The following is a 72,089-nucleotide window of genomic DNA, read 5'->3' as shown; positions in this document are numbered from 1 at the left end:
TTCCACGTGAAAAATATGTGTGTCATGTGAAATGCTTTTGTCTTGTGATGCTTTGTTTTATCTGTTATGCACATGAAGTTTCTATGTTTTATGCCTGTCTATAAAACATATTGAATTCACTGTTGTGAAGATTTGATGGTTAGGTCTACTAGTTCATGCATGAGAATATTATGATAATGTGGTATTGAGCTAAGAGAAAAGCTTAGTAAGTGACCGGTTCATGATTGATTGAGTTATTCTGGATGCTACCGGTTGCACTTTGTTTTACTGGTATCTCTGTTTATCAGTCATTGAGAGTGGTTGTTGTCAAACCAGTTTTGAACTATATTTGTGTCTGTACTGATTCACCCCCCCCCTCTCAGTACCGGTTTGGTACTAGTGGTTCATCATTGAGTTATCACAATGGACATTAATGGATTACAAAGAACAAACTCGTAGAACATATGCATAGATCAACCAATCTATAAGGTGCTTCTTGTATTAATTTCAAAGAATATAACAAAAATAACTCAAGTTCATAACAATTTGCAAAATAATCTAAAATTTCTAAGTGGGCCTCAAATCATCAATTTGTGGACCCTTACAAATGAATCAAACTTCTCAATTTATAGAGTTTTCTACCCTACTTTCTAGGAAATAAACCTAATCTAAATTAAGAACTTAAAAGCTACGAGTCGCAGTTAACTTCCAAGTTTCTGCCTCTAGACTCCAGTTAACTACTATGAAATGGAGGTTAGGTGAGCACTACAAAGAGCATGCTGTATGAACTGGGCTTTTGTAGTCATGCAAAATTTTGTTCAAAACTAGAACATGAGTTGGAGCTGCAGTCAGAGTACCAGTGGAGAAGTCATGCAAATTGTCTCCTCAAAAGTCCTGCTATTTTTAGTAACTATGTGTTTATCTTCTACTTATTTTTATAGGACATATAATTATTAATGATGCATGCAACTACCCCAATAGGAGGATCAACAACATGCTTGATTCTGAATTTATACTTTTTCAAAATTTCCTCTGCATTCTCTTTTCTTCTCCAACTCCCCTATTGTTTCTGCTGCCTCTTGACATTGTGTAACTAAGTAAGTATATCTATCCATCAGAGTGACATTGAACTGAGCTGAAGGTCCCAAATGTTGGGCCTCATATGCATCCCACTGGCTGAGTACTTGCTCTTCCTCCATAACCCCTGTGTCAGTTATCCCTAATCCAAAAAATCTGAGTAAATGCTTTACAAAATCCTCATATTTTAAAACTACCTTGAGGAGAGGAACTCATATGTCTGCCACATCCTTCACATACTACGGAAGCATCTCGATTTTTAGTTCCAAAATGTATGCGTAAGACTGCAGGTTCTTACAACTATCACCACCCAAGAGGTCTTCCTCTATTATTACCTCCTCTCCTAGGTGCAAAACTTTACTTAATATCTAAAATTGTTTACTAAACACATTGAGCTTCCGCTCCCATTGCTGAGAGCAATAGGCTAATGATCTTCCTACCTATACTGTCTCCTTGTACTCCTTCATAGTATTTTGCGAAAATAATCTATTTTTTGAGGCATTTATTTGGGTCCATGACTTTATTGTAGCAGCCACTTGTCTTACCTCCATTAATGCTTTTACCTCTCTCTCTAGGAGTGATGATGTTGAAGGTAGATTATCATTTCTACAAGTATCTGAAGGCTTACCCATTTCTGCCAGCAGCTACTTGTACTGTTCCAGCTGTGCTTTGAGCTCTACATGAGAGGTATGTTCTTTCTTTCTCTATTCATCCCCTGACGACACTGGTAGCTAGTTCCAAAGTATCCAACTCCCCCCACTTTGTTTGCTTTCCCAGTTTTACCTAAGATACTTGGTACTTCAGAAAGGTTTGACCTTTTGTCTATAGTGGACCTTCCACCTCCACAACCACTTCACCGAAACTTGTTCGCGATAGATGATGCACTGTTTTAGGTTTCTTAACCTTCCTTGGTTCCTCTGTGATTAACTGTTGTAGTGTAGCCTTAGGTAACACTGCTTTTCTCTTCTTCCTCTTGAAGGTGAACTCCAACCATTGTGGCACATCTTTATCCTTATCACCTTTGTGAGGTACTATGTCGGCAGTCACAATGTGCACATCCGACTGAACTCCTTTGCTTCATCCTTCTCTTCTGCTTTTGTATGTTTAGGATCTCGAGGCGAAGCAACTTGGCGGGCCAGATTAGTTTGGAGAGCAATGTTAACATTCAGTTGTTGTTGCTTGTGCAACTCTCCCAACTTATCACTGGCCTCTTATCCAAATGTCCTTCCCTCCTTATATGTTTCTTCCATACCTTGCCTGATAGCTATATCTTTAAAGAGGTCTTCTTGGTCCTAAGGGGTTAAAACTAATCTTTCATTCAACAAATCTTCTGCCTCACTCTGTTCTTTCTCCCCTCCAAGTGATTCTTGCTCCCTAGGTTGTTCCTCTTCCTGATCAGAGTCTGATTCAATATTTTAGAAAATTACATTTTCAGTGGTAGGCCTAAATGCCTGTGTCCTGGGAGTCATTGTAGTTGTATCAACTGGTGGTGGCATGGGAGGAGTAGTAATCGACACCTATGCTACAGCTATTGAGGAAGGCTGAGTGGGTGCATCTTCATCTGTTTCTCTTTGTTCTTCTTCTTCCTAAGCTCCTTCCCCTGGATTTTTTCCAATTATTGTTCTCGCAGGAAGAACCTTTGCTAGCGGTACAACACCTAGCCCATCTATCACTCCAAGATCCGCACCTTTCTTCAACAATTCAGATTTTCTCATTTGCACATGAAGCTTTTCCATTAATTTATTAGTGATTTCTTTAGGCCTAGCTGCTTCATCCAGGTCAATTGACATAGTTTTCCTTGAGCTCGATCTTGTCTTGCAAGCATATTCCTTATAACCCCTTGATTGGGGCACACCTGAGGTGGACTCCTTCTGCTTCCCCTTTAAAGTTCTTGGCCTAACTCTCAGGCTGAGCCATTGTCTAGTTCTATTTATTACTGCCTGGGTTACTTGGTTTATCTTCACATCTTCGTGCGATGACCACCTTATAGGAGAAAGGGCCCTTTTATCAATTCCTTGTTCTTTATACATAGCGTCTAGTAATTCTCCATCATCCCTCAGGTATTTGGGGAGATTTGTTTCTATTTCAAAATCTCTAATTTGAGGCACCGACAGTTTATAATAATTCTTTTCCCTTACCTCAAAACTGTCCTGAAGGTTTGCCCAAAAATCCTCCAGTCTGGGCTTTTGCCCCTCATATGCCTTAGGCATATCTTGTTTGATTTTTCCATAAGGATCATAGTATTCCCTAGCATAATCAAATTCTTTCAAGTTTAAATCTTGGAGCTCCTGCTCCACCGTCTTTACCACTTGGATTTTCGAACAAGAAAAGTATCCAATTGAAACTGAAAAGTCTATCCCTGTCTTATGTTTTGATAATAAAAGGGATTGAAGGTCGAGCAATTGTCTGACATACTCTAGCAAAAAGATGTAGTCATTGCAATATCTTGGTAGCAGCATCGGGTTCCTTGTAAACCCACTGACCCTTATGTATGTGGAACATTGGTTTTGAATAAACCAACACACCCATTCTTGAATGATTGCCATAGCTTAAGGGCTTATTATGTACCCTATATCACCTATTAGTTTAATGATCACAAGGAAGAGGAAGGCATCATTGATCCTCTTGAAGTGTGCCTTTGCGTTATTTAGAGGGAGTTGGGAATAATATTCCCAAACTTTCTTCTAGCCTTCCTCATCTCCTAGTTGGCCCGCTACCTGTAAGCCTTGGAACTTACCTACTCGGGTAGCCACCTAGATGACAGAAGAAGTGAAAAAGAACTTTTGTTGTTTGGTGCACCTCCTTCATCTGTTTACATATATCATCTGAGAGGATTTGGGCCCAGTCAAAATACTACTTCCCTATGAGGATGGTAGTCATAAACTGGAAGATCCAAGGATGGAAATGCTTACAATGAGGATTTCCAGAGGCCTTGCTTAACATGATGATTAAATCCCTATGTGGCTCCCTGAAATCTGCCCTTAATACACATGTGGCCTTTAGCCTTGTTTTTCTTTCCTCTTCTAGCCAATTTTCATTCATGTGCCTCTTTTTTGAGGTCACATTATTATTCCACATTCCCAAGCATTCTTCGGTGGTAAGGAGTACTTCATCCCTTGTAGGGATGCCAAACACAAATCCTAACATGTTTGGGGATAAATCAATCACCCTCCTACCCTATGTATTTGTACATTTCCTGGTATCCGCATCATAGAATTGTGCGATTGTCATGATGAATTCGGGGGCCTGGACTGACTGCAGGAAGATAGTAGCCTCCACTAGGTCTGGTCTTTTGATTCTTTGTAATGGGGCCTATGGCCTTGGTCTCTCCACTTGTGTTTTGATATCCTCAATCTCGATATGCCCTATCTCAGTGTCTATCACCCATTTTATCTGATCATCTAGCTTTGACAAATAAACTTGTCCTTGGTATTGGTACTTCATTGTTACAAGAAGTTTATTTATTTCTTTGCCTCTCTTCTTGGAAGTTGGGTCCATCTAGTCACTTTAACCTCCAAGAAAGAACCAAACATTAATCCATCGTATAAAACATCAAAAACATCATCCACCTCGGGAATCTGGGGTTCTGAGGTAGGTAATTCCCTTAGTAGACAAATAACCTCAGAACTCTAGGGTTCCGAGGTTTGAAACATAAACTCCAGAACTTTGGGGTTCCGGGATCCCAGGGTAGATCGACAAGACACCCAAAAAAAAAGATATTCTGGAACTCCGGGGTTCCAAGGTTTAAACACAGTGACCACAAAAGGATGAACTTCGAGACTACGGGGTCTTGAGGTTCCAGGGTTGATATGCACAAGAAAACAAAATCAACCTCGGGACTCCGAGGTTCCGAGATTGAGGGGAACAACTACCCAGCCTAGAACTCTAGGGATCTGGGGTGGAAAAATAGGGCACATGAAAACATGAGACGAAAAACAATAAAATCAACAAAACAACAAGATCTAAGCTAGAAATCAACATGAAAAAGCAAGAAATTCACCAACTCGGTGAGGAAAAACACGAAAGATCACGGAAGAAAACCCGACAAGACGAAAGCGCGAAGTTGGGAGGTTGCAATTAAGAGCTCTGGAAAGTCAAATGCACAAATGAGCCTAGAAAAACTCATTCTCCATATTTATACCCCCCGAACTTCATCCATACGATCGCCTCAAACAAGACCTAGGGACTCCGAGGTTCTGGGGTTTTGGGGTCGCAAGCAAAACAAACACCAAAATCCACCTTGGGACTCTGGGGTTCCAGGGTGAATCACAAAAACACACAAATAAGCAAAAGACCTCAGGACTTTGAGGTTCCATAGTTTTGAGGTAAAAGACAAAAAGGACCTCGGGACTTTGGGGTTCCGGAGTTCCGAGGTAAATAGGAACAAAATGACCTCAGAACTACGGGGTTCCAGGGTCTTTAAATAAGACAACCTTGGGACTCTGAAGTTCTGAGGAAAATGAGACAAAAGAACATGCAAATAACTTGGGACTCCGAAGTTCTGAGGCTTCAACAAAAAGGAAAAGACAAGGCACAACTTTGGAACTTCGGGGATTCGGGGTTTTGGGGTTGTGCACCAACAAACAAACAAAGGAGACCAACATTAGGACTCCGGGGTTCCAAGGTTCCGGGGTAGGTCAAAGCAAAAACAAACAAAGGAGACCTCGGGACTACGAGGTTTCGGGGTTCCGAGGTTGCCAGACAAAACTAAAAACAAAGCAATAGAAAGAAAAAGAGGGACCCATATTTTCAACACAAGGAAACTAATGGGGGTTAAGTATGTAGGGCATAACACCAGGGTTATGATAAATGGAAAGGGGTAAGAGGTATGTAAGGGACCCATGAAGAGATCTGACCAATAAGAAAAGTGATCAGATAACCACCATGGGAAATAATAAAGGAGTAATGAAATTTCAAAACAAAAACATCAATGACAAAAGGAGACAAAAATTAAGGATCAAAATGACCTAGAAAAGAAAGTGACAATGACAATCCCAAGTGGAGAAGAAATAAAATAGAGGTAGATGATGGAAAGAGAAGAAAAACACCATAGGAGAATAAAAATTATGGTGAAAATAAGGTTGGAGCACACTAATGTGGGTGTTGTTGAGAATGCCAATGTGGGTGTTGCCAAGAAGAGAAAGAAATAAAGTAATGACAATAAGGAAGAGACCCCAGAAAAGATAGTTCAAGCTTGAAAATAATCAAAAAATCATTAAACAGTTTTGAGAAGATTGTTAATGACCATGAAAGATCCAAAATATCGTTGATAGGAGAATGTAGTAGAATGAAATCTCTTACCCTACTGCAACCTTCCTTAAACATAGACATAAACTAGACATACTTAATATAACGATCAGGTTGGATGACACATTTAGGGAATTTCTATAAACTCTAGAGAAGGTCTTACCCCCGACTAAAGAATATTTGGAGAAAATAATTGATAAGTGTTGGCATATGTGTAGAGTTTGATGACATGATGATAATGTATGTTGTCATTGATGTCAATATGTTGAAGTGTGAACTGGTATATTGAAGTAAGTAAACTAGCAAGTGAATCGGTATATGCAAAGTTTGTATCGAGGTTTCACTTGATATGACTACCGGTTGGTAGTCTCAGCTTCACGGTTTCTGGCTAATACATTCCAAGTCTGTGCAATTCAACCGATGACATCCTATGATGAGTTAGCATTGAAATGAAGATTAGATCGCGTTGCCACATCAACCTTGTGCGCGTGAAGGATTTCCTTGAGGATTTTGCATGAGAAGATTGATTCTATCTACCTTGGGAATGTGCAAAATCTTAGTAAATGGTGGAGAGCGTGTGATGGGTTATTAGCTTCCAGAAGCGGTGAAGAACGGACGATGCATAATGTCTTGAGAGTTGTTCAAGATTGTTTTATCCTATGTAATGTGATTAAACGGACAGGATTGGACCGACTATATTGTTAACCTAGATGCTTAGGGTTTTAGGTTTTGGCCACCAACCTAATTGTTGTCTATAAGGTCGATGATGATTTTCATTTGAAGTTGTTGGCAAATGAATGTATGTGAGGTGATTCTTGCCAAACCGGAGAAGTGAGTAGAGATCTGCAGAGTGTGATTGTAGATGTAAAGGAACTAAAGTGGATCTGCCTTGGCATTGAGTGCTGTTATCGGATCAGTGTATTACCTGTTGACTTCTAACCATTTCAGAAGTTGGAAAATCCCTTTACTGGGTAGCTTTAACAAGCTTTTTGTAAATCCTTTAATAGGGTGACTTAAAATCATTGAGTTCTTTAAATCCTCTTGCGAGGTAACCTTTAATAGGGTTTTAACCTCTAACTGAGTATTTAGCCATCCCTTAATTGGGTGATCCCTAGTAGGATCGGTTCCTAGCAGAACCTGTTGTAAAGTCTTTAACCGGACTAGGCTCCTAACAGAGCGAACTTCAGAAGAGTTCAAAAACAACTTGTGGGTATTCATCCCCACCGTGGTTTTTCCTAGTTGGGTTTCCACGTGAAAAATCAGTGTGTTATGTGTGATGCTTTTTCATGTGATGATTTAGTGTTTTTTGTTAAGTGGTAATGCATGCTGATCTAATGGTCATTGCATTTCTGATGTATTACTTGCTTAAGCATATGGGTGAAGTTAAGATGAGATATTAGGTTTTGTGAAGTTCTAAGTGTTATCGGTTTATGTCTTTTATAGTCTTACTGTGTTTTACCGGTATTGTCTTGGTTTAGGTTGGTGATGCTATTTGCCAGTTAGTGCAGTCTTTGCAGTTTAAGTTGTTAGAGAATTTTTTGTCTGTACTAATTCACCCCCCTCTCTCAGTACATGTTGGGTATTTACTGTTCATCATTATTCATCAATTGGTATCCAAGCATCCTCCAGGTCCTCGGTGCTATAAGCTTAACCACTTGAGGAAAAGATCATATGCTAATGATGAAGAGGGAAGGTCCTAAGTTCAACAAAGATAACTTTAAGATATGGAAGGACAGAATGAAGATCTACATTAAAAGCATGGGTGCTCAACACTGGAACTATGTTGAGAATACTTATGTTGTCCCTACCAGTACTCTCACCGATGATCAAAGAAGAGAGATTCAGGAGAATGGGCAAGTCATGGAAGCTCTTATCAACAGTCTATCTGATATTGAGTTTATAGATGTTCAGGATAAAGACAATCCCAAAGATGTATGGGATACTCTGGAGACTATCTATGGGGGTAATGAGCATGTGAAGCAAGCTAAGGAAGAGCCTTAGGGGAAAATTTGAAGACATGCAGATGGTTGAAGGAGAGACCATTCAACAATATGGGATAAGAATTAAAACTATTGTTGGAGACATCAAGAATGCAGGAGGTACAATGGATGATCCCACCGTTGTTAGCAAAGTTTTGAGATCCTTGTTACCGGTCTATGCAATAAGGGTTGCCGCTATTCAGGAGTTGAGATCTATTGACAAGACAAAGGTATCCCTAGGCTCCATCATTGCTAAGTTGATCGTATATGAGCTAAATAGTTATGATGGCAGTGTTCAGAAGACTGAATCAGCCTTCAGAGCACAAGTTGAAAAGGAAAGCAGTAAGAGGATTAAATGCCTTAGAACCGACCAAGGAGGTGAGTTCACTTCTGGTGAATTCAATATGTATTGTGAAGAGAACGACATCAAGAGGCAACAATTTTCCCCCTGGACTCCACAGTAGAATGGCCTAGCAGAAAGGAACAACCAGACTGTAGTTGAAGCAGCTAGAACGATGCTGATTCAAGGGAAGGTTGCTCACACTTTTTGGAGAGAAGCGGTGAGCACTGTAGTCTACACTATGAAACGGGTACTCATCAAGAAAGGTAAGGATAAAACTCCTTATGAGTATTGGATCGGTAAGACTCCAGTAGTAAGTTACTTTAGAGTATTTGGTAGCAAGTGTATATAAAGATAAGTGAACACCAGAGCAAGTTTGATGCAAAATGTGATGAGGGAATATTCCTAGGGTATTCCACCAAGAGCAAAGCTCTCAAGTGTTTTAACAATAGGACTCAGAGAATTGTTGAAAGTATCAATGTTAGAGTTGATGAAACCTCTGAGAAACCCAAGGAAACCGACAGCGAGTGAGCGGTAGATGAACTGAGTGTAAGCTTCTGGGAATCAGTTGCAAAACAACCAAGTACAAGTAACAGTGCTCCTACACCAGTAGATGTTGTGGTAGATGTAGATGAAGATGAAGATGAGGATAAAGAGGAAAAGCAAGAGGAATCAACTAAGATCATTCCTAGGTATGTAAAGTTGCATCATGATCCAAAGCAAATCATAGGGGATAAGGATGCAGGAATACTTACAAGAAGAAAGGTCAGAGAGAATTCTTGCATGATTTTTGAATTTGAGCCCAAAACATTTAAAGAGGTACACAAAGATGAAGACTGTATTAAGGCTATGGAAGAGGAACTTGACCAGATAGAAAATAATGGTACATGGTCTTTGGTACCTAGACTTGAGCACAAAAATGTTATTGGCACCAAATGGGTTTTTAGAAACAAGCTGAATGAAGATGGCATAGCAGCAAGAAACAAAGCAAGATTGGTATGTAAGGGATATGCTCAAGAAGAAGGAAAAGACTATGGAGAAACCTTTGCTCCAGTAGCTAGATTGGAAGGAGTTTGAATGCTACTTGCATATGCAGCCTTCAAGGGATTCAAAGTGTATCAGATGGATGTAAAATTTGCATTCCTGAATGGAATACTTGAAGAAGAAGTGTATATAGAGCAACCAGATGGGTTTGCCCTATCAAAAGACAATGATATGGTGTGTAGGCTACATAAATCCTTGTATGGATTGAAGCAAGCACCTAGAGCATGGTATGAATGTTTACACTCCCATCTTGTGAAGATTGGATTTGAAAGAACAAGTGAAGATAATAATATCTATCTGAAGTCAGAAGGAGATCAGATTTTGATTTGTGAAGTGTTTGTTGATAACATAATTTTTGGTGGAGATGATAAGATGAGCCATGCATTTGCAGATGAAATAAAGAAGGAGTTCGAGATGTCACTAATTGGAGAGATTAAGTTTTTCATTGGACTACAAATTCAACAAATGAAAGATGGTATCTTTATCACTCAGTCCAAGTATGTCAAAGAGGTGTTGAAGACCTTTGGCATGGAAGCCAACAAACCGGTTGGTACACCGATGATGATTGGTTGTAAATTGTCAAAAGAAGATGATTCAGCATTGGTGAATGAGAAGGAATACCGATCAATGATTGGTAAATTGCACTATGTAGTACACAACAGACCAGACATTACACATGCAGTGGGCATTGCTGCACATTTTTAGAAAAGTCCAAGAGAATCCCACTTGGTAGTAGTCAAGTGGATTCTTAGATATCTGAAGGGAACTATAGATTATGCATTGTGGTATCCATACAATAATGATTTCAATCTCAAAGTGTTTACCGATGTCGATTGGGTTGGTAATGTGGACGATCGGAAGAGCACAACTGGTGGTGCATTCTTTCTCGGTGGTAGACTAGTCTCATGGATGAGCAAGAAGCAGAGTTGTATCTCTCAGTCCACAACAGAAGCAGAATATGTAGCAGCATTTATGAACTGTACTTAGACAATTTGGATGAAGTATGTATAGAGTGGTTTCAAAGTCCCTGTATCTGAACCAGTGAGTATATTTTGTGATATCACAAGTGAAATTAATATTTCCAAGAATCCGATATTGCATGTTAGAACCAAGCACTTCGAGCTCAAGTATCATTTCTTGAGGAAGAAAGTTCAGAACAAAGAAGTTGTATTGGAACATGTTTCCAGTAAGGAGCAGTTAGCAAATATATTCACCAAGCCTCTACCGAAGGCTACATTTACCTATTTAAGAGGTGAATTAGGGGTGTTGCCCCTTCAAGAGGTGAACTAAAGGTATGTGTTCCACATCAATAAGGTATTGTATTGTCAAATCTTTTCAGGATTGATGTGTTGAAGGATGCTACTACTCAAGGGGAGCAACATAGTGGAACATGGAAGCTTGTGCCTCCACTTTGGCATTGTTGTCAAAGGGGGAGAAGATGTGAAGCAGAGAAGATATCTGCAGTATTGAAGACATATAATATGGAAGAAGATGTAGAGATATCTTTGTGTATTGCCATCAATGCCAAAGGGGGAGATTGTTGGCATATGTGCAGAGTTTGATGACATGATGATAATGTATGTTGTCATTGATGCCAATATGCTGAAGTGTGAACTAGTATGTTGAAGTAAGTAAATTGGCAAGTGAACCAGTATATGCAAAGTTTGTATCGAGGTTTCACTTGATATGACTACTAGTTGGTAGTCTCAGCTTCAGGGTTTCCGGTTGATGCATTCCAAGTCTGTGCGATTCGACCGACGACATCTTGTGATGAGTTAGCATTGAAATGAAGATTAGATCGCGTTACCACATCAACCTTGTGCACGTGAAGGATTTCCTTGAGGATCTTGGATGAGAAGATTGATTCTATCTACCTCGGGAATATGCAAAATCTTAGTAAACGGTGGAGAGCGCGTGATGGGTTATCAGCTTCCAGAAGCGGTGAAGAACGAACGATGCAAAATGTCTTGATAGTTGTTCAAGATTGTTTTACCCTATGTAATGTGATTAAACGGTCATAATTGGACCAACTGTATTGTTAACCTAGATACTTAGGGTTTTAGGTTTTGGCCACCAACCTAATTGTTGTCTATAAGGTCGATGATGATTTTCATTTGAAGTTGTTGGCATATGAATGTATGTGAGGTGATTCGTGCCAAACCTGAGAAGTGAGTAGAGATCTGCAGAGTGTGATTGCATATGTAAAGGAATTGAAGTGGATCTGCCTTAGCATTGAGTGCTGTTATCAGATTAGTGTATTACCTGTTGACTTCTAACCATTTCAGCAGTTGGAAAATCCCTTTACCGGGTAGCTTTAACAGGCTTTTTGTAAATCCTTTAATAGGGGGACTCAAAATCATTGAGTTCTTCAAATCCTCTTGCGAGGTAACCTTTAATAGGGTTTTAACCTCCAACTGAGTATTTAGCCATCCCTTAACCAGGTGATCCCTAGCAGGATCGGTTCCTAGCAGAACCTGTTGTAAAGTCTTTAACCGGACTAGGCTCCTAACAGAGCGAACTTCAAAAGAGTTCAAGAACAACTTGTGGGTTTTCATCCCCACCGTGGTTTTTCCCAGTTGGGTTTCCACATGAAAAATCAGTGTGTTATGTGTGATGCTTTTTCATGTGATGATTTAGTGTTTTCTGTTAAGTGGTAATGCATGCTGATCTAATGGTCATTGTATTTCTGATGTATTACTTGCTTAAGCATATGGGTGAAGTTGAGATGAGATATTAGGTTTTGTGAAGTTCTAAGTGTTACCGGTTTATGTCTTTTACAATCTTATCGTGTTTTACTGGTATTGTCTTGGTTTAGGTTGGTGATGTTGTTTTCCAGTTAGTGCAGTCTTTGCAGTTTAAGTTGTTAGAGAAATTTTTGTCTGTACTGATTCACCCCCCCTTCTCAGTACCTGTTGGGTATTTACTGTTCATCATTATTCATCAATAAGAGCATAATAAAATTAATAAAAGAGGAGAAAGACATAGAGAAAGTTTCATCAAACTTGGGTGAAGAATTAAGATTGTTCACTAATCATATGCCATTTACAAATAAAAAGATGAAACATTGTTGATAGAAGATTTTTGATAGAAGAAATACTACAAACGAAAGAAGAAGAAGAAAAAAGAAGAAAGAGTAGAGCAAGACATATTGTGGCATGAGATATTGGGTAAGGAGTTCTTTGACATTAAGCTAATTAGATAAAAGCATGGAGTGAAGACAACTAATAATTCAAATAAATATAAAATAGAAACAAGTACACAAATCTAGAAGCCTGGAAATAAACCTAACAAAATAGAACCTTCAATTAAAATCCTAGTATTTAGCCAAAATACTACTAAAGCAACAAAACATGTGTTCCTATTGCAATCTCCATGGGAAAGAAATATAAATAAAGAAGATGAGCAAAAACTATTAGATTTTGTATCATATATGAGAAAAGAAGAGTTAGATTGGAACATTAAGAATTATCTCCAACATAACAACAGTTGGGAGGAAGTTAAAAAGGACTTCTTAGTAACTTTTTCTAATCTGGTTATCTCTATTGAAAGTGTGAGTGAAATGAGAGACTTGGTACAAAGACAAATTGAATCACTAAAGGATTGTGACAAAATATTTAAATAATTCTATTGCAAATTGAAAGAACCAATTTCAAAAAAAAGTAGAAAATTGAATGGTTCACTTCTAAATTGCAAATATCAGGGTAAGATTGGATGGAAGAGTTTTTTACTCCTGTATTGTTTTAGTTACAATGGCTTATTGGATTGAGGCACAACCTTGGAGAAGACTAGAGAAAGATGAAACAAAAGAAGCATTAAAGGAACTACAATTATCAATCCATAAATTGAAAATTCAATATAAAATTCTAGCAAAAGAGCCAAAGAAACCAAAGGAAATATGGTGCACAAATTGCTCTAGGGAAGGTCATGTTTAGAATGACTGTCTAGAAGTACAAGGAGAGAGAACTGTTGTCGCATTGCATGCAAAAGTAAAAATAAGAAAATTGAATTCACTATATTATGCTATTTGTGAAGAATTAAATATTCACTTGACCGAGGACTGTCCAAACTCCCAACATCTAGTCCAGAATGAAGGAAATTACTATAGCCAAGGATGTCATAGCCACAATTGTTGTGCACATGAATGAAATGATGGAGGTTAGCACTAGCTTGGGCTTGGAGAGAAAATAGAAATGCTTGCACAACTATACACAATAAGTAGTAGTAGGAATATATTTAAGATAACTACTATTGTAATTATAAAGGAGGTAGAGGTAGAGAAAGAAATAATAGAAGAAGAAATGATGCTACATGTTTCAATTATGGTAAATTTGGTCACTATGCCATGGAATGCTAGGGAGAAAAGAAGAATAAATGTCCATTTTGTGGTGACGAGACACATGATTTGTACAAATATTAAAATGTAAGATAATTCTTTCATAATATCAAAACACCATCTAGAAGTGGTGATTCGCTGAGAGGAGCTAGAGTGTTCCAGAGACTCCCTCCACAAGGAATAAAAGACTACCAGAGGATGGACATATGGTCATATGGTGGAAATAAAGAAGAAGAATAAATTTAGACCCAAGAAGAAGGCCACCATCCTAAGTAGATAAGGAATTGATACTAAAAGAAATAAATAAAAAGGAGATTGATCAAGAACATGGAGATTCTAGACCAAAACAAGAAGAAGAATAGGAGTACTTTTGGACTACAAAAAATGAACATGAAAAGATAGTAGAGAAATCCAAACAAAATATCATTCAGTAACAACAAGATGAAGTAGATTACTTTACAAATGAAAAAGTAAGAATGGTAAAAAATTTGGTCTCTCTCTTGCAATGAAAAATCTATTGGTGAAGTTGAAACAACAAGTTAACCAACTGTTTGATAACTAGGACTAGAAGAATGGTCCCTTGCTCATAAATGTACATCTCGATGACCATAAGGTGAAGTACATCATGGTTGATCTCAGAGTCTAGATCTAAATATTATATTGGCAACTACATGGGAGAAACTAGGAAGACCTATACATGTAAAAACACCCATGAACATAAGCTTCACCAATGGCTTCAAGATGGAAACACTTTGTACCTAGAATAATGTTAAACTCAATATCAAAGATATAAATATATCCATGTTGCCTCGAAAAGATATGCTCAAACAAAGAAAAATGTGATCTTAAAATGTAATAAATCCCAAAGGCCACAATAACAAATCCATTGTTGGTCTTTCTAGGATGTATCCTTCCTCATATCTGACCACATCAACCCCCATCCATCAATTATTCTTATGGAAAATGGTACTTGAGATGCTTGGTATTTCTTTGGTGCCTTTTTGTCCCTTTTTAATCTTTATATTGGGCTTCCTATTTTTACCTACTTATGGTTGCCATGATCCTTCATATCATGGTGTGTTGTAAATAGTGAAACTAGGGGCATAGTCTTGATTTTTTTTGTTCTTTTGTCTTCTTGATTTGTCTTGCATTGTTACCATGTATATCCTTATGGTCTCATGTTAGATTGGAGGATATCTTTTTCTTGTGGTTATCTAACATCATGCCCACCAAAGTTCCTTGCAAGTTTGTGAGATGTTGGACTGACCTAAATTTATTTGTTGAGTCAATTCTTATGCATTTGATATGAAGTCACTTGGGTTCCTCATACCCTAGAGCATAGTATATTATGATAAATCAAAATAAGTTCTCTCTACATGTCATCTATCATACAAATCTCAATTCCCCCCCATCCATTTATCCTATCTTTCTATCCCCCATCTCTTTTACTAATCCCCACTTGATCATAAATTTCATGTGTAATTGTGTCATTTCCCATCTTGCTCCTTCTATTCCCCATCTCTTGCTTCATCCCTCATCCATATTTCTTCTTTCATATCTCCATATTCCATTTGCTTTGTTTCTTGCATCTCTTCCATGCATCATGCATGCATCATCTTATCCATTTTGAAATCACACTCATGTTCTCTTGAACACACATTTCCTCTCAAGGGGGCATCCTCATCCTCATCTCCCATCATCTTTCTTCCTAGTCACTTGTTTGAATGACTGAGGAATCCTCCTCAATCCAACCATTTTCTTCGAAGCGCTATATTTTAATCTTCTTTGGAATGATGCTACTTTGTAACACCATCTCAAAGAGGGGCAAAATGTAGACACCTAAAATTGACCATATTTGTTCAATTTATCCCTATTTCATCTAATTCCTCATTATTTATGTTAATTAGATAATATCTTATTATTTAATTAATATTATATATTTTCTTCTATTTTTACTAAATCCTAGCCTAAAGTAAATAATTACCTTTAATTGTTTACCCTTGTCCTTATTCTCTTCTTTGAAAAATTAAATAAATAGATTATATTTATTTAATTACCTTGCTCACATGTCACATCCTCCATCAATTTTCATTATCTCCCAATATTCACTCTATCCTCCACTAGTCATTTGCACATTTCCTAATCATAATTAAATGGGGTTGATCCACTTTAAATCCCCATACAATCTTATCCATCACACTCAACCTTAAATTCACTCGCTCTTGGAGAAGACCCCATGTACTCGAGCACATGGAACTTGACCCCTCAATTACTCAAAAAATATTGTTAATTCCTTTATTCCCCTCCAATCTTCCATCTCCCTCTCAAATCACCTCATGGTGCCACTTGGTGTCAATCCATCCTCCACTTTGATCTCCATCTCTTAATCTCAACCATCCATTCAATCTTATCCTCAAGCTATATATGATCCATAACAACCATTTTTATCAGAATCTCACTCTTTTTTATTTGAGCATTGCTATGTTATCAAATTTTTGAGTGAAAATGCATGCAACTTATTGTATTGGACAAATTGTTGCAACAAGAGATTTGACATAGTTTACTTTCATTTATTTATATGTTGGTTTGATTTTTTCACACCTAATTTGATTCATTGGATGCATCACAAATAAATATAATTTTACATTATAAGAATTATACAAGGCATACAACACACCTTTTTTTTCAACAATGTACCACCAATTTGCTTTTTTACCCTTGGTTACCTTTTCCATATGTTTCTTTATAATATTATGTAACATTTTGGTGCTATACAATGATGGAATAGAGTTGCTAGTGCTTATATTATTCAATGATTGTACTTAAATGGTTAATTAGAGCCAAATATATGTGGCTTTGGTGGTCTTGTGACCCCACCAAAATTGGGGGCTTGAGTACTAATAAATCACTAATTTTTTGGTGTATAAAACTACATATTCCAACGACATAACAACTTGAGTCTTAGTACTATAATAATAGAACTACCTGGTAGTTGCCTCGTCATCACTCATATGAAGTAGATGTTGTATACTTAGATCACTATCATGTATAACATTGGTGGTCATAAGAAACTCAAGACCTACGAATATAGAAATTATGTAAAAATATATTACATAATTTTTTCTTTTATATTTTTTGTGTGGGATTGAGAACATATCTTAATACCAACAAATAAAGGATGAAAATATTTAGATTCTATATCTTTAATTAAATATTTAAATACAAAATCTATAACTGTCGCTATTTATCACTTCGAAAAAGTATACTATGAAAACTTTCTAGAATAATATATTTTTTAATGAACAAGTATCTAAATTATAATTTATAGTAATAAGTATATTTCGATAATATTCTGTGTGAATAGTTTGTTGTACACATTATCTTTATCATCTTTACGAAGATATTTTATATAATAATACGTATTTTTTTTAAATTCATATTTTGATTACTTAGAAACTTTCACAAACACTCATTTTTGATACGACATGATATTATATAATATAAATTTTTATATAAAAATATATAACATATATGGAAAAAAGTGGAGCCCATCACTATAATGACTCACAAACATGTTCCCAAAGTGAGGGAACTCCAAAGTATGGTGGAATCTACTAGTCCATGTTAGAATGCTTTCTCTAGATTCTAAGAAAGGGCCTTCAATCATGAAAAAAAATAATCATCATAAGTGTTGTGACTATAAAAGAAGGGGATATACAAGTACCATTTCCTAAAGCTATTTTAGGAAGATTGACATGATTTTCAAAGGTAAATACTCCATTCAAATGTCTTTTTCATGTGGATAGTGGGCGTGTGGATGGTGGCCATCACTTAGATTCTTGCCAATTATGGCTTAAATCTACCAAATTATTACATGACCTCCACCATGCTTTCTTGATACCCAAATTTTTGGTAAAACTTTAAACTAACAAAATTATTTAAAGAAGAATCAAACTTTAAAAACCATGCATAGAAAAATATATATCATACATTTGTTGTCATTAAAGAAAATGAAGGGTAACAGAAAGTTCGTTGAGAATATTTTAGGTGCTTGATTTCCATGTTCTAAGTGATGTCATGGTAGGAATTACAAATAATATTAAGATTATTGTTTTCATTGGAGAGTTGTTTTTATATTGTTAAGTTTTTAAAATAGATGGTTGTGGCTATTTTAGTAAGAATAATTTGGATTTGAATGATGTTTTTTTATATCATGAGATAATATGTCGATTTAATTTAGCTATTCAATTATATCTTGTTTGTCTCGGTCTTTTTTTTTTGTCGAGTTTTGGTGTATGGAGGGGGCGAACTAATGCGAGAATATCTCGATGGACGACTGAATGGGCTCAAACAATCCAACCGACGAGATTTGAACCTTGGACCTATATGAAAAGAACCCAAAACCTTGGCACAACCTTACCAATCGTTTGTGAATGATGTTTTTTAAGTTATAACTTTAAGTATTAATAATTGAATAGTATTTTATTTTAAAATGTTAAGTAAGAATTTTTATGAATTACCTTTTAATTGACTAGTTTAATTTCAAAAGGATTTTATGGTGTTATTATTTTCATTAGAGTGTTATCTTAATTACATTAATAAGTATTGTCAATCTTGTTTATATTTTTAAAAGAATAAAAATGTTATTTTTATGAACAATTATCTTTTAACTTTATGTTGACTTATATAGATTAATGCTAATAATAGTAATGTTATTTCTTAATATTTCATTTAAAAATCACTAATAATTGTGAATTTATTCAATACAAAAATCTATTGATATAAAATAAATAATAAAAAATACATTATATTAATAGTAAAAGACACCTGATAATCTCTATTTATTAATGGGTGTCCCTCCCACTAAACTTAAACACTACATTGAAAAATATTTAGTAGTAATAATAATAATGCACTTTCATTTATGATCTTAAAAGTTGATTGCTTACAATCACTCTTGGAGATGTATAGGAAATGCATTATAGGAGTATATTTTTAAATATCGGAAAAATATTCTTTTAAATTAAATTTAAAAATATTGTTAAAAATAAATTTAAAATTATTATTAAAATATTAAATAAAATGGTAAAAAAATTGAAGACAATCATCAAGATTTTAATTTTAAATTTGAACAATCATGATACAATATTAAATTCAAATTATTATTGTTAACTAATAAATTATTTGTAAAGCTATCAAAATTACTTGTTTCATAATATAAAACTTACATCTTAATAAGATGCTAACTAAATTTTAATCATAATGAAAATTTCATATCATTAAGAGTGATTAAGTGCTTTGTCTAAATGTATTTTTTTAATTCAATAAAGTATAATCTAATCATACAACATTTATAAAAAATATATATTTACATTAAATTTTGAAACAAATGACTAAGACAAAAACTAAATGTTTAAACCTACCTATGGATAAATTATTTATTTACATGCAAAACTATTTATTGACAAAGTACAATCATGAGTTTCTTTTTGTACTAAGGGGAGGGAAAAATAAATAATTTATTTTGTCATTCACAAATTTTAATACTAATATACATATCTTAAATATATCTATTTAAAAAAAGCGAAGAGACATCAATTTTGAGTTATTATATTTGTTTAAAACTTATTTTATTTTACCTTATAACTGTTTAAAATATTTCATGTATTTGTTTATTTATTTTTTATTATTAAGAGTTATTTTATATTTATTTTGTTTACTTTAGAATCTAGAGTGTCCCCAACATGTTCACACATCCGGACTTGCATTGAGTTGGGGTACAAGCCATTACCATTAGGTAAGTTGGGGCAAGGAGTCGATATTGAGACCTTACAAACCTAGATAAGAGGCCTTTGACCAACTGCCCCACCCCATCTAGCTATAAAGACCTAGATCGAAGGCCTTTTACCAATTTTCCCACTCCATCGAGCTATAAATACCTAGATCAGAGGCCTTTGACCAACTGCCCCACCCCATCTAGCTATAAATACCTAGATCGAAGACCTTTTACCAATTGCCCCACCCCATCGGGCTATAAATACCTAGATTGGAGGCCTTTGACCAATTGCCCCACCCCATCAAGTTATTAATTCTTGGTGTGTTAACACCAAGGTAAGCAAATCTCCATTGTTGCATGGTAGAGAGCGACCTTGTGAGGTTTGAACCTTGGTTGTTGGTTCTACATGTAAGAAGCCCCACCATTTAACCAAGGGGTCACCCTTAAATTTATTAGTCTGTTAACACCAATGCAAGCAACTCTCCATTGTCAACATGGTAGAGAGCGTCCTTGAAAATTATTTTATTTTATTTACTTGCTTACTTTATTTTTATTTGAAGAGTTATATTTATTAAAGAATTATTTTAAACTTATTTTATTTTATTTTGAATTATTTTACAATTATTTTATTTACTCGAGAATTATTTTATTATCTTAAAATTATTTAAGAATAATTTTATTTGTATTTATTAGGAGTTATTTCATTTTATTTGCTTACAATTTCTTTTATAGGTTTAATTTAAAAAATGTATATCATATAGTTAATAGTTTTTCTTAAAACCTTTACATCATTACATTCCATCTCTTGTTATCATTATAATTAGACCTCTTGATATAAATATCATAATGTATTTTTTACTACTTATATGAACTATACAAGAATTACTTACATATTTTTTTGAATTTTAAATATAATTTTAATAATATTAAAATAATAACAATTATTCATTTCTACATTTAACAACTACATCAAATAAAAATGTGTTTAATTCACCTCATTAATAAAAAAATATAAAATTTAATAAATGTCAAAAAAATATTCACAGCATATTTATACTCTTATGATTCCTCAAACTTTATGTAAAAGTTATTTTTACTATATATTTTAATTAAAAAATAATAAATTAATTAAGATAATGATCATTCAACCTTCAAAGAACTAAATATTTATTATGGTGAATAACTTTTAAAACCAACATGAACCATCTAATATTAGTAATCTAAAGATTTTTATGAAGTTCTATGTCTTTTATGTTATTGTCTACTATGATGCATTTACTACACCCCTTCACAAAAACTCATCCAAAGGTTTTTATGAGTTTTTATATGTTTTATGTAATTGTCTACTATAATGAGTTTGGACACTTCTTTGGCTTTACTCCACTCCCTCACAAAAACTCAACCATATAAAATAGGTAATAGTACAAATTTATAAGTTTGCATTTATAAGTCGATGATATATTTAAATTTAGATATAGAGAATATAAAAGGAATATAAGTTAAAAATAAATATTAAAAATTAGATTTTTAGTGAAATTAAATAATACAAAAAATGTAATGTCAATAGATTAATGTTGATATTTAATGTATTAATTATTGTAAATTAGGATGAGAGGGGTACTAATCTTATAAATAATGGTGTTGGTTTAGAAGGTTACACAATTATTATTTTGGGGACTATTTATGATAAGGAAATATACAAATTTAACATACAAATTTATAAAAATATGAAAGATCAAATATAAATTACTTTAGTTCAAACATTATATATAGTTGAAGTTCATTGACAACGAATGTCAATTGATGTGTGGATGATAAAAAAGATATTTCAAAGATATTAAATAACATCATTATTCTATGTCGGATTAGATTCCATAAAAGAAGAGAAATCTCAAGCGCTATAAATTAATAATAGTATCCACATAGAATTACATTTAAGTATGAGTGCAAGGAAGTTGAATGATCATAGAACATATGGAGAGAGGCTAATGGAACACCAAAGATAGAATATAGTCATGTTAGAAAGGTGTTTTGTATGCCTTATGTAATCTTATTGTTGTGTTGATGTTGTCAAGAAATATGTTGTCAACCTTGTCAATAACATTAAATGTTTGCTAGAAGATATGGTACATTTCCAAGTGTCTAGGACACACACTTGGAGGCTCATACTAACACTTGATATTATGAGAATTTTTACCTCATGTCAAATGGGATGCCACATTAGGGTATAATAAGTTTTCTCTTTAGCATTTGTTGTATGTAACATTGGATAACGTGACAAGCTACTTTAAGAATTTAGATTAAATAGAAGGGGCCATAAGTTTATCTTGGAAGTTGTAATCACCCTTGAATGATGAGTCAATTCTAGGTATCCACCTTACGAAATGTCACTTGAGGTAGTGAGTTTCCATACTAGTTTTCTCAACAAGTTTCCATAGTAAATTCTCCTATTTGTCCTTCTTTATATGTGGAGTGCTTGGGAAAGTGGCTTGAGAGAAGCTTGAAAAAGCATGTATAACAAGTGTGAGGAGTTTAAAAGTTAATGGAATGCTACTAGAACCCTACCAAGAGTAGCATATGTTAAATAGTTAGTATTGTTAAAAATTTCATTATATTTGTAAGCACATCTAGTGTTTAAGAAAATTTAGTGACAACAAGCACATTTTTGGCTCTTTTTTTTTTTTTTCCTCTTCTCTTTGAGGGTTTTTTTAGGATACATATGATGTTATTTGTATGAATTTGAGTTATTTCATTTTTGATATGTTAGATCTCTAAAGCTATTTTGTTTTTAGTTATATTGTTGATTTATATCAATCTTAAATTTGATTTAATAGACCACTTCTAGGGTTGCTCTAATACAATTATTTGTAATTCCTAATGTTTGACAATTTTGACAAACATAGTTATTACGTTCAAATTATAAGTAGATGGTTCTTGTTAAGGATAACATTTGGGGGGGCACCTAGGTTGTGGAGGATCACAAGGATTAAGAGTCGATAGAGATGGGGCAACAAGAGCAATACAAATAAAAGTGCATTATTTCTTCAACTCTTATTTTTAGTTTGGGCACTACTTCAAAATTATGAAGGATTAGGTTGATACTTTTATCTTCAATCTGACTAGTAGAAGTTGGTAAATGCTCTTCCAAATTGAGTTTTTGACACTCTCCATTCTTGCAACCTTAATCTTATTGTTGAGATCCCCATAATGACATTCTCATCCTCAACTTTTGCCACATCACCATTTCTTTTCACGTTCTTTAAACCCTCAATGCTTGGGAAATGGCTATCCAACCCCTAAGATGCACCAAAATATTAATGCCCCTCATAGATTATAAATATATTGTAATGGATGCTTGGTGCATCCTAATGACTGGATAGCCACTTCCCAATGCTTGCTACCATACAATCCAATATAGTTGCTTTAGAAACTACCAAATTTAGCATGTAACTGACATCGATGAAGCAGTCAAATGCATTCTTATAACCACCAAAATGCCTCGACCTCTCTCTTTAATACATTTTTTTATAAAAGATTTAATTTGAAAAAAAGAATTTATACATAAATTAATAAGACCGAATAAAGAGAATGTCACAACAAGATGTATAATATTTTTGAAAGTAAAAATAATGTTTCCCATTTCCAACCTCACCCATACCATACCATACCATACCATACCTACACCCATCCCTAATATTCAACCATGGTCGACATTTATATAGTAGACTTCTAACACTTTTATTTTCATTTAAGAAACTCCTATCCATATTTGAACATGGACGATGTTGGGTGGTCTGACCTATACTAGGCCTGTAAGAAACTGTAATTAAGAAGCCGCTAGCAGCTTGTTAGACCCATTTATTAACTCATATCATATATTGGAAAACCCAAAATATACCCATTAAACATTCTCTTGAATTGTACCTATGTCTGTATAGTTCCTCCATAAATTGTCCCTGAATTCTTAGAATCCCTGTCTTCTCTGGCCCTGGATACACCTGAGCGCCACGTAGGAAATTTATACCTCCACTTAGAGGTACACCTCACAAGGCCATATAATTAGATTTCACTTTTCCCAACACTGGTTTTAGTAAAAACAGCCAAGAAAAAGAGTGGTTTTGTGAAACGTCCTGCCTATCTACTGCAGAGACAGAGGCTTGACACATTTCTTCTTATTATTATGCCTAGTGGTAGGTGAGTGCCCAGCCATGGATTGCGCCTGCAAAACTACATATACCATTTCATAACACAGAGAATATTCGCCTCTTTACGCAGCTCTCTTGGCTTTTTCTCACCTGCCCCTTGCTCTGGAAAATCGGCCCTTTTGTCTCAGTGAAACCCACTTGTTTGGTGTGCATTACATAAAACGCTGTGTGAATGTATTTTGCTTACACCCTCGAGCAAAATGCCGCTTCCAACGTGATGCTTGCAGAGAAAAGGAAACAAGTGCACAGAGTGTGCACCCATTAGCCCAAATCATCCGTATAATCATATGTCAAGCCATGTTAGTAGGAAATGAATGTGTGTTATGAGTTGAGGACAATCCCACTTGCTGTCCTGGCCTGCTGCCCATTTGTCCACTCTGGTTGTACTAAGGAGAGAGAAAACAAACAGAAAAAACAACAGAGAAAGAAAAAAAACAACTCTTGGGCTGACTTTTTGAGTAAATTAAATGAAGGAGAGGGAGGGGGATGTCCAGTAATATGGACGCAATGCTGGGTGTCGGGCTATGTTGTTGTGTATTTATTTTCTGCTAAGTTGGCAGTGGTTCAGCTGGCTGACTGATTCTCCGCACTGTGGGGGACTCTGTTTTGGCTCTGGGAAACAAGCCCATTAAAACAGCACTCACAAAATTCACCATTGTTCCAGGGGAGGGAGAATGGTATTATAAAATGCAAATGATCCGTTATTTGTTATTTTTTTAAGTCAAAGTTCAGACTTTCTGCCTTCCCAGCTATTTTCACATCTACCCATCTCAGCTTTTTTTCCTGAGACACTTAAATTTATGTTTGACCTCTAAATCTGAAATTTTTATGTCTGTTCAGCGTCTGGGCTGGGAACAGTCCTGTTCGTAATACAAAGACTGCACTCTTGGGGATTTTATTGTGGTAAGCGCAGCGTTCACTGGGCTGAAGAGGAGTCAAAGCAGACATCTTCCAAAATGAAGTTTATGAAGCTGGGATCCAAACCAGACATATTTCAGGCAGAGGGTAATATCAGGTTAGCAATTATCATACTAGAGCTTCAAAACTAAATTTTGACTGCACAGACTCTACTCCATATTGGGGAAAAATCACTGAGCTATTTAGGTTGTGGAGTGCTTCTGGTAGAGAGAATGTTCTATACTGCATTCTGCTAAGTAGAGACTCCTCCATAATAGCAATGTTGTGACTGATGTTGAAAACATGCAGTTTTCTCTTGCTTTTGAAAGTGGAATTTAGCTACAAGGTTCTGTGTTGTTACTTAGAAAGATGGGCTGATTGTTGGTAAATGTGATAATGCAATGTTTAAGCTTTTTTTCTTTCCAAAAGCTTGTTTGTTAGTTTTGGGTCAGTGGCACATATTGATGACCTCTTTCATTCTGTTCTTACTCGCCGTCTCAACTTCTGTTTTTTAAAGCCAAACCTGTGAGAAATTTTGTATTCTTCATTGTATGTGCTTCTAAATGGATCTCAAAATCAGTCATTTTTATTTATTTTTGGTTGTATGTCTGGAAAAAGCACACTGTTAACAGGTTTCATCTCTGGAATTGACAATTTTTGCTATGGTCTTCATGGTATTCAAAGGATGAAATAACGTTTACGATGGAGATTTTGGACAGGCAAAGATGTTTCTTTCTCGTTGAGAAAAGCAGACGGCCGGCATGGTTTTGCCATCTAGTTTTACACCATGTTCTTCATTCTAGAAAGCTCACACCTATGGTTTCGTAGTTCTCACCGTAAGCCTCATGTAAATATAATTTAGAGAATGTCGCACTAGCACTCCGTGAAAAAACCGTGATAGGATTCTACGAGTAATGAATTCCTTTTGTTCATATATGAAAGGCTTGTTCAATTTCATCGGCTGATTCGTCAGCTAGAAAATCTAGGAAAAATTATGCCAGAGAATGGTCTGACGGAATCTATGATATCAGCTCTGCAATTTCTTTTTACCTGGAAATTTCATCGGAGAAGCGGTATTTATATGAACATGAGCTCTCTGGAAATTTGAACCAACTAGGAACTGCCATTTGTTAACAACCTTATTAAGTGGGCAGGGAACCATAAGCCCCCCAACCCTCTAGCACCCAGTGAAAATCTTGCCTCACGTTCCTATTTTTCCAGAAGATATTCCAAATTTACCTGTAACAGAAACTACAATATTGCAGGGAGCTGCCTGCACCAGAAAAATTAGAGCGGCATTCCCCTCCATGGAACCACATCCTTAGCAGAAGTATAAATTTGTAGCGACTTCTTTTTGGAGGGGGCAAAATCTGGGTTTCTATCCCCAAGGATGTTCCATATTGAGGGCATAAAATCCAGTTTATCCCTTGTAACTTGAAACTGCATACAGAAATGCACCAACCCACTCATGTTTTGAATCCAGCTCTTGGTATCTGCGTTTTGTTTTTAATATTGATCCCTCAGTATCCAACTCAAATGTTTAATCACACAGACCTTTCTATATCAGCAAAAATCGAAATGTTTGAGTTGCCATATTTTTTGCCTTCTATCAATATAATTATTCCTATTTCTTTCTACATAAATATTTTCATACGAACCTGTATTTATATCTAAACTCTAAATGTTAACAACTTTGAGTTAATGGTTGTTTTGGGACACGGGAATTAAATCATGGAAATGATGTGTTGATATGAAAAGGTCTGCTGACAAGAGGTTGTTTTTATGGAACAAATCCATCTGCCTTTATGTATGTTAAGGTTCTTACTTAACTGTAATTCAACTTATGTCAATGGTAAACAAAGTCCATCTTATCGATTTTCCAACTCTTAATATTAATGCTTGGTATTTAAGCTGTCTTGTGCATTGCATATCTTCAGTGGAACCAGAATTTCTTTATGACTTCCCTTGCAAGTATCCCCGGGCCTTGAGAATTTTTTTTAATAACCAACTGTGGAATTTTCTTGGCATTTCCTTATTCAGAGACCTTGATTTCAAAGCACTGAAAATAACATTTGATCATAAGAATATGTGGAGATGCACAACGAATTCATAAGAGATTTCAATGCTTACATAAATTCAATGGATAAAAATGATAAATCTTAAAATCTTTTTGTGAAAATCTAATATCTATAAAAATTTTAATAGTTTACATAAGGATGTGTCACTTCAGAACAAGCTAATGGAGCTGATTCCTGCAACAACCACATAAAATGATAAATCATGTTGTCCATTATTTAATGCAAATTGGTTAATACTCGCTGTTATGATTCAATTACTTAAACATTTCTTTAAAGCTTGTATGATTCAAGTACTATGGATCTTAATTCAGTATGTGGTTTTGATTTTGTGTGATGGAGACTCAGTGCTCAAATCTAAATCCCTGTATTTCATTTAACTAGTCTCGACGAAGTGATTGCAATAAAAATTGAATGTGCAAAATTCAGGCATCACAGTTACTCTTAATATCTTTTGACATGTCACCGTATAAAACATATACACAAGCAATAACGTGCATTCCTTGAGATAGTTATCCATAAAAATATTAAATAGACAGTGGTTGTAAATCGAGAATCTTTGGGTAGTTGTGACGAACAGCCTAGTTCTAAGTAGGCTTCAGGTGATTGTAATGACTATGGTTATCTTATTTTGCATAATGTGTGTATTTGTACACTACACCTAACAATGTTAGGAAAATGCAGGACCACATTTTGCTACAAGGCATTCCCTTAGAATCCATCGATACAAACATAATATGCTAGCTTGAAATTACAATAATATCAAGCTCAAGAGGCCTCTAACAAATGAAGATGCATTGGATGACATCGGCAGATGCTATATTCTTCTTTGTTGGGGTGAAGGTAAGTAAATATCATTAAGAGCTGAAATGTGCATGCCTCCCTAACTCTCTAATGTTGGCTTGCTAAAATTTGTCAACAGCAGAAGGTTGTTTGTGTACACTGCACAACTATAATATGCTTTTTGGAAGTTACCGGTCAATCTGTTTTATTTTGTTTCTGTCATTTTTCTCATTTTGTTTGCGTATTGCCTGTAGTTTCCTGTTGTGTAGACTGTAGTCTGTAGCAGCCCAGGCTTTTGCCATGGACTTAAGTTCTTAATTTGAAAGATGATGCAGTAGCAGTCCAGAAGAGGTGAAGACTTTAACATTAAATAATGTGTCTTCAGATGATATTCCTTTCTGTCAGGGCCATGAAACTCTTAAGTGCTGTGGCTATTTGGTGCTTGTGGAAGTTGTCGAATTGCATTTTTTATGAAGAACATGTGCAGACTGCAACAAATCCAGTGGAGATGAAGTGGTCAAACTGTGTTTCTAGACGATTGACCTTTCTGCCGGGTATTCAAAACTTGAAGCACTGTTGCAGATGATTCAAGGTCTGCTGTGGAGGCTGAAGATCAACAGAATATATAAAATATTTGTAAAAACTAATAGAAATGAAGTATTGAAATGTATTGGTAATGTGAGTTCAGTGTCGTCAAGTAATTGCAGGTCTATAAGATGGCTTGTAGACATGGATGTGTAGTTATATGGGTTTGATAACATGCAAGGATGCTGGGGGTGGCAGAGCCTTTGTGTTCTTGTGATAAACGAAATACAAGTCTTCAATCACTCCCAATCAGGAGGTAAGTTAACTCAATCTAATTGAGATAGAGCTTCCCTTGACTAAATAGAGGTGGCGTGTAACTACCATCAGCCAATGGTTGATGAGGCAACGGTGGCATTTGTGTACCTCATGTCAAGGTAAACACATCATTATTAGCTACCTGGGTTAGAATAATTAAATATTCCTAATATCTAGGTGCACTATTACAGTCAGGATAAACACTATCCTAGGTGAAGTGAAATATTTACACCAACACTTTACAATGTGAGTTTGCAGATAAGACTACTCACAATTGAAATGGGAACATTGTGAGATATAGCGTACAATTGCTAGGTATGCTTGTTGATGGATGATTGGCCAAGGCAGAAGCTGACCGGTGGGCTGTTAGTTGATGAAAGCTTGTCAATGTAAACTTGGATTGAGGGTTTGTCAATTCAATGTTGTCAATATTGGACGCAATCAGATATCCTTACTTGGAAATCATGTTTTACCTTGCACTTTTTAATGAGGAATTACATATTCTGATGGGGCTATTATCTAGCTTAAGAAACATGGAACAAAGGGATCATTTGGTAGTAGTGATGACTTGATCCACAAAGAGTGAGTACTATATCCAAGATCCAAGTCAAGAGTTTACTGAAAACAATTGCCTTGTTACTCAAACAGGGGCAAGGTCCAAGACTCTAAGGATTGAGAATGTTAGCAATAAAAATTCCATGGATTCCAAGTGTGTAGTAATATTGGATAGGAATGCATCATCTTTGAATTTTCAAGTATGGTCCATGGTTGTTGCTGATTCAATGAAGACAATTTGTCATTTTGAGAGTAGAGAATTTTAATTATATTGCTGTAATTATAAGGAGATATATAGGCTATTATTATAATAATCAAGATTATTAAGTTTAAAATTATTAAACAACCTAAAATTTAACACAATGGTAATAAATAAAAAAGTGGGGTTTTTCATGTGAGAAATGACAAAAGGTAATTACTATGAGGAGAAAGCAAACAAATCGACCTAGGTGAAAAAAGAAGAAATTTTGGATGCAAAATTGGAAGACATGAGGATAATCCACAATAGATGATGAAGATGAAGGGAGATTAACAATACAAATTTGAAAAAACAAGAGAGATGATACAACAAAAAGAAAGGAGGAAAATTGGTGATGGAAAGATAACATAAAATTAGAGGAAATGAAATGGATTGAGAACAAAGAAATAGAAAAAAAAGAATGAGATATGGATGATGAGTTGGGAGAAATTGTAGAGAAAAAGAGCGCCAAGAACAGTTGGGCAATAAAAGTTGGGGGTTGGTGATGGGAGGCCAACAAAGGTCTTGAGATGGGGTGGGAGTGGAAAAAGAGGGGGAAGGAGGAGGGGAAGAAAGGAAAACATGAGGAGAGAGGATAAACTTAAGGAGGTTAGAAAAGATTGAGAAGGTCAATGGAGATTGAGTTGGCTTGAGGGCAATTGATAAAGGATACCAAGTAAAACTTAAGCACTAACCTTCATCACGATTGAGATCGGAGGCGTAGTTTTTGATATAAATAGAATTCTTAAGCTTTCTTTTGAAAAAATGTCTTCTTTGACCAAGATTTGTGTGGGCTCCAAGAAAATGTGGTGTTTGTTTGGTGTGTGAATGTTTTACAAGGGTATATTTAGAGACCCACTCATGTCTGATGTTAGCACTATGTTCCTTGATTTTAGTGTTGACAGAGTGATTAGGCTCACTAATATATGGGCTCCCCCAAAATAACCAACTTTGTAGACCCCAGAGTTAAGTAAATGTTCTCTTGATTCTTTAGTTGATGGGATGATGTTCTTGATAGTAGTATAGGGTTTAAAGACACAATGGGGTCCTTTTTTGTGAAGTTTTTGGAGATCTTATTAGAGATGCCTTCAATGTATGGAAGGGTAGGGATGAAGACATTCCTAGAGCCACCCTTTGGATTAGAGTCATGGTGTGCTTTGGTTTGTTTAACAGTTTTAGTGAGGTGTTTGTTTTGGTACCCATTCAATTTGAACACTTTAGATAGGTGGGAAAGCTCTTGATCAATGTAGGTCTGCACCTACTGTTTGCTTGACAATTGTTATCTATTTACTCAGCTCTGCTCCTGCAATTGCTTGTGACTCTGGTCTTTGTGGTTTTATATTCTTTGAATTTTTGAACAATTGATGCAAGCTGTGGTTTATCTAATGCTTCTTCCCTGAAATTCCCTCTGCTTAAGAAATAAGGATTGTTTGGAAAAGAGCTATTCTGGATTGTTTGTTCTGATTTTCTCTTTCATTCGGAACATGGAAGATTGCTTGGTGGTTTATATTTTCCCCCACTCTGCCATCTCTCCTCTCAACATGGTCAAGAATGGTTTCCATCTTTGCTCCAATTTAGCTTGAGCCTTTAGGTTAGATTTTGTTTTTTTCCCAGATCTTGCATCATGGAATGTTAAATAGGTGCAGGAGTTGATCTTCCAGGCAATGGAGGTGGTGATGAGAAAAATCAAGGGTTTAAAGCCCCACAGAAAAAGATACCTCCAAAAAATCCAATCCTGATTATGAGAAAAAAGCAGGCTATGGAAGCAGCAAGGAGAGTTAGCTCTTTAACGGCTGAAATCTTATCATAGAGGATAATAATCTTACAAATAGGTTGGAACGAAAGTTGGCAGCCATAGATATACTATTGCTCAACACCCAAGTGTAGGAGCATGGCTATAGTATTGTACAAGGGCATGCCAATATTGATGCAGTCATCAATAATCTGATGCTATACATGGAAAACAATCTCAGGAGGATATATTGTAATTTAAGACTGTAAGAAATTATTTTAAATTTTACCATTGCCCTAACATTCTATCTAAAGAAGGTCATACAAAACCTGTAAGAATCCGCTGACAATTGACACGGCAAGAATGAGGGGGCTAAATCATGGGACAATTCACAGGGGTTTCATATTAGGCCCCACACAAGGGTCTCAACTCTCAACAGTAGTATTTGGAGAATATTACCAACAAACATGGCATTGTTGTACCAGCAGTTGAAGGTGTGGTCCTTAATCCCACACACATTCCGCAAATAGTCAGAATATAGATTGATTTCCTTGTTGATCTATATGCAAATGAGAACATCTCTGATGGCATGAACTTAACAAGGAAGGAAAATCCTATAAAGCAAAACAAGAAGATGATAAAACATGGGTTCAAAAACTTTTTTACTTTCTTTCAATTCAGCACAATTGATGGTGCTGGTCTCATGTCCATATGGGGAGCAGCAAATAATGACTTATTTCAAGTCTTGGTGGTTGACTGATGCAAACTTGTGAATATTCCATAAACATTATTTTTACATCTTTAATGATTTTCAAGACCTTGAACATTATATTGATGCGTCATGGGCACTATCACATTGATATTTTGGAGCCCTGTGGGTAGATGTCTTATATCAGTTGTTTTGAATTGCTGTGAGAAAGAGCTGCAGTCTGTTGAAAGAAATGGAGATGAGAGAAGAGCAGTGCACACAAAAATTTTGGAGCCCCATGGGTGGATGTTTTATCTCAATTGTTTGGAATGGCTGAGAGAGAGAGATGGTCCACTGAAAGAAACGAAGATGAAAGAAGATTGAGGTCCCATGCTGCATGATTCCCTTTCAAAGTGTGGACTGTGATTGAGAGAGATGGTTGTTTCTTCCCTTGTTTGTGTTCTAAGCTGTGAGACGATATGAGTGTAGAGTCCCAAAGAGAATGCATTTCAGGTTAAATAAATGCAGTTACAAATTAGATTTCATTCTACTCTCTAGATTAAATAGAAGGTTATGGAGTTAAAGAATAAATCTGTTTGTTTTCTTTGATATCTTAATGAGAGAAGAATTCACAAGGAATTTCCAAATCTGACCTAACCTTTCCATTGTCTTTCTTCCTGCATTTGGAATAGTGTGGAGCCAATTTGGTGAGGATTTCCTTTCTGAGAGTTCATGGAGTGAGATTGGAGCCCAGTTTTAAAATGTTTCTGGTTATGATTTTATGGAGGAACAAGGACCAATTTAAAATAATTAGATTCAGTTGATGTACAGTATGGCTTTTCTTTTTTCTTCTGCAGATTGAGAATGCAGCATATTGATGGCTGTTTAGAGGTTCACTGGATCTTATGAACTTAACATATTGTTTTATGCTTTGGATTTTTTTTTTTAAAGTCACAGTGTAAATCTTGTCAGGTTCTAGGTTTGGTTGGTATATGCCAATCCTTTTTCTATGGGATAAAATTCTCTCAACTCCAGGTATCCTGAGCAAAATAAACATGGGTGCCATAGTAACTGATCACAAAGATTTTGAGGAAATATGGAGGTTGATAGTATGTTCAGGAAGTGCCATGCCAAGCTGATGACCTGTTTATCAATGGGAGGTAGTAAATTCCCAAAAATTAAAAATCGTCATGTGTTACCACTCTGCCACAAGACATGAGTGAGACAAGGAAATTCCATTCATAAAAGATTATTTTTTTCTCAACCTCAGAGAATAAGTCATGATGAAATTTACTGTTTTGTTTATATTGGGGTAGAAAGTTTATCAATATATGGTGGCATAAAACTCTTTATGTAGTGACCATCATAATAACCATTTCATACTAAACTAAGATCCCAGAAGGACCAACCTATCCAAAGAAAGCTGGAAATGATGAAAATTATATTACTGAAATCGAGAATTATTATAAGATAAAAGGAATTTAGTTCCATTATGTTGCTTCATTGATCATTGACCTTTTGTGCAACCTAGGGAACGAGACAATCAGCCATATTCTATCATATATTATTTTGAGTAACAAAACCTTTGAGGCTTTAACATAGCTCTATTATTGGGTTAAATAGATTTTGAAGGCTTCAAGGTCGCCCTTTTCTTAGAATGAGGTTGCATGATGGTAAAGCAAATTATTACTTAAATAATTAGTTGTTTTATTATCATGTAATTACTAAGATTTAGTAACCGTTAAACTTACTGACGTTTCTGGAACTAGAGAACATTGAATTTGTTCATGTCTATTCTGGAATGTTCCATATTGTGGATTTCTGGAAGCATTTGTTGGTTGTCTTTTTGGAATATGTCTTTTGCAAGTTAAAATGCTGGATGACAACATAAAAAAGGCTCATTAACTGGTGACAGTTTACACATTTCAAATGCAGAGTAGCTAGGAACCAGAAATATATTAAACAGGGCACATCTCAGTTTGGAAACATATTACAAATTTTGTTATATTTGCCATGCAAAAGGTTTGTGAAAGATTTATTGAATGTATGGGTTCAGGTCTGTTGAAACTTAAATATAACTCAAGATTATTGTTCACAATTTTGCATCACTGTTCCATCTGCCGTATGTACATAAGAGAATAGAGCAACATTGGTCATGAATCCATGATTATGTGAAGATTCTGACCATCATTGTTCCACTTCATGAAGATAAGGAATTAAAACACCTTGCCTCTATTTTCAATTCATTGAGTATTCTGTGTCTAAGATTTAGCTTTCTGGGTTATTGTATTTGTTGCACCTTTTCACATTAAAGCTTTCTGATGACAAGAAGGAAACTTAGGGACATCAATGTGTGACAGAGATCACCTTCTTCAATTCAATCTTGAGTTTTGTAACAAATGATAACTGGAATAATTTTTATACATGAAAATTGCATCTCATCTTGTTGTATGACATGAATATATTATTTGAATGATTGATCTTTTTGTGTAGGCGTGTGGCAACGGAGCTGTCAAGTGACATTGTTATAAACATTGAAGGTGCAAAGTTCTATCTTCACAAGGTAATTCCTTTTTTTTCTTTGTTCCTCGAAAGTTTTGAATGCAGTAGACCTCTTAGACATTTTGTCTAGTTCTTGTAGAGATCTATGTGATACAAACAACTAAATCTAGGTTAGATCAATGAACTTTAGTTCAACTTATAGACTATATTTCTGCTGGATATGAGATTAAGTGCTCGTATCTGATAAAACATTGTTTTAGGATTTATTACTTCTTTCAAATTATAAGGAAAAATATTATTATTGATTTTTATGTGCATCCCCAAATAATCATTTTCTTGTAAGACTTAGTTTAGTCTATTTGAAACATAAATTCCATATTGGGTTTTCATTTATGCTTGGCCCTGTACATGGATTGAAGGGGTGGCTCTTTTTAAGCTGGATTCATTACAGAGATCTGATCTTCTCTTACTGTCTGCTAAATGCTGTGATTGGTGCCAGTCCCTTAATGACCCCATATGTGCTTTTTGACTTAAACATCTTTGAGATAGTCATTTGTCTTTCAAATTATTTGCAGATTAGGAAATTTTCACTTTATAAAATGACTGAAAAATTCCAAACTTCCAACAACTTTTCTCCATCCTTGTTAATTTATTGATTCAAACACCAAAACTTCTAAATTCTGGAAAAGCTGATGACTTATATTATATATACCAGTTTCTCAAATTATGCTCTTTCAAATGCTCTTGCTGGTCCTTTTTATTCACTTTAGGCATACGGTTTCTTAAAACAATTTAGATATCGATGATGTAACTTGTTTTTCTTTTCATAAGAAACATACCATGATCACGTCCTATAAATGAGCTCAGAATAATAATGAAATAGTTTCACTTTCACCTGTAAATGGACAACAGCTGTTTAATTATCTCAGGAAGAGGTAATGAAAAATCCATTTTCCAATATGATTTGCTGATATAACATTGTTTTTAAATCTCTCTTCTTATTAAGTTATTTCCTAGCATTTATACAGAATCTGTTTGTGTTTCTTGGAACTTTTTTGTTATAGCTATATGTTTACTCACAGAAGACTTGTTTAGTGAGTTTTGTGTTCTGTTAGTGTCAGACTAATTTATTCACATAACATAATCTTAGGTGGATCTGCTGATTATTTTCCCATCTTTTATATTATCTGGTGGTCTAAAGTTTGCTACTGATGTAGCTATCAGTGGGATAAAGTTGGCATTTTCAAATGGTTTATGTTAGATATCTTTTTGATGTTGGCTCCAGTTGAAGCAGATTAGTCCATGTTACAAGATGTGGAGAACCTTAGTGTGTAGAACTTACTTTCAAATTAATATTTTCCTTCTCACCAAAGTAGCTTTACTGCACCACCTAATAATCAACTGAAGTTGCAACATTGTCCGTGCAGTTCCCTCTTATGTCAAAGAGCATCTGCTTACAGGGTTTGGTAGCAAAATCTTGCGAATCAGAGAATGATGAATTGGATCTTCCTGATTTTCCTGGAGGGCCAGCAGCTTTTGAGATCTGTGCCAAATTCTGCTATGGAATTGTTGTTACTTTGAATGCCTACAATGTTCTTCCCATTCGTTGTGCTGCAGAATATCTTGGGATGACAGAAGCAATAGAGAAGGGTAATTTAATATATAAAATTGAGGTGTTTTTTAGCTCAAGTATTTTTCGCAGCTGGAAAGATTCCATTATTGTCCTGCAGACCACTAAACTGCTATCACCTTGGTCAGAGGACCTAAAGGTGGTTGGAAGATGTATTGACTCAATAGCTGCCAAGACATCAGTTGATCCTGCTAAGGTTGATTGGTCCTTCACTTACACTAGAGCAAAATTGGCAAGTGATCAACCATGCATGGCAAAAGATAGTAGTCCCGTGTGGAATGGAAATCAAAGTCGTAAACATCGCTATGTTCCAAAGGATTGGTGGATTGAGGACATTTGTGAACTGGATATTGATTTGTACCAGCGAGTAATGGCTGCCATTAAAACCAAAGGAAGAATGTCACATGAACTAATAGGAGAAGCACTGAAGGTTTACACTCTTCGATGGTTACCTGGAGTTTCAAAGGACAGTGAAGTCAAAGATGCTGTTAAAAATGGAAATGGATCAGTTTCAGATGACTATGTAGAGACAGCAGCAAAGCACAGGGTTCTTTTGGAAGCTATTGTAAATTTGTTACCTTCAGAGAAAGGAACGACCTCCTGTAGCTTTTTGTTGAAGTTATTGAAAGCCGCTACTATACTGGGAGCAGAAACCTCCTCCAAAATGGAACTTGTAAGAAGAATAGGGCTTCAATTGGAAGAAGCTTCCCTCAGTGACCTTTTGATTCCATCTTTATCGTACACAAATGACTCTTTGTATGATGTAGACCTTGTACAATGCATACTGGACCATTTTCTGATGCAGGACCAGAGTCCTCAAGCCAGTCCAGAAAAATCAAAGCTACCATATGAGAGGAGAACAAGATCTTCTGAAAATGTGGAACTCAGTGAAGGCAGAATATCAGCTTCTGCTACTCATAGTTCCAAGTTGAGTGTTGCAAAACTTATTGATGGATACCTGGCAGAAATTGCTCGTGATGCACACCTACCTCTGTCAAAGTTTATCAATCTTGCTGAATCTATATCTAATTTTGCAAGACCTGTTCATGATGGGTTGTATAGGGCCATTGACATATATTTGAAGGTAACTTTCTACTTTTGCAAGTATTTAATTGGTTTATTAAATGCTGTCAGTGCAATAACATCTAAGTTTGATTAATCTTCTGAGTTCAATGTGAAAAATATTGAGAATTTTGAATTTGTTTTTCTGTTTCTATTTAAACTTATGCATCATTCTTGAATGTGCAGGAGCATCCTGGACTGTCAAAGAGTGAAAAAAAAAAGATATGCAGTTTGATGGATTGTAAGAAGTTATCCATGGATGCTTGTATGCATGCTGCACAGAATGAACGTTTACCTCTGCGCATAGTTGTGCAGGTGCTTTTCTTTGAGCAAGTCAGAACTGCCATGACAGGTGGATTCTTGCTGAATGACTTACCAAATAGCGTCAAAGCATTAGTACCTCCAGAAAATGGATCTCAAGGAAGCTTTCAGTCAGCCACAAATCCTGAAGATGAGTGGGATGCAGTTCATGACGACCTAAAAAATTTAAGAGGAGATCTAGGTTCCATGAAGATTAGAATAGCTGAACCTGAAACAGAACAAACTAACATGCATCAAACAGCAGTTAAAAATATAAAATCAAGAGGCTTATTTATGTTACCATCAAGATCAAAGAAGATTCTCCAGAAGTTATGGACAAATAAAGCACATTCTGAATTCAGGAGTTCCGAGACATCGGGAAGCTCTGCAAGTCCTATTTCTGTAAATCCTGTTGATACAAAATCAACAGCTTCAAGACAGAGGCGACACTCAATATCATAGGCCTTACCTTGGAGAATAATATTGGTGGTATTTCCTTTGAACCAGGTCGAGAACATGTTGCATCAAAATATACTTGAGACTGTAACCCTCGTCTCATAGTTTCCTCTTCATGGCTGAGGGGTCCCCTACAGATATAATTTACATCAACATTGTTCTAACATCTTTAATGAGCAGTATCAGGTTAGTTACTGTTTGCATATTGTCATATCCACCGTACAAGTGACAGGGTTAAAGGGAATCAGTTTTGTTTAATGCTTGTTGCGGGGCACTAATTTTTAGCTGCTGTACCATTACACCAATTTAGAATTTTGTTCAGGCTTTTAGCAGTCCCATCTATTCTCTATGGGGAATACCTGGCTCTTATTTTCCTTGTAAACTGTTGTGATAATATATAGAATTTGCCTATTGTGTTGAAGATTCAGACTATGCACTGTATCTCTAGGGCACAATTCAAAGCCGTCTATAACACATTTCTTGAATGATTTCATCAATGTTAGTCGTTAAAAATCTGTGATAGAAGTTCACATTTTATTAATGTTGGCCGCAATCATTTTTGCTTGTGTCCGCATTGTCATCAAACATTTCCTTTGTTTTCTTTGTAGTAGTTTCTGCTATTTCTTATTTTCCTTGGAAATTGTACATACAATTAACTTCGCTTCGAGCTTTCCTGAAGCCGCTTTGTATTTCTCTTTCCTGCAACTGATCTAAACGAAATCAGATTATTTGAGTTATTATAATTAATCAGGTACTTCCATCAGACCAAAAGTTTTGAACTCCAGTCAGATTTAAATGCCTTAAATCGGATATGAGAGCAAATTTCAACCCCAAAAGTACAATAAACGGCAGTCTAACGCCTCACAATGTTCAGAACAGCAAACTCGAGACAAGTATTATTTGTCATTCTTCACACTTCATTTTTCTTCACCAGGTAACTCTGCAGGAGTCGGAGATTAAATTTATATAAAATAATAATGGAAATTCTATTTTCAAGTGACAAATGAACATAGAAATGAGTTGATTTTACAATATCAAATATAGGCTTATAAAACCTTTTTTTTCAACTATTTCTTTAACTATCAAATGCTTGAAAAATTATCTAAACAACAAATTATTAGGGCTTATAAAACCTTTTTTTTCAACTATTTCTTTAACTATCAAATGCTTGAAAAATTATCTAAACAACAAATTATTAGGGCTAAGAAAACTTTAATGCTGAACTGCCAATTAACTATATGATACAATATTTCTAATATCTCCTCGTGATTATATCATAATTTTTATTGAGATAAGCATAACAAAAATTGAACTGGGATGAACATATATACAAGTGCATCCTAACTTCACGCTTCCAAAATCTAAATCTTATGTGGACGTTTCAAAATTTTATCAATTTTATACAGCAGCTTATTAACAAGCCTTTTACTTAAAATTTTTGTTTCTAGTCCACATGATCAAATACGATGCCACATCGGTATGCATTTTTGTGAAGGTGTCCAAAATGGTCCCAAATTGTGATAAGACCAACAGGTGTGCACTAAGTCATGTTTACTTGTACGGTGATGTGGCATCACATGATTGGCTATTTTTTGAATTTTAGAGGTACTTTTTTTGGGATAAGCATTGACATGACATTTCTAGGGCATCACTATTGGTCTCATTTTGCACAAGTACCATAGCATGTATTGGTCCCCGCTAGCCTATTTGTCCCTCTCCCCTACCAAAACTTTTTATTGTCATAGTTATCAAAATTTTGGGTTGTCTGTATGCTGCTTTTGGATTTGATTGAGTGTTTTTTTGCATCAATATTTCAGAGCACACTTTGTGGTCCATCCACTTATCAGGATGATGGAGAGCATACAGGCATTCTCATGGACTGGAAATCTACTAGCATTGAAAAATTTGAATTACAACTGTATATTTGACTTTTAGTATTAAAGTGAACCAAACTACAACTGTATATTTAACTTTTAGTATTAAAGTGAACGAAGCCTTTAATCCTTAATGAATTCTTTGTCAACCATCAACCTCTTTTCATTACAACAACACATTACATAAATTGAAGTTAAAAGATAATTTGAGTTCCATTGTATGGTATATGAAATACCTCCTCCCAATCACTAATTGGGAGGCAGGTCACAATGGTAGTCTTTGTGATAGACATCCCCTACAACACCCTCAGGTTGTTTAGATGCTTACCAGACTCTCTTTGTGGTTGATAACATTGTTTGGGCATGTGGGCATCTCAAGGATGTTTCAAGTCCACAACTTTGTGGACAAGTACAGCCAAGGTGCATAATTTTACTCATTTGGACACCCTTTGGGCATCTTTATGGTGAGGTGCTCTAATCATCATAAAGGTGATTTCACAACCTGGTATATGGGGTCACTTAAAATGTCTTAAATTACTTCTTGAAATCATTAAAGTAGTCAAGTGTATGTTATAACTAGTATTTGATTAATTCTGTGTTCTGTTCACTAACTGTTCACTAAACTTATATCTCTATATACATTTGAGTAGGGAAACTTAACCATATAATTCAAGAAATCAGCATGGTATTTGATTTATACTGTTCGCTAAACTTCTTTATATACATTCGAGTAGAAAAACTTAACCATATTTCAAGAAAGCAGCATGGTTGACAATCTTAAACATGGTGAACCATACTACAGAATTGAGGAACCCAACAAGGCAACATCTTTTTAAGTGTATTAAGCATTCCATAAATGGAACAAATAGATGTTTTACCTTTTACAACTAGTTCTCATTGGCATAAGAACTCTCATCATAAACTAAATAATAACATATATTAACAATGGCTTCTCCATAATAACTATTTTTTTAAGCATAGAAGCAACTTCTTTGAATAAATCAACTCATGTTATGAACACCATATAATCAATGATTTCCATGTAGCACATAAGTCAAATCAACATGTTTCATATAATGCAGATTCCAATAAGTAAAGAATATAAATACGCACAGCAATAATGAAATAATTTGTACTCGTTTATTCATTTATCATATGCCATTGATGTCATTATTTAACTTGCAAAATGAGAAGTATTATTGAGAATTTGGAATGCAGTCTAATACTATTATATTATTGTATTTCCTCATTTCACTGAGTACACATTATATTTATATAAGAGTTCAATCTCTTACATTATAGAAACAACTTCTTAATTATATGAGTTATTCTAGCAATTCAAATCCATACAAACACGTGTACAATCAAATATTACACTATTATAATAACCTATACACATGATGTTCAAACCATACTACAAACTTAGATGTACATGTGATGACTAATTCTTAACACCTCCAATTAGTACAATATTAGTACAATAAACCATACTACAAATGACTAATTCTTAACACCTCCCATTAGTACAATAATCACCTCCCATTAGTACAATATTAGTACAATAAACCATACTACAAATGACTAATTCTTAACACTTCCCATTAGTACAATAATCGTATGTCTATGCATACTTTTAGATTTGCATACTGCGATTTGGATCTTGCTGCACATGATCACTTATATGCGAGAACTTGTCTCACTTTCACTTCTAGTGAACTTACTGGTCGACCATACTTTCAAGAAATGCGAGAACTTGTCTCACTTTCACTTCTAGTGAACTTACTGGTCGACCATACTTTCAAGAAGTTTGATAGTTAGATAATAAGAAAAGAAACTTTCGATAGCTGTTTGCTCTCCTATACAATTGTTTAGAAGATCAATGATGCCTATATTCTTCTCCTCTCAATATTGTTGACCGTTGCTACTTATCTCTAATAACATAGAAAACAACCATTGCCCAATTACTCTTACAATGTGAAATTTTCACTTATTTAAAAATACACAAAATGATGAAATAAAATGCCACTGATACAAAAGGTGACCTCATCATTATTGGCTAACAAGAGACGCTATTTACCGTCATTCCTCCAATGTTTCCTTGAACATGTCATTCACAAAAGCCTTCAACTCATCATTTGCTCTGAAAATGGATAGAATGAAAGCCGTCAACTCATCTTTTTCAGATGAAAATGGATAGAATGAGTGGTGGGGAATGCCAGTTGCAAGATAATATGCTATCATGTGAACATTTCCCCCATCTTTTGTCCCACACTTAACTTCAACTGTGTCTTTTGATCCTATGACTCTTCCTTGATGTCAATGTCAATGAAAATGAACAATTATTGGCGCTTTTGTTAAATCAATTGAACAATCATCAGGCCATCTAAATCCTTTACCGACGTTGCTGCCTCTAAAAGAGCAATGGCCCATATCGATGGCTGGACTCCATTGATAGACAGAGACGTAAAAAATGACACAACAACTACTTCTGTGATAGACAGCGCAATGGGTTTCTCTTGCTTAGTATCTATATTTGGAGAAAAATCTACAGCAAGTGCTGAAAAAAACTTTGTAGATTTCTCAATATGAATCCACAAAACTTCAAGGGAGACCAAGTAAGTAATAAAGCAAGTATCTCCTTGTTCTAACAACTCAAATCCTTACAAACATTCGTACAATTAAATATTATACTATTATAATAACATATGCACATGATATTCAAATCATAATAACACATTCAAACATCCACGTGAAGATTTCTCAATATGAATCCACAAAACTTTAAGGGAGACCAAGTAAGTCTAGGAATATATTGAGTTTGAACAAAGATTTCTCTACCAAGTATTGCTAGTTGGTATCTTCTTGTTCTAACAACTCAAATCCTTACAAACACTCGTACAATTAAATATTACACTATTATAATAACATATGCACATGATAGCAAATTTAAACATCTATGTGAAGATTTCTCAATATGAATCCACAAAACTTTAAGGGAGAGCAACTAAGTCTAGGAATATATTGAGTTTGAACGAAGATTTATTTACCAAGTACTGCTAGTTGGTATCTCGTTGTTCTAACAACTCAAATCCTTACAAAAACACTCGTACAATTAAATATTACACTATTATAATAACATATGCACATGATATTCAAACCATAATAACAAATTTAAACATCCACGTGAAGATTTCTCAATATGAATTCACAAAACTTTAAGGGAGACCAAGTAAGTCTAGGAATATTTTGAGTTTGAACAAATATTTCTCTACCAAGTATTGCTAGTTAGTATCTCAAGTAAGTTTAGGAATATTTTGAGTTTGAACAAATATTTCTCTACCAAGTATTGCTAGTTAGTATCTCGTTGTTCTAACACTTGTACAATTAAATATCACACTATTATAATAACATATGCACATGATATTCAAACCATAATAACAATTTTTCTTAACAAATATCATGAGGGCATTTTCACCAACTATAGAACCAATATTGCCCCTTAATACACCACCCAAATTACTTGCGGGACTCTACCCTTTAGAGGAGTGATGCAAATGAACCACATGAGAGACATTGACACATCTATTCTAGAAGAGTATGCCCAACATACATGTAATTAAAATAGAATACCTTGGCCAATGATTTCAAGAAATGTACGTATATATCATTGATCTCCCAAAATATAGATAGATACCCCTAAATAGAGGTAATTCATGAGGTGTAGGCCTTGTGCATACATGCATGACACTTTGTAGTGTACCTTACATGATAGTTGCACGGGCACACCAACTATTTGGAGATGCCAACCTTGAAATACATATACTGGATTTATGACTTTATCTATAGTACAAAATCAATAACTTAACTATACGAGAGTGAGTTTTCTATGCCCTTAATCTTATAGTGTGCTTATGGTTTAGGTAATTGGTTTGTGGCTGCTTTAAATCTTAATTAAATTATATGATCATTATTATTTTCTTATTAAACAATTAAGTTGTTCTAGGTGTTATATTTAGGTATCTAAGTTTGCTTGGGAGATATCCAAGGCATAAGTAGTGTATATTTAGGAGTTAGTTCATTATCATCATAATAAGTATTGTGTTCTTATTTAAGACTATTAGAGGCATCCCACTTGAAGTTGATTAAGAGGTTTCCCTTTTAAAGTGACATATTATTATCAATTATTTGTAACATTTTTCCTATTATATTAATTTATTGTGCAAGTTGTTTAATTATAAGCACAATATTATAACACATTTAGGTGGATGGAGATGCACCCCTTTAGTTATATTGGGTTATGGGGACAAATTGTGTAATTAATTATATGAGGTGATGAATAGGTTTTCATTGAGATTATGACATGCCTCCATTATATTAGTATGAGCCCTATATAAAGGTGAATTTCATTGTAAGGATATGTGTTGAGTATGATATTGTTTTTGGGGTCTCTTGTTCGAGATATATCATCGGGCGCTACTTCCATAAGGAGTATTGTATGATGTTATCTTACCTCAAAGGTTTATTCTATTTCCACATATATTGGAAATTAAGACATCTTTACCCACAAAAATGTTGCACCGTTAATCCTAGAGTATGCCGAGGTTAAATTAGTAGTTAGATTGTGGCTACCTTAATTTTTAATTAATACATTATCATTATTATATTCTTATTTAGTTATCTAGGCCAGCTTAGGGCTTATATATTGTTATCTAAGTTGACCTAGTTGATATCCTACACATAAGTAAGACATATGTAGGAGCTAGTGAGCCTTATTTTATCATTAAATTGTGAATTGTGCTCTCATTAGAGATATTTAGAGGTTTTCTCCCTCAAAGTATCTTTTTATTCTCAATTACTATCAAGTATTTGCAAAATATTTTTATATTAGCTTCTTCTTTTGTGCAATTTATTTTATTAGAAGTGGTATTAGAGCATGATCTTGCAATCACAAAGACAAGAAACAAGGCAATTCTTTTAATATTGGTGGTCATTTTGAGAAACATTTATCTCTCATTTTTTGAATTTTTCTCTTGACTTTTGATGATTTTGTCAATTACATATTAAAGTAACTATAGTGCAAATTTCAAAGAATTTAAAGTTGAATCAAGCAATTTATTACATAATTAGGGTTTCCACCAAATTCGCTTTTAAGGTTGCAAATGAGTGAATTTCTTGAAGATTTTCTTTGGAAAGTGAGATATAGGCCCTAATAAGTTACAATATATATTTTGATTATTTTGATTTGATTTGTGTGATCAATTAAAAAAACATTATTTTCTATCATGTTCAAGCTTGTAACAAGAGGCAAAAAGAATACTATAGTACCTAAAATATATCTAGATAAGGATGAGGCAAACATCGGGGATATCACTACTAATGAGAAAGTCAACAAGATTAAGGAAGACATTTCATCAATAAAGAAGAAGATGAGTGGATGAATTTCATCAATGAAGGAGGATATGATTGACTAAATTTCATTGGTGAAGGACATGACAAAAAAATCATCAATGAAGAGGAGATGCAGAATGAGGTGAATGGATTATCAAGGAAATTAGAATCACTTATTCATGTTATGAAATATAAGGTAGATGATTCACATAATAAGGTGAATTATTATGCTTTTATGGGATATGAATTTTTTGGGTTTGACTCAAATCTTAAGAAGGATCAACTCTCAAATACTCCTAGATGCCTAGGCACTTCGCACCAATGTTGGATATAAAAAAGTTTGATGGCAAGGGTCCAACCAATTGGCTTTGCCAAATGGGGCAGTTCATTGATCCTCATCATGTTCCAAGTCAATAGAAGGTGGCAATGACATTATTATACTAGGAACTAGACCAATTTATTTGGTGTCATTCGTAATGTGCACATAATAAAAAAAGGGTTGTGTGGTCACATGGTCAAATTTTCAAGAGGAATTTTCTACCCACTATGGAAACAATTTTATGGATAGCTATTTTTACAATTTCACTAAATTAAAGAAAACAAGTATAGTCAAGGACTATACTCATCAATTCAAAACCTTATGTCTAAGAGTGGAGAATGTTATAGTAGATAATTCAAAGGAATTATTTCTATGAGATTTAAAGGACTTCACAACATGAGTTATGTCTATTCTAACCACAAAAATTATCCCAATCAATACTTATGGCAAGACAAGTTGAGGAACTTTTTTGGGCCAATAGGCCACAAGAACTTGTAAACATAAGAAATAGGAATTCTCCTACATAGTTGTTGCCCCAACCTACCAAGTTGACTTTGCAAAAAATTAAAGAGAAGAGAGAAAAAAGAAATGTTATAATTGTGATAGCAAATATAGTCATGGTCATAAATTTGCTAGAAACATATTGAAGGTCAAAATGAGGTCTTGAACACAAAAATAAACTGAGAATGGCGGGGTGAATAAGTGTAAACTTTTAATACTTCTAAAATCACTTTTCAACACTCACAAGTGATTAACCATATAATGCAAAAGAGCATGGAGATCAATAACACAACACACAACACTAGGATATATGTGGAAACCCAAGATGAGAAAAACCATGGTGAGAAAATGCTGCTTGGAGCTACTTGTTGGCATTTTTGATGTTTATGTTGTGATTGTCATTGATGGACACACACTTGCATTGAGGTCCCCTTTATATGTATGAGCTAGAGCTCAACCGGTATTTGTTCCAACCGGTATGTTGTATTCTAGTCTTTAGACTATTGGTGATTTTGCAGAATGTGTTTCCCGGTCTGAAGCGGCATGTCAACCTCAAGCGGTTTGTAGATCTCAAGCGGTACGAGGGAGAAAAGCGGCATAACACATTCTTACCAGTCTTCATTTTTGTCAAACCGGCAACCGGTATTTTGTATGAACCGGTAATACTCTGTGATGAGTTACCAACCGACATTTTGTGATGAGTTACCAATCCACCGATTGTTTGACGGTGCCGACACACTGGCAGTGCTTCTTGTGTCGTGTTACTGAGTATGTCTAGATTCATTGAACCTAGGAAATTGAAATGTAATCCTATTGGACCGACATGAAATTAGACTCCTTTAAAAGGACATCATGTCTAGGGTTTTAGGTGGTTGCAAAAAAAATGGTTTATGTTGTGAGTAGGGTTTAAGGTGGTTGATGAGTTGTTGTAAGAGCAATCTTATCTGAGAAGATCAGGTTGTAACTGAGTGAGAGATAAAGAAGACTGAAGTAATGCTGGAATGCATTAGCTGTGAGTTATACTGGATTTAACCAAGTAGTTTGTGCTATTAGATAGATCAAACACTTGTTGATTACTCACATCTTTGACAAGTCTGTAGCCCTTAACCGGGTAGGCCCAAAAGCCTTATGTAAAATCCTCTAACAAGGTGGTTCACCTCTGTGAATCTAAAATCCTCTAGCAAGGTAGTCTTTAATCGGACTTATCTCCTAACAGAGATTGAGATTCCTAACAGGATCTGTTCTGGTGAAGAACATTGTAAGACCTTAACCGGTCTGGTTTCTATTCTGCAGATAGTGACTTGTGAGTTCCATCTCACTGTGGTTTTTCCCATTTGGGTTTCCACGTCAAATATCTTGTGTTATGGTTGTATTGCTTTTGTGGGTGAATGCTTTATTTGCATTTTGGTTTGCATGAGTGATAACCGGTCTATCTGTTAAACTGTTTTACCGGTTTATCTTCAGACCGTTTAAGTGTTTTAGTGCAGTGATTTTTGGCATACTAATTCACCCCCCCTCTTAGTATTCATCAATTGGTATTAGAGCCAACCTTTCTATAAGTTTAACCACTTGGAAAGAGATATGGGGGAATACACCTTGGGGGAACTTACTCAACGGCTCACTTAGTCTGAGCAAGCCTATGATGATCTTATGGTCAAATACAAGGCATCTCAAGCAAAAAGGAGAGAACATGCAGAAAAGCTGATGGAGCTATTTGAAAATAGTTCTGCAGATGAAGCAGATATGGAAGCCATGATAGCAGAAGTAAATAAGTTGAATGATTCAAACTCCAATCTGAGAAAGGAGTTGGAAGGACTGACTATCCGGTTTAGTCAAGAACTTGAAAACCGGAGGAAAGCTGAAGATCTGCTGAAGGAAAGAGATCATGAGATCTCCAAGTTAAAACAAGAGATTAGTGCACTAACTGCTTGCCTTTATGAGAGCAGAATGGAAAAAGAAGGAGTACAAGATGAACTGAACATAGCCATATCTGAAAATGCAAGCCTAATGGAGACAAATACTGCAATTTCCAAAGAACTCTCTGAGTCAAAGGAAATACTTGCTAAGTTCAGCAAAAGTACTGTTAAGCTAGAGCAAAAGCTTGAGTCGGCTAGACCAGTAAAGAATACCAATGGACTTGGTTTCTCTGGACATGAGGAAGGAGGATCCTCAGGAACAAATGCTGAAGCATCAAAGAAGCAACCGACATTCAAAGGAAAAGGTAAGCAAAAATTCAAACCTATTTGCTTTAACTGTCTTAAAGAAGGACACACTGCCAATGTATGTAGGAGCAAAGCCTACAATAATTTTCCTTACTTTATTAACAATGTACCTAGATCCAATAAGTTCAATGGTCATTGTTATGCATGCAACAAGTTTGGGCATATAGCATTTGAATGCAGGTCTGTGATGAATAACACTGGAAGATATCCTCAAAGGACCCAAGGAATTGGTCCTAAACCTTTTGTGAACTGGAACCACAACTAGTTTAATGTCTTCAATCATCAACCAAGAAGCGATGGCCATCAAGCGGCAACCAGATGGAGAGAAAATTCTATGATCTATCATGGTCATGGTCACACTGCTGCAACATGCAGAAGGAAGAATGGAAACATGAACAATGGACCTTGGAGAGCACCTAGATTGATTTGCTATCATTGCAACAAACCGGGTCACATTGCAACATTCTGCAGAAGCAGAAAGAGTATATCTGATGATATACCGGTCACTCCGGAAGGAGAGATTGATGTTGAAACAGTTCAAGTGGACATGAACAAAACCTGGAGGAAGAAACCAACAATGTTGGAAGAGGAATCGGTTTTTGCACCTAGTGTGGAAATATCGGAACCGACAAACTAAGCTTCAAAAGGCTTAGGGGGAGCAAACGGCGAAATGTTTTCGAACCCCCGGTTTACACTGGTAAAAGACCTTAACCGGTATGTGATATCTGTCGCTTGGCAGAACACCGAAAATGGTAAAAAGGCAAATTAGGGTTTACGCCCTAATAGAGGAGCATTAATGGAGGTAGGTGAAAGACATGTATAAAAACATTTTTTAAATCATTTCTCACTATCTGTTTTCAAGCGAAGAAAAGTTCTTCAAAGAGCAGAGCGAAGAAAAGGTGATTTGAGCTGAGATTTCAAGAAATTGACAAATCGCGAAGGAGATTCAAATTCAAATTGCAAACGGTCAAGTGGAGAACACAAAGCGGTGATTCAGCAACCGATGGAGTGTGGAGTGAAGGAGAATTAGAAAGCCCTAAATTCACGTTTTAAAGGTATTTTTTGAGTTCTTAAAATATTCTACAATGGCTTCCGCATCTCATACCAGTTCTAGTACATCCATTGAGTCTGAAAGTTTCATTCAAAGGAAGTCAAAGTATAATGCCCTCTCACAAGTTCTGGCTGGAGTGATAGTAGAAGAGGGAATTTCTGACTATATTGATTGCAAGATAGAAGACCTAGGGTCTCTAGCCATCCACTCCCAACTAGGTCTGTTTTGTGGAAAGGACAAGAAAATCAAACCGGAATATAGTATCTTAGAGAAGAAGAAACTCCATAATGTTGTATACTTTCTGGAAGACTTTACAGAGGATCATATTAGGATCATTTTGAGCAGAGTCCATGGTGACAAGATGTACCTGGAGAGGACGCATGATATCATGCCACAGGCAATTCATGCAGTCACCGGTTTCTGCAACACAGGGGAAGTGCCAGCCCTAAGAACAGTAAGCAAAACTGAAATGGCCAAGCTCATCGGTTCAACAAGCGACTCACGAGGCATGGTAGTCAACTCCATCAAGGATGATCTTGTTAAGTATGCTTGCATGGTGATAGGCTACAAAACATTCTCAGCCAGTAGGATTAACTCTGTATCTGCTACAGCGGTAAATGCTGCTTACCGGATGATTAAAGAGGATGCATCATTTGACCTGTGCACCGGTATGCAGAGGCAAATCCTGTCTAATCTGAAGTCGATCAAACAGGATAATGCACTGAGATTCAAGTTCGGACAACTATTGGTTGGGTTGTTCTTCTATTTCCAAGGCTACTTTCCTGGAGTAGGAGATGTCCAATGGTCTCCTGACCAACCGGTAACCAAGAAGATCAAGGAAAGCATTCAAGCAATCGGAACCGGTTACCCTGATGTGCTGAACAAGTATTTTGATGAGTTCAGACAAAAAATGAGTCAAAGGATGAGGATCTCAGGTGACATCGTCAAGAAATATGAAGATGACATCTGTTTCACCATCTAGGTGGACAAATGCTTAATGGAGGCTGTTGAGCCTAGAATGGAAGAAGTGGAGCCAATGGGCTATGAGGTGATGTACGATATGCTGGAAGGGTATGCCTCAACCCTTATTGCCTCACCTCTTAATCCTAAGGCAAAGAGGACTGAAACCTATTTGGAAAGGATTGCACCGGTCGAGGAACCCTCTGTTAAGAAAGGAAAAGAACCGACAACAAAGAAGGCAAAGGCAGTACCTGCAACATCGGCACCGGCTACTACTACAAATCCAAAAGTGACCAAGCGGTCACCTGCAAAGAAGAAACCGGAAGTGGCACCAGCAAAAGTATTTGAAAGAAAAAGGAAGACTAAGTCAAATGAACCAGACTCTGAAGAGATTGAGTTTGAGGAGATGCCAAAGAAGGCCAGACAGATGAAGAAGAATGAACCGACAGTGTCTGCACCGGTAAATATTGATATCTCCTCATATAAACCTTTGACACATTGTCAAAGAACAATAAAGAACATTAGGAGAAAATTACTTCATGACTTAGTAGATTATTATGATGATTTTAGTGATGAGGAGAAAGAAGAAGTACTACAGGAGATTATTATTTATTCATGTAAGAATGACCGGTCGCCATCAGAGATTAAATCTCAGACATTGGATTCCTTATATAAGGTATAAGATAATAAATGACGCATTGCCATAGAAAAAGAACAGGAGATTAGGGAGAAAGTCTTTGCATAGTACTTTCCCGACCTCTCAAACTCAGAATTATTTGATGTTTTGGACCAAAATAAAGGACTCTTCTTCACAAGGAGAAGAAGACTCTGGCTGTTAGAGGGAAGAGTTGATGATGTTGAAAAAGACACTCATCAGCATATGAATCATGCTATCCATGCTCACAAAGCACGTATGGCCAACCTGCAAGCGGAAAAAGAACCGGCTATATCCAAACCGGATGAAGTTTTTGATGAAGGAGGAAACCCGGTTGAAGAACCAATCAACACTATTGATGTCGATGCCCTGGACATAGAAGATGCCACTCAGGACATACCTTCTGAGGGAACAGAATAGGGGCAATAGGCCGAACAGGGCAGTGAGCAAGCCGAGGACAGACATGAAGCGGCTAAGGAATAGGAAGAGAAGAAGAAGAGGGATGAAGATGAGAAAAAGCGGAAAGAGGAAGAGAAGAGAAAAGAGGAAGAGGAGAAAAGAAAAGATGAAGAGAAAAAGAAGCAAGAAGATGAGAGGAAAAAGAAAGAAGAAGAGGATAAGGAAGAAAAGAAAAAGAAGGAAGAGGAAAAGAAGAAAAAGGAAGAGGAAGATAAAGAAAAGGAAAAGCGGAAGGAAGAAGAAAAGAAGAAGGAGGAAGAGGAAGAGAAAGAAGAGGAGAAGAGGAAGGAAACTGAGAGGAAAAAGAAAGAAGAGGAAGACAAGGAACAAGAAAAGAAGAAGGAAGCAGAGAAAAAGAAGAAGGAAGAAGCAGACAAGGCAACGGAGAAAAGCAAAGCGGACAAGGCAGCGGAAGCGGTGAAGAGCACACAGATGGAGACTCCAAAGGCAACCGAGAGTCAAGCCAAACCGACTGATATCTCCAGTCCTATCGATCTCCAGTTTGCAAGTGAATTAGAGCTAATGCAGAGCATCAAGGTTGCTCAAGAGCACCTTGAAATCATTCGAAGGAAAAAGGAGCAAGATATAATTCAAGCGGCTGTAGACACCCTTACCGGTTTGATCCCCGGTACCAATCTTCCCAAGACTGAATCATCACTAGCACAACTTAAGCTACTATGTACAGTAGTGGATGATTAGGTGCAGAGCCTGGAAGAAGCAGCTAAGGCAAATGTCAAGAAAGAGCATCAAAAGTCTCTTAACATTGCTCTGGTGAAGAAGTTGAATGAACTCCGGTCTGAACTACTGAAAGACCAAAAGGATATAAGGGACACTTTGGTTGAGGGAAATCTACTACTAAGCAAAATCTGTCAACCCCATCTATTCTATGATGATGTGCTAGCCCAGAAGCAAAAGCTTCAAACAGACTTACAGTCTTACTTAAGCACATTTAAGCCCCCTTATGATTCCTTTGCAACTTATGGGCAAACCGTTCACCGGTTTCAGATCAAGTCAGCCAAAATGGAGCAAGAGATCAGTACACGGTCTAGGGATTTGCAAGAGCTACAACTGGTTTTACTTCCACATCTGCAAATTCTTCAGAAGTGTTATCTAAACCTGGATGCCTTGACAGTTACACAAGAAATGAGTACAGTTGATGCCATGGAAGAACAGGTCTCCCAGATGCAAACAGAGAAAGAAGTGGCCACCTCCCTACTTGAGTCATGGTCTCTATCAATGAAACAATTTTTGCAGGACTATAAATCGGTTTTTGACAAGTATTATTCCTTGTTGTCATAAACTTTTATTATTTTAATATCAAATGGAAACAGGGTTGTTCAATGGTACTTTGTCATTGTTGGCAAAGGGGGAGAAGTACTCTATCTATTTTGGAGAAGTATAGGGAGAAGTGTCTGGTTTTAAATTTTTTCTATATGCTTTGATATATACTATATGTTTTGATATCTCAATGTTTATGCTAATTGCTATACATTGTATTGATTAAGGGATAGTGTGTATGCTTAGAGGGAGCAATTTTGTTAATGACATGTTTTTGTTGTAAAACAGTTAGATGTCAAAATTTTATTTTCCTAAGTGTTGCCATCAATGCCAAAGGGGGAGATTGTTGGCATTTTTGATGTTTATGTTGTGATTGTCATTGATGGACACACACTTGCATTGAGGTCCCCTTTATATGTATGAGCTAGAGCTCAACCAGTATCTTTTCCAACCGGTATGTTGTATTCTAGTCTTTAGACTATTGGTAATTTTGCAGAATGTGTTTCCCAGTTTGAAGCGGCATGTCGACCTCAAGCGGTTCGTAGATCTCAAGCAGTACGAAGGAGCAAAGTGGCATAACACATTCTTACCAGTCTTCATTTTTGTTGGCATTTTTGATGTTTATGTTGTGATTGTCATTGATGGACACACACTTGCATTGAGGTCCCCTTTATATGTATGAGCTAGAGCTCAACTAGTATTTGTTCCAACCAGTATGTTGTATTCTAGTCTTTAGACTATTGGTGATTTTGTAGAATGTGTTTCCCGGTCTGAAGTGGCATGTCGACCTCAAGCGGTTCGTAGATCTCAAGTAGTATGAGGGAGCAAAGCGACATAACACATTCTTACCAGTCTTCATTTTTGTCAAACTGACAATCAGTATTTTGTATGAACCGGTAATACTCTGTGATGAGTTACCAACCGGCATTTTGTGATGAGTTACCAATCCACCGATTGTTTGACGGTGCCGACACACTAGCGGTGCTTCTTGTGTCATGTTACTGAGTATGTCTAGATTCATTGAACCTAGGAAATTGAAATGTAATCCTATTGGACCGACATGAAATCAGACTCCTTTAAAAGGACATCATGTCTAGGGTTTTAGGTGGTTGCAAAAAAAACGGTTTATGTTGTGAGTAGGATTTAAGGTGGTTGATGAGTTGTTGTAAGAGCGATCATATCTAAGAAGATCAGGTTGTAATTGAGTGAGAGATAGAGAAGACTGAAGTAATGCTCGAATGCATTAGTTGTGAGCTATACTGGATTTAACCAAGCAGTTTGTGCTATTAGATAGATCAAACACTTGTTGATTACTGACATCTTTGACAAGTCTGTAGCCCTTAACCGGGTAGGCCCAAAAGCCTTTTGTAAAATCATCTAACAAGGTGGTTCACCTTTGTGAATCTAAAATCCTCTAGCAAGGCAGTCTTTAATCGGACTTATCTCCTAACAAAGATTGAGATTCCTAACATGATCTATTCTAGTGAAGAACATTGTAAGACCTTAACCGGTCTGGTTTCTATTTTGCAGATAGTGACTTGTGAGTTCCATCTCATTGTGGTTTTTCCTATTTGGGTTTCCACGTCAAATATCTTGTGTTATGGTTGTATTGCTTTTGTGGGTGAATGCTTTATTTGCATTTTGGTTTGCATGTGTGATAACCGGTCTGTCTGTTAAACTGTTTTGCTGGTTTATCTTTAGACTGTTTAAGTGTTTTAGTGCAGTGATTTTTGGCATACTAATTCACCCCCCTCTTAGTATTCATCACTACTGTCCAAATCTAGCCTCACAAATGTATCAACTAATTACAACTAATTCGAAGACACCAACCTTCAGGAGACACCAATCCCCTAGAATTTATGGGCACCAATCCAAAGGAGCACCAACCCCTACAATTTATGGACATCAATCCAAAGGAGCACCAACCCCTATAGTTTATGGACACCAATTCAAAGGAGCACCAACCCCTACAGTAACTTACTCAGAATTTGGGACACCAATCCCTTTACAACATTCAAGACTACAATCTTGATGAAATTAAAATGAACCTCTGTAATTATGCCCTCTCTTCAAAAATTTCGTTCACATCCTTTCAGCTCTGCAACTCTCCTTCTCTATTGCTCAGATTGATAAAACAATATCAACTCCCACTTTGTTTTACTTCTCTACAATCCTCATTCTTTCCTCTCATTGCAACAACATTTGTATCAACTTTCATTCTATCCATATACTTTGTATTAACCTCCAAAAAGCCAGTCAATACTATATCACAGATCATATAGTCAACGATTTGCATCGTAAACATGCAACATGATTTGTACATTTTTCTATGTTGTATTAGGACCGTTCATTCAATTGTTTTGCACTCCGTTCTTATCATCATGACATAGAGAATCCATCCCATTTTGTAACTCACCACAGTGTGTCCAATTACATCCAATAGATAACTATCTAAGTTGACCTATGCAAGTTCCCAGAATGCTATGTTATGACACCAAAATAAGTTCCTCTAGATCCTTTAAATCTGGATAGTTGATCTGCTTGATTTGATTAAAAGGATTTGGTCATTGTTGCCATCATGGCGATTCCACGTGCCACATTCATTTTATAGCTTGCACGATCTCCCTGTATGTCACATTGGAGAGTCAGTTTCACTGTAAGGACCTACTAGTCCTAACTTTAATTATACTATCACAATTAAATCCTAATTAAAGTCTAAGTTGCATTTATACAAATGAATATAAATTACCATTAACATGCATAAATAAGAAAGATAATAATGAAGTAAAGATAAACTAGATGTCAACGTGCATGTGGAACTAAGAAATAATATGAAAATTTGATGATTATTGCAAACCCATAGTTAGTGTGCATACAATTAGAATAAATTTATAAATCTTAAATTAACATCATCTTAACCATCCATCCTAAACATTAAGCGTTCATAAAAAAATAAAAAAAACTCATCAAAAGAAACACATAAGCAACGAGTCATGCACATGATGGACACATGTTAGTAGGTTAGTGGGTTAGTCTTACTTTTTGTTAGTTACATTTTACATGACGACCTCCTGTCGCATTACGACATTAGCCCCCATAGGCCCTTTACATAATTTATTTCATGAGACCACGTAGGTCATATACATAACTCATATAACTTACTCTTGAGACCCTACCAATCAATTACAAGAATGATACAATACAATATACATTAGTCCATATGACTTTACAATGCAATATGTAAATCTTTGTCTCTGGATGTAGCGTCTCCATTGCCATTAGACTCACCTCCATCTGCAACTAGAACACAGACATATGACCCAGGCATTTTATCTGCCCTGTTTTCCCCGTAGGGTGTCAGGTTAAGACATTGCATAAATGACAGGAGTACACAAAATATATGGAACTCAAAAGTGTTCTATTGATTCATAATAAGGCAGTACATACAATGATTGCAATATGTTCCATTACAATAGCATGTCCAAAGACTGGAAACAGATACAATATAAAGGAGTCTGGTCAGTTACCCGGTGCCAACTGCCAACAACTAACGGGTTAACTGCCGATGCTAACACAATTTACCTAATGCTTAATTACCCGACAACACACCCAACCATACAAAGCTTTTGCTTCCCATTGCTCATGATGAAATCCCATCCCTCACGATGGAGTTTCCTAGCAAACTAGAACCAACTATTGGGAATGGAACTTGTGCATGCATGTAGTATCTAACAACCAAACTATTGAACTTAGCTACATGTGTTATGGCAGGGAGTGAATTAATTAAGTTATTTGGCCAATTTAACCCTATTGGGGTAGGTGAAAACACCCTTCCCTGGTTTTACCCATAACAAGCACATCTTTCCAAAATACATCAATCATAGACATGGAGTTAAATTGACCCCTCTTAGATAAATTTTATTTATTACTATATTTTATTCTAATTCATACCCAATTATTTAAGTTCCAAATTGAAATAAACAAATACATAAATGCAATCTTACCCAATTATGGAAATCATTTTCATTGATATAATTAATTAAAAGCAAGCTATATATATATTAAATTAATTTTTCATATTATTTTTTGTAAATCGACAGGCATAAATATAATCTGAAGATTATAAATCTACTATAGAAGGTGTAGATTCTAACTTATATATATGTTGCACACTCTCATTTGATAGCCATAGAATGTTCCAGACTAAACTATTTGACATTATTTATGCTTATTAATATAAGAAACTTAAATTTGGGTGTAGGAGAAATCACTTCCAACTACAAAGACTATAATAGGCAAAGATAAAACCAAGAATGAGATGACTATGTCCAACAAGTACTCAAACCTAACATGGGTGCTAGGATATCAAGGAAAAAATTATGCGATTAAACCAGCTATAAACAACTGATGAACTCAATATTTAGAGATAAATTTTGTAGGAATGAACAATAATCCAAGGACTGTAATCTATATATGGGGTTCTAAAAAAAATGCAGAGATTAACCAATATTTTTTAGGCCAACAAAAAACATAGAGAGAGAATGGAGAGGGGTACAACTAAAATCCCATGGGGTCTTTGCTAGCAATGAATCTCAATCAAGTCCATCATATGGGTAGTGCGATTTGAAGGAGATAGGATCTCACGTGCTTAATATTAGCAAGTAGAAAATACAAAATTGCCTGTGTCCAACGATAACTAAGGAGGAAAATAGACTTAAATGAGAGGAAAAATAGATGGCATCATGAAGGAGACTGGGCCTACATCCCAGGGATTTTAGGGATTTTATACAGACTGATAGGCCAAAATACTTCACAAATCCAGGCTTCAGAGCTTGGTCGAAACCTAGGTGGGCATGGGAGGATCAAAACAGATCGTCAGGGTTTGGGCCCGGTGTTCAAAATCTGGACCGATGGAGAAGAGATTTCACTTGACCCAGAGAGGACCACCCCCCTAACCCTTGCAAATGCAATACCATTACGACCGGTGCCAAGATGGACTGGTAGAGGCTTCGTGAAAAAGAATGGAGGCCTAAGAAGATTCCAAGATATGTACTGTCTGAGAAGTTTAAACCTAAACTTGATGACAACCACAAGTTGTCGTTCTTCCTGGACTGTAAAAGTTGGAGTGATTCAGTGGCTTTTTTCAAAGATAGGGGTTTTTTCCTAAAATGTTTTGGGGATTGGCCAACTGTTTGCCATGTTAAGAAGTGGTGTGAGGAAATGTGGCCTTTTAGTGTGGAGATTAAGACTATGCCAAATGGTTATTTTCTTGTCATAATAGAAAACAACAAAGACAAGAACTGGGTTCTACATAACGAGCCCTTTTTCTTGGGAGGCAAAGGGGTTTCAATAAGAGTATGGGAAACAAATTTTAACCCTATTAAAGCTTCTATGGATGAGGTTCCAGTTTGGTTGCGTCTCTATAACCTCCCCAAGGAATACTGGAATGAGGACGTCTTTCAGATGATTGGAAACAAATTAGGTTTTTACCTCAAATTGGATGAAGCCATTTCAAAGAAAGATTTCAATTCTTACGCGAGGATTTGTGTTACCTGGAAACCCAACTTCCATCTCCTAGCACGGATTGAGATCAATACAAACACAGGGAGCTGGGTGCAACAAATTGAAGTTGAGGAGCATTTGAAGAAATGTTCAGTATGTAACAAGGATGGTCATTCGGAGGAGGTTTGTTTGATCAGCCCTAAAGGAAAGATAATAGATGACCCATTGGAAGCTAGAGTGGAACATTTTGCTGAGTTACAAAGGGAGGCTAGACAGTCAAATTCTCAGGATGTAGGGGTTTTGCTTTCGCTGGGGCCCGATTTGGTGAATGTTGGGCCTTTCGTAGAGGATTCAAAATTGGATGACTATCCTGGAGGGACTTTTTCAACATCCCATTTTGATGCTACGCAACTTGTGGAGGAAGCACTCAATAAGGTGGAAGCTTCCATGAATGTAATTGATGCGAGTATTGTGGGTTCCTAGATGGTTCATCCCTTAGAGGGTGAGCAATTTCATGCTCAAGAGAAGAGTGACAACCTAGATGCTAGTACAAAGGCGAGGTTGGGGGAAGGTGGTGATGATAGTCTTTTGGAGGATGAGGAGGAAGATTGGGGTGCTTTTGATGAAGAGGCTATTTTGGAGTGCCTAACTATTTTGCAGTCCGACTCTCAAACTGACAAAGCGACTATTGGAGAAAAGAAGTCCAGAGGTAACCTAAAAGAATTCAGATTGTGATGGTAGGGAATGGAAAAGGCCAATCTAAACTATCAGTAGGGAAGGGAGGCCCCCTTCTTGAAGGAAAGTGAAAATCCTTCTTGCAGATAGACAATATTTGGCTTCACCTAATCAAGCCCTCGCTTGATCAGACGACGCTTGTCAAGGGTATTACAACCCCTGAAATAGCTAAACTTAGTAGGTGATGCAAGAGCACTAGGAAACATGTCTACTTCATTTTGGCATATGTCTACATCATCTTGATTCATGGTTATGCTGGAATAGAATGTGTGTGTGTGTGTTTGTAGGCCTATTGAATAGGCCTAGGCAATGTAATAAGCTTTGAGGCTCCAAGGTGTGTCAACTTGGTCAAAGGCCTTGTATGGGCATTTTATAGGTATTTTTGATGTTTAGGGGTCTGCAATGTGTAGTATGTTCATTCTTGACCTTTGGTATGAAGGCAAGACCAACTTGTAAAAAGTTGCAAAGTTGCAATTATTGTCTTAAGCAACTTTTCTTGCAACATTATGAAATATGGTTACTCCAACAGTTGGTTGGTTGCTTGTATGCATTGGAGAAATTTGTAGGAGTTACTTGGTGTGATATAAGCCTAGAGGAACGATGCCTACTAGTTAGAGATGATTTTGAATGAAACTCTTGTCTTCTAACAAAATGATTACTGAGATTTTCTGCATTTTCCTTGTGTTTCCTGTTCTTGCATGATTCCTTGTGAATGGTGGGAATGAGTTAAGAATTTGAAAATTTATAATAGAGGTTCACAGATCATTTGAAGTTTTTTTGAGGTCTTGAAACATTCGGGTTTAAGAGAAAGAGGATTTTCCATCCCATTGGCCTGCTAAAACCCTCAAACCAAGGGTTTGGATGCAAACAATGGCACAAATCAACATCTCTTAATGGGATTGATCTGAAACCTAGGAGTATGTTGATTTGGAATGTATATTAGATGTTCTTGGTGGTTGTGAAGACACAAAGTGTCATTTGACTTTCCTAAGATGATGCCCTGAGCTTGACATCGGTCATGTGGCAAGCCTGTGCAGTAGGAAAAGAAGGTAGAAACCCTGAACAACAGATTGGTGGATGGTCAAACCAGGAATGAGAAGGACCCTTGGGTAGGTGAAGACCATTGACAAGTGTCATTATTTCACTCCTTTATGACTGATGAAGGTTTTGAGAGCTTTAACCCCAATATCGGCTAGAAGAGGCAAAATAGGGCCAGTAGGGTTTGACCATCCGTACTCAAAACCCAGATGCATAAGTTTGGAATATTATAGCACGCCCAAAAGTGTATCCAAATATCAAATTTATTCAAGGGATTTTTCAGGTATATTGTCAGAAAAAGCAAGAAAAGTCCGAATGGAGGGCTAATTGCTTGTAGCCCTATTTCCTAGGTCTAATAGAGGAAACTTTACAAAAGGCTAGTAAACACCCATCTGAGGGATCAAGATCTATTAAAATTCCATATAACACATGTGTAAACATTCACATAGGCAAAATTCCACCTTGTGAGTAAAGATCCTGTTGCTAGGGGCGTGGGGTTGTTAGGTGTCTTTGGTTGTAGGGTTGAACCTAAGGGGTAGGAGACTCCTTGTCAATTGTGAGTTGTCCTGAGTGAAGAGATCCTTTGAAGGATCTAGGGCAGGCTCTAGTAACCTTGAGAAGGTTAAGGACATTGGTCCATTGGGTAACATCAAGTGGAGACCCTTATCGAGCAAAAAACCAAAGAACGTGATAGGACATCCCCATCCCTCTGCATCATATTGGTATCAGAGCTATACCAAGGGTGGAATAGTGTATGTCAGACTCAGAATTTGGAGAAGAGGCTTCTACAATGCCTCCTAAGGCAATGAACCCTGAGGCCATCAAGAAGATGGTAGAAGAGTTGCTTGAAGAGAAACTCAAAGAGATCAGATAGTCCAAGGGAAAGGACAAAATTTGTGATGATGAATCAGAAAAAGAGAGTGAAGAGCAGGAGGCCATCCCTCAGAATATGGCACCTAATCAAAAGATGTTTTTAGATGCCCTAAAATCAGTAAACAAGGATAATGTGGAAAGTCTACCTATCTATTGTTAGCATTATGGATGAATTGATTATGTGTTGCATTGATGTTTTGTCACTGATGTCAACACTAGCCATTATGGTTGGTTACCAACAGACAAGTTTTGGTTACCGGTAGAAGATCTAGTGTTACCGGTAGAAGAGACTATCTATTGGACACTTCCGACATGTTTGGATCAGTAAAGTATGTTTGATTTCATGTGTTATATGCTCCATGAGCATGTTTTGGTCAGTTGGTATTGGCTTGGTAATCGGATGTTATCATACACTCTGGTAAACCCTTACCGACACTGGCTTAAGGCTTTACCAACAGAGCTTTCATTGAGGAATTGTGACAGGATGCATAATTGGTGTTGGTGCAGCTTCTTCATGGATTTTAGGATGCTGAAGATGTTCTTTGATCGTGCTTCAATTGTTTGAAGACATTGCTTTGGCATGGTGGACCAAGAATAGGTCTAGTACCTATCTAGGTTATGGACTGGTATCATGCTAACGTGTACTCTACACGTTACCGAGATGTCTTGAGATGATTTATTGATTTGTTATTATTGTTTTGGTCTTAAGCCAACATGGCATATCATTGTAATATGAAATCATGTGATGATCTTATTGTAATATCTTTAGGTGGCTGACCTAATTGGTTTAGACCTTAGGGTTTGTATAAATAAGAGGTAGAAACTCTTTGTAATGAATCATGGTTATTTGAAAGGTCATGGTCAAGGAATATAATGTGCGAATATTGTAATATCATTTAGGTAGAGAAGTTGGTTGATCATTGGTGATCAAATTGGATTCAGAAGAGGATTTAGTCCTCCGGCACAAAGCTTAACCGAGATTGTAATTAGACATGGTAGATGCTATTTCTAGCAGTTCACTCTATTGGATTGTTGTCCATTTATCTTGAGATGGTTGCAGCCTCTCTATAGTCAGTGAGACTCTTTTATAATGAGTAGTACGCTCTAGGCAGTGTGCCTTCCTGCAAGTGCAGGCCCCTCATTGTAACACATACTTTTTGCAGAAGTATCATCTAACTATGGGTAGGCTTCTCACCATGGTTTTTCCCTTTTTGGGTTTTCCACGTACAAATCATGGTGTTATGTGGTATGGTTTCTTTGCATTGATTATCTGGTTAATTGTTAAGTTCTATTGTTTACCGGTATCTCTTCCTACTGACATCTGTATGTGCTTTACTGATACTTGATTTGTTTAAGGTTGTATTGTGGATTAAAAGTTATAATCTGTTAACAACTAATGTTCACCACTTATCCTAACATCTATAGTGGTAGCCTGAATGGAGAAGAGGTGCTTGAATGGATAGAAGCACTCAATAATCATTTTGAGTACAAAGAGGTCCTAGAGGAGGAAAGAGTGAGTTTGGCAAAGTCTAGACTCAAGGGGTTTGCCTTGTTGTGGTGGACAGTGCTGCACGAAGAAAGAGTGAACATAGGGACTCTTGGGAGAGGATGAGGAACAAAATCAAAGACCAATTCCTACCAATAGACTATGAGGTTTAGATATATAAGAAGTTGCAAAACCTTAGACATAGGGAGTTGGATGTGAATGCATATACCGAGGAATTTCACAAGCTAAGTCTTAGGTCCAAGAAGCATGAAGAAGAGGCGGAGAAGGTGGCTAGATACCTGAATGGGTTAAGGCAAAACATCCAAGATGAGATCAACATCATGGCTCCGGACACTATGCACAAATGCTTCCAATTGGAATTAAGGGTGGAAGATAAGATAAGAAGGAGAGGAAAACAAAATAATAAAGGAAGAGGTGGCAAAAATTTCAGAGGTAGAGGTAGCTTTGGAGGAAGGAATACTCCTTTTAAAAATGGTGACTCTAATCAACAAGAGTCCAATGAAGAGTTCAATAATAAGAATGTAGGATTTAGGGTAGGAAGAAGACCTTTTGGTAGGGGTAGGAAAGGAAACCAAGGCAAAGGACTTGGTGTTTTCACTGGTAAATGTTACAATTGCAACCAAGTGGGTCACACTATGAGTAGATGCCTGGAGAAAGCTTCTAGCTCAAATGGATTAGAAAGAAGAACTCAACTTGTGCAAGAAGATGATGGACAAAGTGTCAACTCACCAATGGGAAGTGCAGGTCCTACCTTGGATGGAGAAACCCTTATGCTAAGGAGAACGTTGTTGAAGGTACCCCAAGGCAAATAGTCCCCACAAAGAAAGTCACTTTTCAAAACTACTTGTAAGTCTCATGGAAAGGTTTGGAAAGTGATTGTTGATTCTGGTTCCACAGAGAATATTGTTTCTTTAGAGATGGTAGAGAAGTTAAAACTGAAAGGGTTGCCTCATGTAAGTCCTTATAGAGTATCCTGGCTTAATAAGGGACAACATGTAGTAGTAGATGAGCAAACTTGGGTAGATTTTGAAATGGGGGACTATAAGGATAGGATCTTGTGTGATATCCTTCCTATGGATGCTTGTCACCTATTTTTAGGTTGCCCTTGGCAGTATGATGTCAAAGCACAACATGATGGTGAGAAAAATGTTTATGTCATTACCAAGAATGGTAGACAATTTAGGATGGATCCTTTACCTGATCAAAAGAAAGAGAAGATTGTTAGTCCACACGTCACGTTTCTTAGTGGAAAAGAGTATTTGGAAGTCCTCAAACAAGAAGAGACCCAAGGCTATGCTTTAGTTTTACACCCAAGAGATGAGTCCAAGCAAGGAAACAATGAGAAAGGAGAGATCCCTAGTGAAGTGTAAGCCATGTTGGATAGATACAAAGGAGTTGTGGCCAAGGACATGCCAGATAACTTACCTCCCATAAGAGAAATTAGTCATTAAATTTATTTGATTCCTGGTGTGACCTTGCCTAATAAAGCTGCCTACAAGATGACTCCTAGTCAGAATGAGGAGATAGCAAGACAAGTGCAAGACCTTTTGGATAAGGGGCTGATTAGGAAGAGTTTGATCCCATGTGTTGTACCTACTATGTTGGCACCAAAAAAAATGGAACATGGAGGATGTGCACAAAGCCATCAACAAGATCACAATTAGATACCAGTTTCCTATGCCTAGGATTGAAGACCTCATGGACTATCTTGGAGGGTCATGCTACTTTTCAAAGATTGATTTGAAGTCAAGTTACCATCCGATCAGAATCAGACCTAGAGATGAGTGGAAGACAGTCTTTAAAACCAATGAGGGTTTATATGAATGGATGGTGATGCCACTTGGCCTCACAAAAGCACCTAGTACCTTTATGCGCCTCATGAATGAGGCACTGACATAATTTATTGGAAATTTTGTTATTGTCTATCTTGATGACTTTTTGGTGTTTAATAGGACCAAGGGGGAGTATTTGAAGCATTTGGATCAGGTTTTGAGGAAGCTTCATGAGGAGAAATTGGTAATCAATCTAGATAAGTGTGAATTCATGAAAGTTGAGTTGGTGTATCTTGTCTTTGTAGTTTCAAATGGATGATTGAAAATGGATCTTTCTAAGGTTGATGCTATTATACATTGGCCTACACCTAGGAGTGTAGGTGATCTTAGGAGTTTTCATGGATTGGCTACTTTTTATAGGAAGTTCTTCAAGGGCTTTAGTCATATTTTTGCTCCCATCCTTAACAATATAAAAGGAGGAATCAAATGCAGGTTTGAATGGACAGAGTAAGCAACCCAAAGCTTTGATAATTTGAAGAGGAAGGTTGCAGAACTTCCTGCCTTGAGACTCCCTAGTTTTGATCAACTTTTTACAGCTGAATGTGATGCAAGTAAGTAGGCAATAGGTGCAATCCTTAGTCAAGAAGGACATCCGATGACATTCTTTTCAGAGAAGTTGAATGAGGATAAATAGAGGTATTCAACCTATGATTTGGAGCTTTATGCTATGGTGCAGGCACTCAAAATGTGATGCCATTACCTTCTTCCAAAAGAGTTTATTGTTTATACTGATAACTATATACACCTAAAAATGGTTTGAAGATAATTAATTAAATAAGCAGTTATTTAATTAATCCCCCTTCCTAATTTAATTGAATTCATTAGCAATTTGATTAAATTCTCCCTTTCATCTACTTATTAATAAATCTAAGGATTTATTTAATAGGTTCATTTCAATAAGTCCCCTTTGATTAATTAATTCAAATTAATTAATCCTCCCCACATTCAATCAATTCTTCTAATCCCCTAATTAATTAAAACAAATCAATTTATGAGTTGTTGAAAATTAATTAGTCTTTTCCTATTATTTGAATTTTTAAATTCAAATTACCCACATGCCTCCTAACTTCTAACCACCTAACCTAACCATCCCTCTAACCTAACCCATTTCACCTAACCTTGGGTTTAACAAACCCTATCCTATCTTGCACATCCTAACCTCCTTATCCTAACCTTCAATGGTGTGGATATTCTCCCCTTGAGACACATGGCACTTTGGCCACATGTCTCCTCTCTTGGACACTTGCCCTTTTATGAGAAAGGATCCTTGACACTTGTCACCACAGAGATGACAAGTGTCCCTTCCTCCAACCTCTTCTCCAACCTCCTCCAATTTCACCCTTGATATCTTCAGACTCAATCTGGACCGTTGATTCCTGCCACCTCACCCCTAGCCTTGGAAATCCTATAAATATCCCCCATTTTGGAGCATAAAGGATCCCATCTCATTATCAATTTAGGCATTGTTACTATAGGCATATCCATTCTAGCATATCATTTGAGAATTGTTACTATAGGCAATTGCATCTTAGATCTAGTTTAATTTATCATTTTCTAGCATAATTGTTGAATCATGTAGCTTAATCAATCTCTTTTCTAGCATAATTGCATCATCATCATAGCTTAATTAGAATCTAGGATCAATCTAGCATAATCAATCTCATCTAGTTTTCATATCATTATCATCTCAAATCCTCTGTCTAGGTGTAGTCAAGTCACTGGGATTACTTATCCAGATCTGAGAGCAAATCCACACTCGCATCTCTTAGGAGGTGATAGGTTGCTTTGTCATGGTTTATCTTTAATTTGCTTTTAATTTGCTAACCATGCTTGTAATGATCTATTGAGTGTTTGTGTTGCAGTTGTAGATACCACACTTCACAGGCACGACATTCTGGCACCCACCATGGGGCCAAAAATATCATTTTTGGCCTCTTAGCATCATCAAATTTTCAATCTCACAGGTTTCTAGCCGGGTCTAATTCAGAATTTCGTATGAGTTTTCTTTCTGTCTCGTATGAGCTCCTTTGTGCCCTCGTACGAGTATATGAGAATTGTCGTATGAGTAGGTGAGAATTGTCGTACGAATTTCTGCTTCCATGTTTTCAAAACATATTGCATTTTAAGGTTTTTGATGCTTCAATTTGATTACTACAAATGCTAACCTTGGTCTGTTTGTGAGTTTTTCAACAACCTAACTGGTTTTTGCAGGACGATTGTCGAAGATTACGCTTGTCAAAGCTTCATTTCATCAAAACAACATGACTACTAACGTATCTGTTTTGCAGGTTGCCTAAGAAGAATTCAACCAAACTTTGTGTCTTCTTTAAGTTTTCTAGGCACACTTATTTTGCTAATGGTAAATGAATATCTTGTTTTCTATGCTTGAGAAGTTGTCTAAAAGGTAGGAGAGTATGCTCTTGTCCATTTGGACAATTAGAAATCCTGACCCTTGAAGTGTTTCTATGTTTGAGATTTGATTACCTTTAGCGAGCCTATCACAGTGGGAAAAAGTAATCACCCTGTGAGAATGAACCAAGTGAGTACAACTAGACCTAAGCTTTCCGACTCACTCTAAAAAATAGGCCTCTCGGAGGATGGGATTATTTGAGTTTTCTCTTTTGGGATCTCTCATATCGTACATTTAGTAGGGCCTCATGGTCTCAATCATGCTTGTGTGACTACTTCTTGTTTCGGTACCTTGTAGGGCTATAGGCCTCAATCGCACTTGCGTGATTGCAAGGGGTAATTTCAAACGAAAACCCTTACTATGAACCCTAAGATAGAGGCTACCCGATTCACCTCCGAAAGGGGGATAATCTTTGTGCAAGAGAGATAGTAACTCTCCCAAGACACTTTCCATATCGTGCCCCCATTAGCATTTGGAGTCAAATAATACGGCATTGAGAATCCATTGCATGAGACTTAGCGGCCGTATTCTGATTAGCTATTGGGTGTGTACCTAAGTTTGCAAGCAAAGGTTTTCTCTCTCAGCCAACTTCCTTAGGATTTAGCATGTTGTGCTTGAGGTCACTTATCATATCATGTGTTTGCTATGTCTTCATCCCTAAAATAAAAAATCAGACATCTAAAACTGGAAAACAGAAGCAAAACATCAAACTTCATCGATAAAAAAAATCTGTCCAAACAAAATTTTTGTCTCTGTTCTGTCCTCACTCATACAAGTTTTCTAGTTTGTCGTACGAAAATTCTAGTTTATCATCTGGTACAGTGAGAATTGTCGTATGAGTCAGTTTAGCAGAGAATTTTGTGTTATCTTTTGTCGTCTGGTTTTGTGAGAAAGCTCGTACGAGTTTATGCCTTTGTCGTGCGAGATTTCTAGTTTTTCTTATGAGCCTGTCTAAATTGTCGTCTGGGGCTGTATAAACTTTCGTACAAATTTATATCTCTGTCAGTCCAGAGCTATCTTCTTGCATGTCTTTTTCAGATCTGTCATATTTGCTTGGTCAATTTACAGTGAGCATAAACACCTGATATTTGTCAATTTGTGCTTAGATTGTCTTCTTGGTTCGCTCAGTCAAGTTATCATCTGTCAAATCGGATTCTAGAAATAGACACCTCAATATTTTCAAGTATTCGCCTTCAACAAGTTCAAGACCTAAACATCTCAAAGTGCATTATCACCCTCTTTGATAAACTGATTACTCAAAACATAGTTTCTCATGAGGATCTATCATCCTCTATCACAAAACTACAACGTTTGGCCAGGACAACCTTGTCCCACATCGTAGGATATATCGTTCCTATTGGACTTGGTTTTTATCAAAATCATCATCATTGCACTCCAAAACCGAAGATCGAAAAACTTTTAAACTTTTAAACACTTGAATCATCTTTTCGTGTCATATCACTCTATCATATTTACATTGATGGTTGATCACTTATCAAAACAACTCTTAGACAATCGAATCCTTGCACAATATCTAACACACGTGTATGCCCGTTTTAACTAAAGTGCAGAGACAAAAGATCGTAGAAACGAAAATCAAAACATTGGAAATAACTGAAGATTATAGAAACATGGTACCCAAAAATGAAATACAAGAAGAAGGGGAAATAATAGAACAACATATCAGAGAAATCAAACAAGTCCAACATAAAAAACCAACTATGTCAAAATCTCACAGGGATTCAAATACATCTCCAAAGAAAGGTGGCTCTTTTATGCAACTCTTAAAGAGAAACCTAAGGGATTTTGCTGAGGAATATCAAAGTCATGCACCTATGTCTAGCAATGGCTCATCCCCCCATAATCAAATTGACTCTCCAAAGGCATCTATTTCTACACCTCTTGAAAACTTGCAAGAACCTTCCATATCATCCTCACCAAACAATACATCCAAGGATGAAGTTCCCCAAGGGATATCCATAATGGCCATCAAACCTATTTCAAAGGATCATATTCAAAGCCCCTCTCCTTCATATCTAAGTATTGATTCCTTGCAACATCCCCATAATGCTTCCTTGCAAATTGAAGTCCCCATTCATAGAATGCTCGTTAAACGTGTCCTAATAGATGGGGGAGCTGGTTTAAACATTTTCTCATTGAGTCTTGTCCGTGCTCTAGGTTATTTAGAAGATGCAGTTGATCCCCAGAAAAAGATCACATTCAAAGCATATGATGAAGAACAACATTCCTCTAAAGGAATTGTGATATTACCCATCAGAGTGGGACCTTTGCAGAAACACACAACATGCCAAGTTCTAGAATTAGACTTACCATACAACATACTCTTGGGAAGATCATGGATACATGACATACAGGTTATTTTGTCAACATATCATTAATGCCTGAAATTTCCATACAATGGGCAGGAAATCACAATCTTAGCAGACTCAAATCCATTGCAGTGCTGTAGTAATCTAAAACCAACTCAAGAGGTCATTGTTCCACGTAACAAAGAGGCAACATCTTCAAGCACACAATCCAAGGAACAATCATTTGCATCAATTTTGTCAAGCATGGAAAAATAAATGTAGCTAAGAGATCGAGGGAACGAAGAATATTTGCTATCATGGAAAAACAAACAAGAGCAACTTGAAATTAAAGAGGAAGAAGAAGATGTAGGAGTCGATGTAGTTCATGTGTATGTAGGGAAAATGTTAGGAACTAGCCCACTTGAATCAGAATCACATTCGGTTGAATTGGACTTAATCGAGGATAATCAGGAGTTACTTGCATGTGGTCATTCTGACGAGAGTATCATTCTATACATGGAAATACATATTGAAAGCTCTGATATCTCTATCATGACCCCTAATATCTTTGAAACAATTCAACCTGAGAATCCTTTACTCTTAATCCAGCTTGAACTTATGGACTGGGAAAATGAAAGACATACTACCATTGATACCTTTCCTAATGACCATGCCATATCCTTATATCTTAATGCAATTGAACCCGCAACAAATTTCGCCACGGATTTCGCTAATGTATCTTCAAGTCAAGTGGGTGCCAAATCTCCTAGTCGCAAAAATGAAAATAAAGAAAACAATATCAAATCTACTGCTTAAAACCATTTATTGGCAACATTAGACCGCGAAAAAGTAAAAAGAAAGGACGCATCTAATGGTGAAAACCTCCTCGAGGCGTCGGAAGATGGGAGATTTGACACTTTACCTAAATACTCTCAAGAGAGGTCATCTATCCTAATAGAACCAACAAAGGTAGTTACCATTGGCACAATTAATCTACGTCCAACAATCTCTCTATCAAAACTAGAAAAGGCAAAAATATTTGGCACTCTTCAAAAGATGGCAAATCAATTTTACCTGGTCATATGCACACATTCTAGGGTTAGATCCATAGCTTATAATACATCACTCGAATATCAATCTAGGAGTAGGAATCAATGATGGAACACAACATGGATCAAGAGTAGGTATTCTATTCATCACACCACAAGGTCATACAATTCCAAAAGCATACAAATTAAGTTTTCCATGCACCAACAATACAACAGAATATGAAGCTTTGGTTACAGGTATCAAAATGGCTATAGAGTGGAACATTACACAACTACAAGTCTTTGGAGACTCTCAACTCCTCATCAATCAAATCAATGCTGATTATCAAACAAAGGATGAAAAGTTAATTCCTTATAAGAAGATGGTTGATGATGTCAATAAATACTTTGTCGAAATAAAATTTCAGCAGATTCTGCAGAATGACAACAAAGCAGTAGACATCATGGCAACACTTGCTTCTCTATTGCAGACACAGGAAAATCAAGAGCGTTACGAATTCCTGGTGGAAGAGTTGTTTTACCCTGCACATAATGGTCCTGATTCCCAAACTATCTGTTGGGCATGATTCCTCCCTATGGCCAAACTTACACATACCTGAAAGATAATATCCTCCCTCCTGACTTATCAAAAAACCAAAAGACAAACTTTATTCGCCAATCCTCCCATTATACTCTTGTCGCGGATACCCTTTTTAAACGAGGTCTGAATGGTACTCTTTTAATATGTCTCAAACAAGAAGAATCTGAGAAGGCCTTACATGAAGTCAATAACGACATTTGTGGCACTCATTCAAGTGGTCTTACCCTTTCGAAAAAACTCATACGCTTGGGCTATTATTGGCCAAATATGGAACAAGATTCTTTTCAGATAGCTAAAACATGCAAACAATGTTAGATACATCAAAATTTGATTCATGCACCAGCATAAGAACTTCATGCTTTGGCAACATCTTGGCCTTTCTTCCAATGGGGTCTTGATCTAGTAGGAAAGATAAATCCTTCTTCATCCAATGGTCACAAATTCATCATTGTAGCTACAAAATATTTCACAAAATGGATTGAGGCAGTACCTCTCATCAATATCATAGAAAACAAATTGCTGCATTTATCTTGAACTACATCATTTGTCGCTGTGGAATACCCATGACCATTATCACTGATAATGGGTGACCGTTCAAAAATCAGGATGTCCAAGAGCTATGTGACAATTTCAAGATCCAACACAAATTTTCAGCACCTTAATATCTACAAGGGAATGGGCAAGCAGAGGCATCAAACAAAACCATTTTGAAAATCCTCAAAAAGACTGTGAATGATGGTGGAAGAGATTGGTATATTCAATTGAACCCTGCTCTATGGGCCTACCATACCAGTATCCACACACCAATAGGTGCCACACCTTTCTCTCTTGTCTATGGATCAGAAGCAATACTACCAATAGAAGTAGAGATACCTTCTCTACGAGTATCATTAAAAGGCCTTATCCCAGATGAAGAACAATGAGTATCTAGATTGCAGGAGTTAGAATTAATTCATGAACGAAGACAACATGCCTTTGATCATTTAAAGGTATATCAACAAAGAATGTGCTTCCGTTATAATCAAATGGTCAAATCGAGAGCATTTCAATTTGGAGAACTAGTACTAAAAGAAAATCCACGCAACCAGGCAGATCGAGAAAAGAAAGGAAAGTTTGAACCAAACTGGTTAGGTCCGTTTGTGGTCACAATAGTATTAGGGTCAAGAGCATATTAGCTATCAACACAAGATGATGATCAACTCGAGGAACCCATCAATAGCATACATCTGAAAAAGTTTTATGTCTGAAAAGCAGAAAATACAAAAACAGTGAAAAAACAGAAAATCCAAAAACAGTGAAAAAGTAGAAAATTCAAAAACAGTGGAAAAGCAGAAAATCCAAAAACAGTGAAAAACAAACAAAACAATAAAAAAATTAAATATGAGAAAAAAGTGCAATAAAAATAGATGGTGAAAACCTGGCAAACAAATGCTATCTGTCAGCTAGCTCTTCCATCTATTAGTTCATGCATCCTTCCACTTGCATTCATTTTCCGTCAATGCTGTTCATATCCATCATAAAGCCTTTGTACATATGCAAGCATCCCAGGTGATTTCTCACCATGGTTTGGATCATTGGGTATATCATAATGACTTTGTTTCTAGGCTGGGGGCAAAATCTTAAACCTAGCTGAGGGCAAAATTTTTGATCTTTTTGAACTTAATCAAACAGGAAGAACAATAGTCAGACAACTCTTGTCAAGCGAAAACTGAGACACATCCAACATTGAACACGAGATCAACTTATCCACCATCAAACTATCACATGTCAGTCTAAGCGCACCACACACTTTTCAATGGATGATATCTT

The 72,089-nt window shown here is 36.3% G+C and overlaps 1 protein-coding gene across 1 annotated transcript; it reads left to right on the top strand.

The window, feature by feature from the left end:
- Positions 1–23,867: 23,867 nt before the first annotated feature.
- Positions 23,868–38,159, top strand: LOC131029201 (BTB/POZ domain-containing protein At1g67900). Its single transcript, XM_057959601.2, has 5 exons — positions 23,868–24,657; positions 24,821–24,995; positions 34,282–34,351; positions 35,718–37,004; positions 37,169–38,159. The coding sequence occupies exons 2-5, from the start codon at positions 24,937–24,939 to the stop codon at positions 37,742–37,744; spliced, it is 1,992 nt and encodes a 663-aa protein (XP_057815584.2). The 5' UTR covers positions 23,868–24,657; positions 24,821–24,936; the 3' UTR covers positions 37,745–38,159.
- The last annotated feature ends 33,930 nt before the right edge of the window (positions 38,160–72,089 follow it).

Source organism: Cryptomeria japonica, chromosome 3 (genome assembly GCF_030272615.1).
Source record: "Cryptomeria japonica chromosome 3, Sugi_1.0, whole genome shotgun sequence".
Taxonomy (NCBI): domain Eukaryota; kingdom Viridiplantae; phylum Streptophyta; class Pinopsida; order Cupressales; family Cupressaceae; genus Cryptomeria; species Cryptomeria japonica.
This window is presented reverse-complemented; position numbering and strand designations above follow the sequence as displayed.

Coding starts and splice junctions, on each gene's coding strand:
- LOC131029201 (XM_057959601.2), top strand. CDS start 24,937: ATGAAGTTTATGAAGCTGGGATCCAAACCAGACATATTTCAGGCAGAG. Junction 24,996..34,281: donor CAGGCAGAGGGTAATATCAG/GTTAGCAATTAT, acceptor CTTTTTGTGTAG/GCGTGTGGCAACGGAGCTGT. Junction 34,352..35,717: donor CAAAGTTCTATCTTCACAAG/GTAATTCCTTTT, acceptor TTGTCCGTGCAG/TTCCCTCTTATGTCAAAGAG.